Raw genomic sequence first — 71,295 nt, forward strand, 5'->3', positions numbered from 1 at the left:
CATACACTTCAATAAAATACTCTTATTTTGACTCAAGTGTCCTTCTAATTGTACTTATATATTATTAATACGGTGGTAATGGTAAAGCTACCTAATGAAATTCAGCTTTTGTCACCCAATTCTGGACTGAGCAAGAGCTGGAAGTTAGTAGGTGGGAGAACTCTGTCACTTTAACTAAAGTCTGGAACACACTTTCAATTAAGATTGGCCAATCACTGACCAATTTTACCTACTCTGTGTAGTATGAGGGTCAAAAGCTATTGAATACTATGAACAAATTGTGTTGGTGAACTCTCATACTAAATGGAAGGGGTAAAATTGGTCAGTGATTGGCCAATCAAAATTGAATGTATGTATCAGACAACCAAATAATGATCGGCAATACATTCTGCTAACTTGCAAATTTCTGCTGAATCAGGCAGCGAAAGTAGCTGAGCCAATCAAAGACAGCAGCAACTAGCCAATCATTAATCTGGTTTATTCGCCAGAAGCCTGTTATTGGTTATATTTAATTGCTTGCTTGGGTCAGTGGAGGTTTGCCAGTTAGGAGAATTTTTTTTGTGTTCATTGCTAGTAATTATTATTATTATTATTGAGTTATAAAGTGCCAACATATTCTGTGGTGCTGTACAAAGTAAGAAACAAACACGGGGTACATAATAATACAGACAATGGTGTACACCAAGATACAAAATACAGAATCGATACAAAATACAGAATTGGTAATTACAGTGATAAAAGTAACATGATAAATAAAATGTATAATGAATTCCAAGACACTAAAGGTGAGAGAGCCCTGCCCTTGTGAGCTTACAATCTAAAGGAGTTGCAGCAATGCTCAGGGGAAAATAGTGTGCCTTACCACACCACCTACATTGGGATCAAACCAGTGTGTGTGTCTTTTGGGTAATGGTAGCCAAACACTTGTTGGCAAATTCGGTCATCAGTTACGTTATAGAGAAGGACTCAGGTTTAAAGACGAGGAACTGGAGTGCAGTCTTATAGTATCAAACCTTTGTAGAAAAACTGTATAGCAAAAAAAAAACATTAAAATGGTTTCTTCAATTCCACATAATTGATCTCCATATAATCGATATATCAAAAAACATAAAAAAATTGAAACTGATGGAACTGGTAATGCTGTAATCTGACTTGGCTTGATTGCAACCTTATGGCCCGTACTCACGGGCTGCAGAAGTGGCCTGTCGCCAGCACACGTGAGCGTGCTAGCGACAGGCCGGCGACAGCTTCTCTCCAGGTCCCTCCGCGTACACACGCGGAAGAGGGACCAGCGGCGAGACGGAAGCTGTCGTCGACGTTCCTCCTCCCCCCGCCGGAAGCTCCATTTACCTCTATGGAGGTTGCTGTCGCTAGTCCGCGTACTCACGCGGACTAGCGACAGTTGCGGCGGAGGTGCGGCGGCGACTGTTGCCATGCGATTGAAACTTTCAATCGCATGGCGACGGGCGACAGTTCGGGGTGCGCGCGCGTGCAACGGCCCATACTCACGGGCGACCTGTCGCCGCAACACGCGCGCGCAGCGTGTTGAGGCGACAAAAGTCCCTCGTGAGTATGGGCCATTAAACAGATGTTGTAGAGGCAACGACACATGTTCGGTGAATTGAGGCCTATGGCCTATGGCCTCAATTCACTAAGATCATGCTAGAGATAATAAGGCAAGAGAAAACTTACCTCCACACGTGAGAGAGTTATCTTACCTCTTCATTCCTTAAGTTACCTCCTCTGTAGTTAATTTACCTCCTCTGTAGTTAATTTACCTCCTCTGTAGTTATTTTCACATGCAGCTAATTAACAGCCTGTCTTTAACTCTGGAGTTATTTTAAGGATTGGAGAGTTAATTTAAAGACAGAAGAGTTAACTTTAGGCTTGCCTGAGGTAAAATGTTTCCTGAATACTACATGCCTTATTACCATGGTAACAACTCTAGAAGAGTTATTAAAGACAGGAGATAAGTTTAGTGAATTGAGGCCATATGTGTCTTAGATCCTTCACTTTATAAAGGATTGTACCCAATTATACGTATATAGCGGCAAATTCGGTCACTGATCGATTCTGTTAAAAATCGATGCACCAACATGCCTGCCCGAAAGCAATTTTAACTGATTTTTAGCCAAAATCGATTGAAATTATCAATCGGACCAGACAGGAGATTTTGACTGATTGAGGGCGGGGCCCATAGCGTTGCACTGCATCGACTAGTCCAATGCTGGGGATCGATTGATTTTCAATAGATTTCATGCTGAAGTCTTTTGAAAATCTGTGTGCTGTGTGTGGATGGAATAGATCGGTCTGGTCAGAGAAGGATTTATCGTTTTGCCACATTAGATGGCAATCTATAATGTGTGTGTCTACATTAAGGATGTATACAGGAATCCAATCTTGATTGGCCACTTTTACCACTGCCATGTAGTATGAGGGTTTACCTACACAATCCGTTCAGAGTATTCAAAATCTATTGGTCCTCATGCTACATGGAAGTGGTAGAATTGGTCATTGATTGGCCAGTTAAAATTGGATGTGTCTGTGTACTAGGATTAAAGGTGGCCACTAATGATCCAATTTCTAGCGAAAAATCATTCGAGCGATCAGAAATTCTGATCGGAAGTGAAATATTGTAATACATCATTCACTACACCATCAACGAACCAATCTTTGCTTCCTATCTATCGCAACCAACAAGAAAATCCACATTTTGGTTTGACGAAAATTCATTCGGACGACATTTTTTTTCACTCGCTCATAATCGATTGTGTCCACCAATGGAGATTTACAACCAATCCGATCAGAATTTCTGATCGCTCGAACGATTTTTCGCTAGTAATTGGACAGTTAGTGGCCACCTTTAGTCTGAAATTGTCCATAAGCTTATCGATTTTTCTGGCAGATTCAATCAGAGTCATCAAATCTGCTGGGAATCGATTTCTAAGATGATCAGGCCATCAATGATACAATCTTGATTGTGCAATCGCAAGGTGGTCACTAACGATACAGTTTTATGAACGATCATTCACAAACTATTATTTATATGAATGATCAGTGATACACATTTGGGACCACTTACGGACAAAATGTCCTAACCAATCAGATTAATGGGATTGATCCAAAAACTGGAGTGATTTCATTAATCGGATTGGTTAGGAAATTTTCCTCCGTTCGTGGTCCCAAACGTTAATTTCCGATTGTTCATTCAAATAATTGTTTGTATATTGTTTGCCTAATTGTATCGTTAGTGGACACCTTTACCAAATCTGTGTTGTAGAAGGATAAACTGAGTAACTATAGATTGAATGGGTACGTTAGGTAGTCCCTCATATTATATATAAAAGTAGTAAGATTGTACAATCAAAATTGTATCATTAATGGGTACCTCTTCATTTGGAACTTATCAGATCATAGTAAGGATTGCCGAAGAGTTGTTGAATTATTGGTCATGTGATTGTAAGCACATGAAAATAGGCAGAAAAATAGCAAATACTTTATTCCATATAAGGCCCGGTTCACATTAGCGGTGGCCGTCCGGAATCGCCGTGCCAGAGCCGGACCGCTTGCAGAACGGACGGAACGGACGCACGGCATGGCAATGAAAGCCTATGCGTCCGTTCACATGCGTCCGTTCTGCCGGACCGGAGCCGGACCGGATCCGGGCCGGATCCAGACTCCGGCGTCCGTTCCAACATGCGCTATTTTGGGGTCCGGCTCCTCCGGCAGCCGTATCCGGGGCGGAGCCGGACTGCACCATCCGGCCAATACAAAGCAATGAGAACCGGAGAGCGCACAACACACTGGCTAAAAATCCGGATGTTCTACCCCACTTCCTATGCGGATTGTTGCGGCGATTTTGGATGGGGACACATAGGCAAGCATTTTGGAGTGGAGCAGCAGTGACTTTACACGAGCTGGAGATGTTGGCAGCATGTCGGAGGTGGAGGTGAGTGCTAAACAGCAGAGGGCCTGATTCCACAGGTCCCCCTTCTGCTGACCTCCCAGACCCCAACATTTTATTTGGTTTGTACTTAACTTTTGCCAAACGGATCCGGATCGCATCCTGATGAACACCTGATGCAACCTGACCGGATCGGATCCGGATCAGAACCGTACGGTTCCGATCCGGATCCGGTCCGGATCCGGTCAGGTCATCCGGTCCGTTTGGCAGACAACCGCAAGTGTGAACCGGGCCTAAGAAAGACAAGATAACATTACAAGGCCACTTTTAAAAAGGAACTTCAGCCTAAACAAACATACTGTCATTAAGTTACATTAGTTATGTTAATTAAAATAGATAGGTAATATAATCTCTTACCCACCCTGTTTTAAAAGAACAGGCAAAGGTTTGTGATTTCAGAAGGGCAGCCATATTTTTGGTTGAAAGGAGGTGACAGGGAGCATGAGACACAGTTCCAACTGTCCTGTGTGCTGATCACCCCTCCCAGCTGCTAGGCAACATGAATAACAACATAGGAAATCCCATCATGCTTTGCACAGCATTAGGGGAAAAAAGCCTGAGTAGTTTTCTTTGATGGGGCAGGGCTTAGCTAAAAATGCAGCTAAAAATGAGACTTCTATAAGAAAAACAAAGTTCTGATGCTGTGAAACTTTTAAAGAAACACCAAGCCTTTTCAGTGCTGCTGAGTAGAATTTTTAGTCTGGAGCACAGGGATGTATGGCGCACTCGCCTTGTAGTGCTGGAGCTCTGGTTCGTATCTGGGCCAGGACACTATCTGCATGGAGTTTGTACGTCCTCCCTGCTGTTGTGTTGGTTTCTTCTTGGCAGTCCAGTGTCCCTAAACATCCCAAAATCATATAAATAAGTTAATTGCACTTACTATACTCCCCCCCCCCCCCAAAAAAAAAAAAGCCTTGGACTTAGTTGAGATTGTGGGCCCCTCTGAGGGACAGTTAGGGGTTCACCGAATGTCATTAAAATTGGGGTGTGCAGGAAGTGCACAGTAATTATAACGTCTACACCTGATAGTCACACTGCAAGGCAAGAGCGCTAACCGCTATGCCAACTTGCTGCCCTATCCTCAGTAAGGCCTCATTCACACCTAAAATCGAAAACACTGCGCGATGCATTTCTGATAAAAGCGCTTTTGCTAAGCGCTTTTCCAGAACGGTTTTGTAATTCACTCCCTGACGCAAGTCAGGAAGTGAACTCTTTGACCCAGAAAAGAATAAATACAAATGTATTTAATGCATAAAGCGGTTTTGTGAGGGTTTAGCGATCTTCCTATACCTTCCATTATATGAAAATCGCCCCAAAAATGGTACAGGCACCGCTTTGCTGAACGCACAGCGCAAGAACTCCGCTGATATGAACCTTCTCATAGAGATTCATTGCACAAGCGTTTTGTGTAAAAATCGCCTGCGCTTGAAAAAAGGCAGAAAACGCCCTTAGTGTGAACGAACCCTAAAAGTGCTGCAAAAGATGTCAGGAGTGGTGCTCAAGCAGCAAAGGACACCAGGGTTGATTGGAGTGTAGGAAACTGCTCCCAGACCAGTGGTGTAGAGATCATTGTAGCAGCCATAATGTCTGCTATGGGGGAAGGGGGGGGGGGCAGGCATATTATGGCTGGCAGTGATAAGGGGGTCCCTGGCAGGCCTCATAGAGACCCAGGGTTGGCCCCCTGAGGTGCAGACTAGTGTTAGGCCTCACCAGTGATGTACCTTCTCCAGGCGTCCCCGTCTTCATGACTACAGAGCTGTCTCTTGTCACGTGATGAGAAAGCGCTGGAATCACTGAGATGGTGACTGTGAAAGGAAGGTAGACCGTTGGTGGAGCCTGGAGATGTGTGTTACTTCTCACCTCCACTTGTGCTACTCTGCTTGGGGGGGAGGGGGAGGGGGAGAGGGGTTCATCATATCAGGCTACCTATACTGTGGGATGCTAACTAATGGCCTCAATTCTGGTAGGGTTATCAAACCAATTACCTCATGTGAGGTAATTTACCTCATGAGGTAATGCCATTTAGCAATTCTGGTAGGTTTTAGTCATGTTTTACCTCATGAGGTAAATTATGAGGTAACTCATGAGGTCATTTACCGAAAATAGCTACTCTCAAGGAAAGTAGGGGGCATTTTAGCACATAATTTACCGATCAGTTTAAGGCCTGCCTGTACCTGGAGGTAAAGTCAATTTGTATACATTTTGCAGTTTTTAGTGTCATTCCTATTCAGGCTGTGTAATAGAAAAGAATAGTAGAAATAAAACTAAATAAATATTTACCTCACTTAGATACCAGAATTAAGGCCAATGGGGGAAGGGGGAGCACAAATCTGGTGTGTGGAGGCACAAAGGTGCCTTAAAAAACTGGGGGGAGACAACCAAAGTTCTGGTATGGGCCCCCATGATTTCCAGCCACGCTCTTCTCCTAGGCCACTGATGGATGGTATGTGTAACTGATGACTGCAGCAAGTTCAAATTCTCTTCTCTCTATACTGAACTTCTTCTTGATGTCAGTGTTGGGGGAGGAGGAGGAATATAGAAGGAGTGTCTGACACGTTCTCTTGTCACCTCCAGGCCCATAAGAAATGCCCTTTCCTGGCTTTGAAGGCACACTTTCACACTTCAGTGGAGGAAGGACTTCCATCATTACCTGCTGGCTGCTATTGTTGCTGCTGCTTCTTGTCTCTGGCAGCTCTCAGGACTGCCTGGGAAAACACTAATAAAATGACAAAGAGCAGACAGGTCTAAAATAGCCTTTATTTGGAGGAAAGGTTTCTGTGTTGGAAACAAGCTCTTCTGTCCCTTCTTCTTGCTCAGTCATCTCCCTTCCATAATACAGTTTTTCAAAACTCACTTTTTCCAACAAGCATTTGCTCTAACTTAGGCCATTCCCCTCCAAGCTCTCAAGTTTTACTCCCTACAAGACAACCTAAACAGGCACCGTGCCTGTAGGTATATCGCACATAGACTCTGACTATGGTAGGATTAGATTGTGAGCTCCTCTGAGCACAGTCAGTGACATGACTATGTGCTCTGTAATGTGCTGCAGAAGATGTCAGTGCTATATAAATACATAATAATAATACGGTAGGACATTACACTATGACTATGGATGGTAGGGATTAGATTGTGAGCTCCTCTGAGGATAGTCAGGGACATGACTACTCTATGTACTCTGTAACGTGCTGCAGGAGAGGTCAGTGTTATATAAGTACATAATAATAATATGGTAGGACATTAGACACCAGTGAATACTGGTGTTCCCTAGAAGGGTTGATACCACTATTGAACATACATACACTTACATGCGATACACTGTCACATTAAATGAGAAGGCCAGTTTCTTTGGAGAAATCCTTAAAGCTAGGGAAATTGGGGACAAAAGAAGAAGAGGATAGCAGAGACTAAGGCAGATAGACAATACAGGTGAAGCTATAAACATACCTATGCAACAGCTGAAAGAAGCCATGATTGGCGGACACATCTGGCGTGCAAAAACACATACGGTCACAAAGAGGTCACAAAGAGTCAGAGTCGACTAAACTAATGAGCAGATAGAGGACATTAGACTATGACTATGGTAGGATTAGATTGTGACCTCCTCTGAGGACAGTCAGTGACATGACTATGTACTCTGTAAAGTGCTACAGGAGATGTCAGTGCTATATAAATACATAATAATAGTATGGTAGGACATTAGACTATGACTATGGTAGGATTAGATTGTGAGCTCCTCTGAGGACAGTCAGTGACATGACTATGCACTCTGTAAAGAGCTGCAGAAGATGTCAGTGCTATATAAATACATAATAATATGGTAGGAAATTAGGCTATGACTATGGTAGGATTAGATTGTGAGCTCCTCTGAGGACAGTCAGTGACATGACTATGCACTCTGTAAAGTGCTGCAAAAGATGTCAGTGCTATATAAATACATAATAATAATATGGTAGGACATTAGACTAGGACTATGGAAGGGATTAGAGTGTGAGCTCCTCTGAGGACAGTCAGTGACATGACTATGTACTCTGTAAAGAGCTGCAGAAGATGTCAGTGCTATATAAATACATAATAATAATATGGTAGGACATTAGGCTATGACTATGGTAGGATTAGATTGTGAGCTCCTCTGAGGACAGTCAGTGACATGACTATGTACTCTGTTATGTGCTGCAGGAGATGTCAGTGCTATATAAATACATAATAATATGGTAGGACATTAGACTATGACTATGCTAGGATTAGATTGTGAGATCCTCTGAGGACAGTCAGTGACATGACTATGTACTCTGTAAAGTGCTGCAGAAGATGTCAGTGCTATATAAATACATGATAATAATATGGTAGGACATTAGACTATGACTATGGTAGGATTAGATTGTGAGCTCCTCTGAGGACAGTCAGTGACATAACTATGCACTCTGTAAAGTGCTGCAGAAGATGTCAGTGCTATATAAATACATAATAATAATAATATGGTAGGACATTAGACTATGACTGAATGGCCTCAGGTACTAAAGTCTAGTAAAGCCTTGAGATGCAGGGTCTCTTTAAGCATAGTTTCTCGGAGAGAAATGATGCAGTCATGTACCAGGAACATGTTATTATTATTATTATTATTATTTTAGTATTTATATAGCGCCGACATATTACGCAGCGCTGTACAGTATATATATATTGTCTTGTCACTAACTGTCCCTCAAAGGAGCTCACAGTCTAATCCCCCTACTATTATCATATGTCTATGTTTGTATTATGTAGTGTAAGTACTGTGGTCTAAGGCCAATTTAGTGGTGAGCCAATTAACTTATCTGTATGGTTTTGGGATGTGGGAGGAAACCGGAGTACCCGGAGGAAACCTACGCAGACGCGGAGAGAACATACAAACTCCTTACAGATGGTGCCCTGGCTGGAATTCGAACCGGGGACCCAGCGCTGCAAGGCAAGAGCGCTAACCACTATGCCACCGTGCTGCCCTTTTGCTGCCCCCCTAGAAGGACACATAATGGGTTTTCAGGTCTAACTGTACCGACAGTTAGGCGACGAAACGGTAAACAAAGCCGATAAGGTGTGTTGTGCTGTTGCCAATAGCAACCAACGTATAGGTTCTTACAATGACTATGGTAGATTAGATTGTGAGATCCTCTGAGGGCAGTCAGTGACATGACTATGTACTCTGTAAAGTGCTGCAGAAGATGTCAGTGCTATATAAATAAATAAATTAATATTAATAATAATAATATGGTAGAAACATTAGACTATGACTATGGTAGTGATTAGGTTGTGAGCTCCTCTGATGACTATGTACTCTGTAAAGTGCTGCAGAACATCCCATTATAGATGTATTATAATAATAATAATATGGTAGGACATTAGGCTGTGACTATGGTAGGATTAGAGTGTGAGCTCCTCTGAGCACAGTCAGTGACATGACTATGTACTCTGTAAAGTGCTGCAGAAGATGTCAGTGCTATATAAATAAATAAATTAATAATAATAATATGGTAGAAACATTAGACTATGACTATGGTAGTGATTAGGTTGTGAGCTCCTCTGATGACTATGTACTCTGTAAAGTGCTGCAGAACATCCCATTATAGATGTATTATAATAATAATAATATGGTAGGACATTAGGCTGTGACTATGGTAGGATTAGAGTGTGAGCTCCTCTGAGCACAGTCAGTGACATGACTATGTACTCTGTAACGTGCTGCAGAAGATGTCAGTGCTATATAAATACATAATAATATGGTAGGACATTAGACTAGGACTATGGTAGGATAATAGGATTAGATTGTGAGCTCCTCTGAGGACAGTCAGTGACATGACTATGTACTCTGTACAGTGCTGCAGAAGATGTCAGTGCTATATAAATACATAATAATAATATGGTAGGACATTAGACTATGACTATGATAGGATTAGATTGTGAGCTCCTCTGAGGACAGTCAGTGACATGACTATGTACTCTGTAAAGTGCTGCAGAAGATCCCATTAAAGATGTATAATAATAATATATCCTATGTCAGCCATATCCGGCATTAGCAAAGTGAAGAGAACCCGGTGGGAGTTGTAGTTGAATCTTGGCTGGGCATTATTAATGAGAGAATGATAGACTTGTGTGGCCAGTGTAGCAGTTGTCAGAGAAGCCATTGAAGTCAGACATCTCAGCTAGAGATCATCTTTCAAGCTTTGCTGGTTCCCACACTTATCTGTGAATCCATCTATTATATCCCCAGGCCCAGATGTTCCCTGTGCGCCCCTCCTGCCCCCCTCCCTTGTCACATGGCCATTGTCTGAGTCAGAGAGAGACCCCTGGGGCAGGGAGGGAGAGAAGGAGGAGGGGGCAGCTATTGACTGCTGCCTGGGGAGCTGGTAGAATTAGGAGCAGGTATTGATCCTTGTGTTGTGTACATCAATATTGTCACTCTATTAATCCCATGCTTGTCTGTTTTCCTGTCACCACTAAAGACACATCTGAGAACGGCAGCAACTACTAAACGCATATACTCAGTGGCGTAGCAATAGGGGTTGCATAGGTAGCGACCGCATCGGGGCCCTTGGATCAGAGGGGCCCCGAGGGTCCCTCTCTCAATTACAATATTAGTTCTCTATGAGCCCTTTGCTGGTAATAATCCCTTCTATAGATGCTTGAGGCCTTAACCCACTACAAAACGCTTTCGCTAATCGCAATCGCTAGCGTTTTTTATGAGCGGTTTGTAAGCGATTTCATGAGCGTTTTCGGGAGTGATTTTAAAAAGTGTAATTAATTTGCCAGCGGTTGTGTAGCGATTAGCGTTTTTAATTCTGATTGGTCCTTTCAATTAATTTTCATTTTGTTACAGTGTGCAGTAATGTAAAAACGCTAGCAAAATCGCTCTGTGTAGGTTTTGACGAGCAATTACGCCAGCGTTTGTATACTTTACATTGCAGAAACGCTAATCGCTAACGCTCAAAAATGCTGCATGTCCTGCGTTTGCGATTATGGTAATCGCAATCGCTCCAGTGGAATTTGGCCCATCCATTAACATTAGCTGAGCGTTTAGGGAAATCGGTAGCGGTTTGAATCGCTCCCTAAACGCTCAGAAAATTGCTCTAGTGGGCTCCAGCCCTTAAATAGTAGTAATCATTAACACACAGTTTCCTATCCCCTTCTTGCACCTCTGACACTGTAGTTGCCATTGGCGGGTTTTGGTGCACCATATCAATTGTTATGTATAGAGTGCTTGGGGGGCCCCATGTAAAACTTGCACCGGGGCCCATAGCTCCCTAGCTACACCACTGCATATACTGTGTACCAGATAGAGGCATGGAAGGGCTCATGTACAACACAGGCGGCTGACGCTAGGTACACACCATACAATTTTCTGGCAGATTTACCTGCCAGATCAATTATTTCCAACATGTCCAATCTGAATTTTGATTGATTTTTCAATTTTCCGATCGTTTTTAAATGAATTTTTGTTCAGTTATATGAAAATCGTTCAAAAAAGCGATCAAATAAATGATTAAAAAATCAATCGAAAAATCAATCGATATTCAGATCATTTATGTTGGAAATAATTGATCTGGCAGGTAAATCTGCCAGAAAATTGTATTGTGTGTGCCTAGCATTAGGAAGCAAGTACAGTGGATTATGCCTGACAGTTCAACTACTCTCTCATTGCTTCAAAGGGCCACTGTTGTGAAAATCTTAAAATTCAAAATATTTGTAAACATTTACACATAAGAAGTACGTTTCTTCCAGAGTAAAATGAGCCATAAATCACTTTTCTCCTGTGTTGCTGTCACATAGGCCTTGTTCGCATCCAGTTCCGATCGCGCTACTGTTCGCTTCGAGTATTATTTTACGCAGTTTTGTTTTGCAATTCCTGGCGCTTGGGTGGGCGGTGCGTTTTTGTTAAAAGCGCTTTTCTAAGCGCTTTTCCAGAGCGGTTCTTTAATTCACTCCCTGACGCTAGTCAGGAAGTGAACGCTTTGACCCGGAAAAGAATAAATACAATGGGCTTAATTCACAAAGCGGTGCTAACTGTTAGCACGCCTGTGAAAACCCCCTTAGCACGTCTAAACTAGCTTTTCGCACGCAAAACTTTATGCGCGTAAAACTTTACGCGCGCACTGCACAGAGCGCAGGGTGCTCCGCGCGAAGTGCCCATTAAAGCCTATGGGACTTAGCACGCTCATAGAACTTTGCGCGCGTAAAACTTTGCGCGCATAAGTTTGCACGCGATCTGATTGAGAAATCCAGTGCTAACCTACTTAGCACCCTGATTAGCACGTCTAAAGACTTTAGACGTGCTAAGTAGGTTAGCACTGCTTTGTGAATCAAGCCCAATGTATTTATTCTTTAAAAACGCAATCATTGCACAAAGCGATTTTGTGAGCGTTTTGCGTTTTTCCTATACCTTTCATTGAGGCGGAATCGCCCCAAAAAGGTACAGGCACCGCTTTGCTGAGCGTATCGGAAACAAACTGCTCAGATGTGAACTCTCTTGTAGGGAATCATTGCACAAACGTTTTTAGGGCAGAGGGTGAGCAGGGAGGCTGGCCAGTATCTTTGTATAAATCTTTTTCAGGGAATCCTATACAATAAAACCTAACTGTCCCTGCGTCATTCACTTTCCCTGTCTGTCCGTCCGAAGCTTTTTTGTATTGCGCATGCGGTTGTGCGCGCACAGCGGGCATGCGAAGGTTAAATCACTACCTAGAGCCGTTTTTAAATGGGCTTAGGTAGCCTAGTCCTACCTAATAAAAGGCAAGTGTCCCTGCATCCCATGTCCGTCCGTCAGTGCTTTTTGTGCACTGCGCATGTGCAGGGACGCATAGACAATGCCGAGAGCTGGAGGAGGACAAGGCTAGAATGGGCGGCGTGTGTGCTTCGCGCGCGGCGGGAGTGCTTGCAATGGGTGCATGCATGCGCGCGGCACATTAGGGACAGACCTAGCCCGTTTTTAAACGGGCTAAGTCACTAGTGTCTGTATAAAGAATAAAGGCCATGCTGAAAACCCCCTATGGAGAGATGGACTAGCCCAAAACCTGTCGGTTCTGTCAGATTTCTACTACCTACTGTAAGTGCAAGCAACATAGGAGAAAAGTCATTTATGGCTCATTCTACTCTGGAAAAAACATGCTTCATTTTAAGATTTTCACGACAGCGGTCCTTTAAGGCCAAGTGTATTGCAAAAAAACATAAACATATTACCCTGCAGCAAAGTACGTCAACAGGGTCATATGCATAGCACCTCCCCCTCCCTGCATGCCCCTCCCCTAGTGACGTACTCCCTGCTAGACAAGTATGTCACTTGTATTTGCGTCTTTCCATGCATGCGCTCTACAACCTCACCACTTTTCTTCCGCTGCCATGGAAGTCAGGAGGTAACGTGCTGTTGACTTTGCTGCGGCTCAGTGGTGATTCGGAAACTTCGCTGTACAAAGAAACGAACATGGGCTACATAATAATACAGACAATGATATACACCAATATACAAAATACAGTGACAAAATACAGAATCGATACAAAATACCTTAAGGCTATGTTCTCCTCCATGGTCAATTGCACAATGCATGCGTTATAGTGTGAACTGCAATGGAGATTGGACTTAGACTTTAAAGTGGAGCTGAACTCTTGCACAGGACAGAAGGAAAACATAGAGAAAGGCACCCTGTGTGTATTTAGAGAGTTTAGCCTGTCTAATTCCCCCTCATTTGTGTCTAATCACTAGTTGTAATCTGATCTCCCCCCTGTGTCACATGACTGCCTATGGCAGAGATGGCAGATAAGCCCATTTGAAAGCACAGGCAGTAAACAATATATCTGCTTCCATGAATCAGGAAGTAGACACACTGCAGATTTATTTTAGGATTTGTATCAGCTGTAACAAAGAAATGTTTTTTGTTTAACCACTTCACATCCAGACCTTGTTTCCCACTTATGAACCAGAGCAGCTTTTTTTTTATTTTTTCCATGTCCCTATTTAATCAGCAATAACTTTATCCCTACTTATGACACCTAAATGAAATATATATTGTTTTTTTTTCAAGACAAACTAGACTTTGATTGTATGACATTTTTTCCATTGAACAATTGTGTTTTCTATGCCTTTTAATGGGAAAAAAAAATAGAAAAAACACATTATTTCTCAGTTTTACCAATTCCATTTTAAAGATAAAAAGGGCTACTGTAGATAAAAAACACACATTTTGTTTGGCTTTTTCTACTGTTTATCACAAAACTTAGATTATGTTCCTGTCACAATTTATATTGAAGATATTTGATTTTGAAATAATGCTACAGGGTGCATTTTTCACTATGATTTGAGAAAATAAAAGTATTTTTAATAGTAAAAATTAATGTTATTGGTTCAGGGAACATATATTCCCTTTCACCAATTAGTGCTGCATCAGATAGTGCCAGAGGTGTGCACAGGAGCAATGCCTAATCCTGCACAGCACAGCACAGCGTCTGCTACAAGATGTATATCTACTGACTCGTGGCTTAGATGAAGTCACAGAAGACGTAGATATACTGTAGCGGTGGATGAAGTGGTTAAAGGTTATTATGCTGTTGTGTATCTTTTAGAGCAGAGAGGAGTTCTGAGGTCAGGTCCACTTTAAAGTCTGCATGCAGCTAGTTAGAAGAACGTAATCAGTTACAACACAATACTGTGAACAGGCCCAGAGAAGTATATGGGCAGTGAGCTGACATGCACAATTGTTCCGCAACACAACTGAGCACTGTGATTCTGGGTCACCATGAGCTCTCTGGATATTCCTTTTCACCTATGGGGAGGGAACTTCCAAAGACCGGCCTCTCTGTATGCCCACACATGCACAGTAGACCCGGACTGACGCGTCTGAGCCAGTTACCGGGGCTGATCGCTGCTGAACGGCAGACGGCGAGGGACTCACACGTGTTTATGGGGTGGGAGGATCCCCTGGGTAGGTATCAAATCTTTACTTTACCAGGTCTCTGATTTATAAATACTCACCACTCAACGGAGGAAGATGGATTCAACGACGTCTCCCTGGCGACGAGCGTTCCACAATCCATCTTCCACCCGGCGGGTCCATGTGACGGCACACGATGGGCGCGAATGGGAAGTCAAGTGATCGCATTACTTTGCGTGGAGACTTCAGGGATCTTAACCTCTTGGCGACCGTGTCAGGGCGATGAGCATGCACGCGGCGCCAGCCCCAGGACCACTTAACGGCGATTGGCGTAAAATCCTTGGGGCGGAGTTTGCAGGGGATTGAGCGCACCGATGCGCGCACATCCCCACTTCAATGACGGAGCTCCGCTCCGTCATCAGTCTCCCAGCGCCGATCGCAGCTAGGAGACTGTTAGACGGCGAAACCACTGTCTATTTACTTAGTACAGCGCTGCGATCTACTGCAGCACTGTACTGGGGACAACCATGTGACACTGTGGTCCTCAAGTGGTTAAAGATCCGATCCACCGTGACGGTCATTATCTTTGTGCGTTGCTAAACGTCGTTCGCGTGATCACACTCCTGTACCCATGCCGCAAGATCGCAGAAATGATCGCTCCTCGATTAAAATAACGCCAGTCTTCCAAAAACTCGTCGGTAAATCACGTAGTGGGTGCGGGCCTTTAGATTGTAAGCTTGTGAGGGCAGAGCTCTCTCACCTTTTGTTTCTTGGAATTTGAATGAATAATAATAATTATAATTGTGTACCAATTCTGTATTTTGTATATTGGTGTATATCATTGTCTGCATTAATTTGTACCCTATGTTTGTTTCTTACTCTGTACAGCACCATGGAATATGTTGGCGGTTTATAAACCAATAATAATAATATTTAGCATATGATGGACATGATGATTGAGATATGATCATATCTGCGTCTGTCTTCTTATTTCCGTGTTGTGTATAGAGAGACAATGCGGAAGCCTTCCACAATCTCAGGACCCCCCTCCTCCATATAGGATGGGCAGGTGACATTTGTCACACTGTCTGCCGCAGATAATAGGACCACACTTTAACACCCAGTCGTCAAGTCGTTTCCTCCTGTCACTTCAGTGATGACTTCTCATAAAGCACACTTTCACAGACACAGCATGTGCCAGTCTCTGCAGAGTCTCTGTCTGGGAGAATGGGGCGGGCTTACCTTCCCCAGCACAGAAAGATTGGCGGATAAACCTTCTGGTTGCTCATTAGACATAAAAAAGACAAATAACATTTATATTGCGCTTTTCTCCTTGCTGACTCAAAGCGCCAGAGCAGCAGCCACTAGGGCGCGCTCTATTGGCAGTAGCAGTGTAAAGGCCCATACTCACGGGCGAGAAATGTGGCCTGTCGCCAGCACACGTGAGCGTGTGGGCGACAGGCCGGCGACAGCTTCTCGCCAGGTCCCTCCGCGTACACACGCGGAAGAGGGACCAGCGGCAAGGCGGTAGCTGTCGCTGACGTTCCTCCTCCCCCCGCCGGAAGCTCCATGTACCTACATGGAGGTTGCTGTCGCTAGTCCGCGTACTCACGCGGACTAGCGACAGTTGCGGCGGGGGGGGCAGCGGCGACTGTCGCCATGCGATTGAAAGTTTCAATCGCCTGGCGACATGAGCGACGGGCGACAGTTCGGGGTGCGCGCGCGTGCGGCGGCCCATACTCACGGGCGACCTGTCGCCGCAACACGCGCGCGCCGCGTGTTGCGGCGACAAATGTCACTCGTGAGTATGGGCCTTAAGGGAGACTTGCCAAAGGTCTCCTACTGAATTAGTGCAGGCTTACTGAACAGGCAGAGCCGAGATTCGAACCCTGGTCTCCTGTGTCAGAGGCAGAGCCCTTAACCATTACACCATCAGTCGACTTAAGGGCTCGTTTCCACTAGTGCGGCGTGCATCTGCGAGACGCACGCCGTCACTGTGTGGGTGGGCGGGATCGCAGGCGAATCCCATGAGCCATGCCATGCACGGCTATGGGATTCGCAGCCTAAGCAGCGAATTCCATCGCTGCCGCAAGTGATTCGCCGGCGGCACCATTCTCCCTTATTGCAGCGTTTCCTCGTGCGATTCGTGTGCGGGGAAACTCTGCGGGATCGCGGTCCACGATAGTGGAAACGGGCCCTAAGGTGTTCATTAACGCTACAATATTTTTCTCGGATGCAATCATACAATCAGATTTGCCAGATTGTAAGTTATCGTAAGGCAATTATCGATTGTTCCCATAAGCGGGGAACTTTCTCTCTTCAGATCCGATCGTGAAAATCCAACATTCCGATCGATCAAAAATCCTGTATTCCAGTCGACTCTACATTCATTTCATGTCGATTTTCTCCACATACTGCATGGTTATCTGTACAACGCGCTTTTCATTCGAAATTACATTAAAAATATTCAGTTCCTGGTCAAAGACTTCACTTCCTGATTGTCTGCAGACAGAAAAGCTCAGATTGGAAAACAAAAGCGCTTACAAAAAACACAAATCGCTCAATGATGGTAAAATCGCTTGAAAAAGCGCTCAGCGCTTGCGATTTATAATGTGAACTAAGCCTGAATGAAGGCAGGCTGTATTAGCTGCATGCTTGTTTCAGGTGTGTGATTCAGACAATACTGCAGCCAACGAGATCAGCAGGGCTGCCAGGCAACTGGTATTGTTTAAAAGAAAATAAATATGGCAGCCTCGCTTTAGGTTCCGCTTAAAGTGACATTACTCACAGGTGTGCTCCCCTCTGTGTACCTACATTGCACAGAGTATGTCCTGCATCTGCCCAGTAGCTTGAAGCTGCTAGTTCACCAGTGGTTCCTTGCTACTGGGCAGGCACAAACCCATCAGCTCCTTTGCAGTGCAGCTGCGCCCGTACATGGAGGGGAGTGCGATGCAGATAAAGTGGGTCCCGGCCGGCAGCGGTGGGGTCGTGGAGGATTGGGAAAGCCTCTGGATCATCGGCGCTAGTGCAGTGTCACCCTATGAAAGTTTTCCCACAGCAGCATTTCAATTTTAAAAAAATCCGGCTGCATGTACCATTTTTCAGAGTGGCTCAGCTTAAAGAGAAACCGTAACCAAGGACTGAAAGGTTTTAAAAGCTCTTCCCAATGTAATGCTATGGGGTTTTTTACAAAACCTCATTGCTCCAGTGTGCACAGACACATAGGATAACATTAGCAGCAGATTTAAAAACTCAAACTGCTCAGAAAAACTCCTCTGGTGTGTTCCAGGCCTACCTCCACCCACTAGGGCAGCCCCCTCCTTCAACATCTTCAAGAAGGCTCTCAAAACTCACCTTTTCACTCTGGCCTACCACCCCTCACAATTGCTCTAAACCCACAACGGAACTCTGGTCCCTACCTTTCATGTCTCTACCTCTCCCTCTCGATTGTAAGCCTTTGGGCAGGGTCCTCCCTCTTTTGTGTCCTACCTGATCATGCACCTCCATTACTGTGCACCCATGCTATGCATCTGAGTGAACCTAACTTGCCTAATCTCCATGCTCCCCTCTGACTAAAAGACTAAAAGACAAACACTGAGGGCTGGAACCCACAGGAGCGCTTTTGGCAGCGTTTTGGCAGCACTGCGATACGCTAGCAGTTTGCCAAAACGCTGGGCTAATGTTAATGGATGGGGCAACTTCCACAGGAGCGTTTGCGTTTCTCAGAAACGCAAACGCAGGACATGCAGCATTTTGGGAGCGTTAGCGCTTCAATGTAAAGTATTGAACCGCTAGCGGAAACGCTCAGCAAAACCTAAACTGAGCGGTTTTGCTAGCGTTTTGCGGTTCAGCACACTGTAACAAAATGAAAAATAATTCACAGGACCAATCAGGATAAAAACGCAAAACGCAAAACGCTAGGCACCCGCTGGGGAAAAAAATACAATGTTGCAAAACACGACCAAAAACGCGCATGAATCCGCTTGCAAACCGCTCAGACAAAACGCTAGCGGTTGCGTTTTGCGTTTGCGGTTTTCAGTGGGTTCCAGGCCTGATAGCGCTTTTCTCCTGGCGGACTCAAAGCGCCAGAGCTGCAGCCACTAGGACGCGTTCTATAGGCAGTAGCAGTGTTAGGGAGACTTGCCTAAGGTCTCCTACTGAATAGCTGCTAGCTTACTGAACAGGCAGAGCCGAGATTCGAACCCTGGTCTCCTGTGTCAGAGGCAGAGCCCTGGTTTTCTTGTATTCCTGTATTGTCATATTGCTGTATGTCACCCTAAATATTGTCTGTAACCTAAACTAATGTCCAGCGCTGCGTAATATGTTGGCGCTTTATAAATACAATAAATAATAATAATAATATTATGGATATCTTACATTCCCTGGACCCTGTCTTTTTTTTTATTTCTCTTGAACCCTCTCTTGGTTATCAGGACCCATATTTGATGCTACTTGACATGACAGGGGTTGTCTTATTTTGTTGTTTTTTACTTTTGTTTTTATTTTTATACAGGTTTGGCGAGCTTACAGACTTTATTGGACTTTATATTTGAAATGATCCCTGGAATCTCAGTAGGATGGTTTTAGTCCCTGATTTTCCAGGTGGATCATATGCTCCACCTGTTTTTTATTTCTCTATGAATATTGTACTGTTCATTGTTTGTTTGTTGGTATATCCACTTTTTTATGCTTTAATAAAGCTTTCTTTAAATAATAAAAAAAAAAATTCATCCTGTGTGATTTAGGAAATCCTTCTTTTGCTGTTATCTGATCCCAGATGTTGCTGTGTGTATAATGAAGGGGGGCAGGCGTGTTCTGGGGCTGATTGACTGGCTGAGTGTGGGAACACTGCCTGGGCTGAAGCTACACACATTATTATGCAGGAACAGATCAGCCTATAAACTGCCCCAGCCGTACGCCACTTGTCCCTAATGAGAGTCAATCAAAGGATTAGGAGTAACCTGTCTCCTGTGGCATTAGGCTGAGCGTCCACCAGAAATCTACGTGATTTGTAGCACACTTGCAAAGTTCCATGAAATCGTACTAAACGGCATAGACAACTCACTCAGGGCTGGGACACACAAGAGCAATTTTGGCTGCATTTTTGGATCGCCAAAAAAACCCCTTTGCCAATGTATTCTAATGGGGTTGAACCCACTAGGGCGACTGCGATTTGGAAAAAGCGCAATCGCAGGACATGCAGCATTTTGCGCTTAATGCAAAGTATTTAAGCATTGCAAAATCACAGTTTTTTTTCTGCAGAGAATTTGGATGTGAAAATTCCCACAACGCATGTCACATGCGGCGCCATGGACTCGCGTAAAGCCTACACACCCTAAACCAAAGTCGCCTGAAACGTCTGACAAATGACAGATTTTGCCGTCTTGGATGAATCAGGTGGAAAAATGTAGCCGAACGACAATGACGAGCATCCGACATCGGACATTTTTCCCAATCTATTGGACGGATGAACTCAGAGGACTGTTGACAGATATCGTGCAGTCAACCACGTGTGTACAATATCGTTTGAACATCATTGTTCTACTGAATGCGGACATGTTGTTTATAATGTCATTTCCGCTTGGGTGTGCAGTATTTACATGAGTTTGCTGTTTGCAATATCGGTGTGCGGAAATGACAAGTCTTTTCAATCTTTTTGCCAGTAAAGTCGTTTCCGTAATGTTGGTGGGGGTTTTTTTCTGCCACTTTTGTTGAACGTGTGTATGGACCTTTTAGATGTGTTGCGAATGCAGATTCACAAACAGGTAAAACGCACATGAATGATGTCATGTATGAAGCGGGCCTTTAAGCAAAACTGAAGTGAAAAAAAAATTATGATATAATGAATTGTACGCTTAGTACGGATAACGAATAGAACATTAGCACAGATACAAGTCTCATATTTTATTTTTCAGTTATATAGCGTTTTTTTTTTATAACTTTGCATCATTTTATGACAGTTGCATTTTTAAAACCACACTCTGTCTTAACTATAAAACAAAGCAGAATATTGACCTTTTGAACTTTCCTGCAGTAAAACCTTATCCCAAACTATCTCTCACTATTTCTTTGCTGTTTAAAGTGCTTTAGTGGGTTGTAGAGCTCAGAGAAGCTCTTTTGCATAGGTAAGAACTGAAGTTTTTTTCTTAACTCTTCCTGTACTGTAAAACAATACGAGACTCTTTTCTTTGCGACTGACGTATTTCTTAGCTGTACTACACATACGGTGGCGTAGTGGTTAGCTCTCTCGCCGTGCAGCGCTGGGTCCCTGGTTCGAATCCCAGCCAGGGCACTATCTGCAAAGAGTTTGTATGTTCTCTCCGTGTCTGCGTGGGTTTCCTCCGGGCACACCGGTTTCCTCCCACATTCCAAAAACATACAGATAAGTTAATTGGCTCCTCCTAAAAAAAAAATTGGCCCTAGACTACAGTACTTACACTACATAATATAGACATATGGCAATGGTAGGGATTAGATTGTGAGCTCCTTTGAGGGACAGTTAGTGAAAGATATATATATATACATACACTGTACAGCGCTGTGTAATATGTTGGCGCTATATAAATACTGAATAATAATAATAATTATATGATACGTTTATTTTCACTTCAGGTTTGCTATAAAGTTCTAATTTGCATCATTTTATGATTTCTTTTCTAAGGATGGACACAACACCTTGATGGGCAGTGACCTGCTGTCCAATGCTTAGTGGCATCTGTGGCCAGTAATGATTTCACTGACCACATGTAGCTCCTGCAGGTCTTCTCCCACCCTACAGGGATCCCATAATAGAATAAGTAGCTCTTTCCCACACTGCAAGCTTCTTTCACCAGAGTCTCCTATTAACCTCCTCCATCAGAGCCTCCAGATGTCACTCTGTAGTGTGACACACGTCCATTGTCCCCGCCGCTCTGTGATTGGCTGCTGAGTGTGGGAACCTGTGCTCAGCCTGATCCTCACACATCATTATGCAGGGAGAGGGGTATAAAGAGAGGAGGGTCCCCCCTCTGGCAGCACATCCCTGACATCAGCTCTACAGAGCACCAGAACTACTCTGCCATCCTTGACCAGACAGCATGGCTCCTTCCAGCAGCCCTCTCCTGCACTGCAATGGCCACCAGCTGACCAGAGAACCCAGAAAAGTAAGTTTACCCTCAACCTAGAGGCATCTACCAAACATCTCTTCATCATGGATCCCCTTATCTGACAGCCGCTGCACCCCCTCATTCTAAAACCCCCCATCTCACGCTTTCTATATTCCCCAATCCTCTCCACCTAACGTCCAAACCTTGATGTCTCCTTATACCTCTCTAATGTACGTATCTTACTGGACCTCCTAGATTCAGTCTTCTCCTCTAAGCTCGCCTGTTCTTCCTCTGCCTTCTACAGTTACTTATTGCCTCTCATTCAATTAACTTTTACTCCTGAGTTTTCTCATAGAAGCTAATATTTCATCTTTTTAAAAATATCTTTTCAGCACTATGCAATTAAAAAAGGACCAAAACGTCCTATCATGATTATTTTGAGCATTTTCTTACTTGCTGGAGGCTTTAAAATGCATTTTATTGATAAAGTGTAAAATATCTCCTAAGAGAAAACTCAAAAAGAAAGTTAATTGAGTTGAGGCCATTGTTTCGATCTGAAATGTCCACTTTTTAATAATCACCTTTCATTGGTCATAACTGATAAATGGTGAATATGAGTGGTTGTTTTCTGCACTTTGGATCTCACTCTTGGGTTACTTTATAAGTCATAATGCCTGTTCCATACATTAGGCAGTAACACCAGATGATGATGATGTTGGCCATGCCGGTAATGAGATATTAATCATGTTGTGTCTTGTTTTGTGCAGGTGAGGAAACCCGTTATTGAGAAAATGAGAAGAGATCGCATCAACAGCAGCATCGAGCAGCTCCGCCTCTTACTGGAGAAAGAATTGCAGAAGCATCAGCTGCCCTCCAAGCCCGAGAAGGCCGACATATTGGAGATGACCGTCTCCTTCCTGCAGCAGCACATGGCTGGGAAAAGTAAGTTCCCCTTTCTCAGATCTTATGCTTGTGCCATAGAGATGACAGCAGAAGACTGTACAAGGTGACCATGGATTGTCATGCATAACTAACGTCTCTGTCTTTCTCTTTCTAGAGGTGACATCAGCCTCCAGCCAGGTCCATAGAGACGGCTACTCCTCCTGCATCCAGGACTCGGTCACTTTCCTGTCCCAGCACAGCCAGCCAGAGGTCCAGCTGCAGCTGCTGCAGAACCTCCCCAGAGCTCAGACCGTCAGCAAGGCTCCGTGTCCTTCTGTGTTCCCCGTCTACCAGGCCAGCAGCCAGCACTCAGCTCTGGACAGCAGCAAGGCCTTGTGGAGACCCTGGTAGAGACTACACCTCCTGCACTGTGAGCTGCATGCACCCCCCTGCACTGTGAGCTGCGTTCACCTCCTGCACTGTGAGCTGTGTACACCTCCTGCACTGTGAGCTGTGTACACCTCCTGCACTGTGAGCTGCGTGCACTTCCTGCACTGTGAGCTGCATTCACCTCCTGCACTGTGAGCTGCATTCACCTCCTGCACTGTGAGCTGCATTCACCTCCTGCACTGTGAGCTGCATTCACCTCCTGCACTGTGAGCTGCGTTCACCTCCTGCACTGTGAGCTGCATGCACCCCCTGCACTGTAAGCTGTATACACCAGTCCCTGAACTATGAGCCGTGTACACCAGTCCCTGAACTATGAGCCATGTACACCAGTCCCTGAACTATGAGCCGTGTACACCAGTCCCTGAACTATGAGCCGTGTACACTAGTCCCTGAACTGTGAGCTGTGTACACCAGTCCCTGAACTGTGAGCTGCATTCACTGAGCTGTACAGAGAGCATACCTGACACTTGTGTATGCTGGACTGACCTAATCATTATGTCCTATCAGATGGACAGAGAGTAGGCTGATTATTCAGCAGAATGTAATCACTGTGTGATGTCATGTTATCCATCTATGATTGGAGCATATGGATCTCTGCTGTGTTCCTGTATGGGAAAACATTGTATTTTTATCTATTGATAGCCAGTAATGTTATTATTGACTAAACGTAATTACTTTGCGATACAGAGTCAGTATACGCTGCAGGCCAGGATCCAGACTTGTAACTTTCCTATATGGGAATGGGGAAAGGGGTTGTATTGAATAGGTACCTTCTGTGAAGGCAAAGCTCTGATTAGTAAACACATTTTTGGGTACTTATCCGTTAGCCGGGCGCATCCGGCAGGTGGCGCTAATTACTATTCCCCCTCCAGGCCGACATGGATAGTAGGGAAAGATGTAACTCTGGTGGAGTTTTGTCGCCACCTGCTGGATGCGCCCGGCTAATGGATAAGTACCCATTTTTGCAACCCTCATCTAGGTCACATCAAACTATGCTGTGTTTAGGTTTGGTGCAGAGTTTTGTAGTGTAATTTGCTCTTATGCAGAGTTCTGCATGGTGCAGTACTATATTGCAGAGTTCTGCATGGTGCAGCACTGTATTGCATAGTCCTGCATGGTGCAGTGCTGTATTGCATAGTCCTGCATGGTGCAGTACTGTATTGCAGAGTTCTGCATGGTGCAGTACTGTATTGCAGCGTTCTGCATGGTGCAGTACTGTATTGCATAGTCCTGCATGGTGCAGTACTGTATTGCATAGTCCTGCATGGTGCAGTACTGTATTGCAGAGTTATGCATATTATAGTACTGTATTGCATAGTCCTGCATGGTGCAGTACTGTATTGCAGAGTTCTGCATGGTGCAGTACTGTATTGCAGAGTTCTGCATGGTGCAGTACTGTATTGCAGAGTTCTGCATGGTGCAGTACTGTATTGCAGAGTTCTGCATGTTGAAGTACTGTATTGCAGAGTTCTGCATGGTGCAGTACTGTATTGCAGAGTTCTGCATAGTTTAGTACTGTATTGCAGAGTTCTGCATGGTGCAGTACTGTATTGCAGAGTTCTGCATGGTGCAGTACTGTATTGCAGAGTTCTGCATAGTTTAGTACTGTATTGCAGAGTTCTGCATGGTGCAGTACTGTATTGCAGAGTTCTGCATGTTGTAGTACTGTATTGCAGAGTTCTGCATGGTGCAGTACTGTATTGCAGAGTTCTGCATAGTTTAGTACTGTATTGCAGAGTTCTGCATGGTGCAGTACTGTATTGCAGAGTTCTGCATGGTGCAGTACTGTATTGCAGAGTTCTGCATAGTTTAGTACTGTATTGCAGAGTTCTGCATGGTGCAGTACTGTATTGCAGAGTTCTGCATAGTTTAGTACTGTATTGCAGAGTTCTGCATGGTGCAGTTTTGTATTGCAGAGTTCTGCATGGTGTAGTCCTGTATTGCAGAGTTCTGCATGGTGCAGTGCTGTATTGCAGAGTTCTGCATGGTCCAGTACTGTATTGCAGAGTTCTGCAGTGTATTATGAAGGAAATGCACTGCGCTTGTAGTTGTAACATCCCATGGATGTTCACATTGTTACAGTTTTTTGTATCACTTTTTAGTTTTATGATTGCTCTATGAGCATAAATGAGTCTTAGCTGACTCTACAGTAACTGCAGCCTGCACTCTGCAATGAATAGTCGCCCAGCCCTCATATTTCTTTGGAGAAAATTCTAGGACACCATTAACTGCCTGGTACAAAATCTGAATCCTCGGCTTAGCGTTCTGTGCAGACTATACTGACTCTAGAAAGTATCGGCAACATGCTTTACCACCTACTAAGAGGTCGTTAAACTTTCACGTAAATTAATGCACTACTCCAGTCAAATCTGTTCTCTTCCGTGTTAAACAGAGTGAGGATGTGTTAATACCTGTATAAGACGATTATCACTCATCTTTGTGAATGTTGGGGACATTTTCCACTCACTTCAGAGATGTATTCCTATTTCCTGTTCCGGTGACACCTGGAATATTTAAGGATTCACCTCGCTTCCTGTTGGCAACTGTCACATGACAGGAAGTAAGGAGCAACCTCTTTAGCATTAAAAGTTGACAGGTGCTTTAGCTCTTTCTCATTCAGTTTCAAGCACAATAAAATATTTAACTTCACTCCGAATTTAGTATTATACTATCCAGTTAAACACTTATTGTATTCTCATTGAGAACTGAGTATATTAGTACATTCATTATTTGGATGTATTGTATAATATGTATTGTATGCGAAATGCCATCATCTGGTAAAACTCCTTTCTAAGGAAAATGTATTTATGTAGTATAAATAATTCAGATGTTCTTCAATATTTGGAGGTAATAATACATGAATTAGAATATACTTATGGTTTGCAATATTTGCAAGGAATACCCTAATGTATGGAATACAGTCTGTAATATGTGATTATCAGCATTTCCTGTATGTATAGGGTGTAATAGTGTATAGTGCTGTGCACTTCTGCCAGTTATCCCGACTGTGGGATTTCAATGTTTGCCAGTTATCCTGACTGTGGGATTTAATTGTTTGAACATTTTTTGTATCGGTCTACAATTCAGTATGAATTGGTGCAAGACATAAGAAAATATAATTATTGTCTTCATTGTATGCAATGATAAAATAATAAACAATTCTATGTTTATGTAATTTTGTGTCGGTTTTCAATCAATATGTTCAATCAAAAGTACACAAAAAAACCCAGCAAAGACCAATCCTGAGAAAAGTACACTCACCCCCAGTGACTATACAACACATACCCATATTCATTCTATGGGCTTGATTCACTAAAGGGTGCTAACACAGTTAGCACGCCTAAAAGCTTTGCACATGCAAACTAGGGTGCTAAGCAGTTTGCACGACAAAGCTGTTACTGTTCGCGTGCTATTTTAGTGCACGTAAAGGTTTGCGCGCGTAAAGTTTTACGCGCACTACTTCGCGTACAAAGTATGCTTATCACACTACTTAGCACGCGAAGCAGCTGATTTTGCACGCAAAGTAGTGCACATAAAACTGTACGCACGCAAACACTTACGCGCGCATTAGCGTGCAAAGAGGCAGTTTGCACATGATAAGCGGCTTTTCACTGCCGTGCTAACAGTTAGTACGCTTTTGTAAATCAAGCCCTGTGATTCACACACAAAGGTGCTAAAGGGGTGTGACCAATGAGGAAAACATACTTATAATAAAAAAGAGAGCCTGTACTAAAAAAAAAGAAAAAAAAATCTGTAATTAAAAAAAAAAAAAAAGCCTTCTGGGGGATACTTACATTGGGAAGGGGAAGCCTCACCCCCCCCCCCCCCTATAGCTTCGGGGAATCCAGCGCTGGCTCCCCCGACAAACACTGATCTATTTACCTCTTTGCGATCCTGGGCGGGCGCACTATCAACTCTTCGTTCGGGTTAGGTGGAAATAGCTGAACCCGATCGCATCCGCTCTCCTGTACAGGCGCAAAGGTTCCCAGTAGGTAAATATTTACCTCCCGCAGTTCAGGGGCTGCAGCGCTGGATTGCCGGGACACCAGAGGACGGGGGAAGCCTCGTTAGGATCCAGAGGCGTCCCCCTCCAGAGGTAAGTATCCCCCAGAGGGTTGTTGTTTTTTTAAATGACAGATTCTCTTTAATAATGTAGACCATCCTGGAAGCAGGGATAATCCCCTCCATATAAAGCCTGGTACACACGTCAATTCTGATAGGCCAATAACTGGGAAATACAAAAGTTTGTTTTCTTAAAACAGAAAGAATGTGCGATAATTCAGGTTGGAGTGAGCTCCGAGATATCTCCCACAATGCATCACTGCTGACTATATGCAAATTAACCATTGTACCCTTAGAAGCTAAACACACCTCCAGAACCGCTGGAATGCAATGATGTGTCAGCTTGTTTATTTGTACAGAGCCATAATAATCCAACATGCATACAGACTGTTTTGGATTGTTTGCTCCTCATCAGTGCATGGCATGGATTAATTTGGCTCTATGGAGTAGGACTTGTAAACCGAGAGGTACAGACTAACCAGCAAGCTCATGGTGACCCAGAACTCATTGGAGTGTGTGAGGGGCTACAATGGTCCTAAAAGCCCTACTGCATAGAGCCAAATTAATCCATGCCATGCACTGATGAGGATCAAACAATCCGAAACAGTCTGTATGCATGTTGGATTATTATGGCTCTGTACAAACTAACAAGCTGACACATCATTGCATTCCAGCGGTTCTGGAGGTGTGTTTAGCTTCTAAGGGTACAATGGTTAATTTGCATATATTCAGCAGTGATGCATTGTGGGAGACATCTCGAGCTCACTCCAACCTGAATTATCGCAAATTCTTTCTGTTTTAGGAAAGCAAACTTTTGTTTTTCTTAACATCTTAGTAAGGGGGCTTTTAGGACATTGTAGTCCCTTACACACTCCAATGAGTTCTGGGTCACCATGAGCTTGCTGGTTAGTCTGTGCCTAACTGGGAAATGTTACCACCTCTAGGTAGTATGAGGGTTTACCTACAAAAAACGCTCATAGTATTCTGCTGACCCTCATACTACATGGAAGTGGGAAAATGTGTCAGTGATTGGCCAATCAGGATTGAAAGTGTGTACCAGGCTTAAAGAGGTACTGTCGCTGAGCTCGTCCATACCGCAAAGGAGGTTAAGCTATACCATTGCTGTATGGTTTTGGGATGTGGGAGGAAACTGGAGTAGCTGGATGAGAAGATAAACACTGTGTGCAGATGGTGTTCTGGCTGGGGTTCAAACAGGGGTCCCGGAGCTGCAAGGCGAGAGTGCTAATCCCTACACCACCATGCTTCCCGGGGTTAGAAGCCTTCAGGATTACAGGCAGCACTGTGGTGTAGTGGTTAGCACACTCATCTTACACTGCTGGGTCCCCTGTTTGAATCCCACCCATCTGCACAGAGTTTGTATGTTCTTCTCGTGCCTTTTGAGTTTCCTCCGGGTACCCCAGTTTCCTCCCACATCCCAAAAACATACAAATCATTTAATCGGCTTCCCCCTAAATTGGCCCTAGACTACGATACATACAGTACACGATAGATACATAGACATATAACTATGGTATGGATTAGGTCAGTGACATATATACTGTACTCTGTACATCGCTGCGGAAGATGTCGGCGCTATATAAATACTAAGTAATAATAATATTATTAGCAATGTATGGGCAGATCCGACTAAGAGACAGATCTCTCTCTAGATCGATACATTCGACCAATTTCAGCCCGAAATTGGTTGAATCATCAATTGAGCATGCTCTTGGCGGCACAGATTTTCATCCAATTCGAATAATGATTCAATCAGATGGTCAATCAGCCAAGTTGATAGCTGTATGGCCACCTGTACTATTGCTTTGTGTGTCCCGAGAGATGCTCTCTTATCTCCTATCTCAGAACCTCCATCCAGCTTCATGGCTTTAATATGAAGACTGGAGGACTCTCTTTCACCAGAGTCTCCTATTAACCTCCTCCATCAGAGCCTCCAGATGTCACTCTGTAGTGTGACACACGTCCATTGTCCCCGCTGCTCTGTGATTGGCTGCTGAGTGTGGGAACCTCTGCTCAGCCTGATCCTCACACATCATTATGCAGGGAGAGGGGTATAAAGAGAGGAGGGTCCCCCCTCTGGCAGCACATCCCTGACATCAGCTCTACAGAGCACCAGAACTACTCTGCCATCCTTGACCAGACAGCATGGCTCCTTCCAGCAGCCCTCTCCTGCACTGCAATGGCCACCAGCTGACCAGAGAACCCAGAAAAGTAAGTGTACCCTCAACCTAGAGGCATCTACCAAACATCTCTTCATCATGGATCCCCTTATCTGACAGCCGCTGCACCCCCTCATTCTAAACCCCCATCTCACGCTTTCTATATTCCCCCATCCTCTCCACCTAACATCCAAACCAGGATGTCTCCTTATACTTCTCTAATGTACGTATCTTCCTGCACCTCCTAGATTCCCCCATCCTCTCCACCTAACGTCCAAACCTTGATGTCTCCTTATACCTCTCTAATGTACGTATCTTCCTGGACCTCCTAGGTTCATTCATCTCCTCTCCTCTAAGCTCACCTGTTCTTCCTCTGCCTTCTACAGTTACTTATTGGCTATTATTCAATTAACTTTTACTCCTGAGTTTTCTCATAGGAGCTAATATTTCATCTTCTTTTTAAAAATATCTTTTGAGCACTATGCAATTAAAAAAAGGACCAAAACGTCCTATCATGATTATTTTGAGCATTGTCTTACTTGCTGGAGGCTTTAAAATGCATTTTATTGATAAAGTGTAAAATATCTCCTAAGAGAAAACTCAAAAAGAAAGTTAATTGAGTTGAGGCCATTGTTTCGATCTGAAATGTCCACTTTTTAATAATCACCTTTCATTGGTCATAACTGATAAATGGTGAATCTGAGTGGTGGTTTTCTGCACTTTGGATCTCACTCTTTGTTTACTTTATAAGTCATAATGCCTGTTCCATACATTAGGCAGTAACACCAGATGATGATGATGATGTTGGCCATGCCGGTAATGAGATAGTAATCATGTTGTGTATTGTTTTGTGCAGGTGAGGAAGCCCGTTATTGAGAAAATGAGAAGAGATCGCATCAACAGCAGCATCGAGCAGCTCCGCCTCTTACTGGAGAAAGAGTTCCACAAGCATCAGCTGCCCTCCAAGCCTGAGAAGGCCGACATATTGGAGATGACCGTCTCCTTCCTGCAGCAGCACATGGCTGGGAAAAGTAAGTTCCCCTTTCTCAGATCTTATGCTTGTGCCATAGAGATGACAGCAGAAGTCTGTACCAGGTGACCATGGATTGTCATGCATAACTAACGCCTCTGTCTTCCTCTTTCTAGATGTGACATCAGCCTCCAGCCAGGTCCATAGAGACGGCTACTCCTCCTGCATCCAGGACTCGGTCACTTTCCTGTCCCAGCACACCCAGCCAGAGGTCCAGCTGCAGCTGCTGCAGAACCTCCCCAGAGCTCAGACCGCCAACAAGGCTCTGAGTCCTTCTGTGTTCCCCGTCTACCAGGCCAGCAGCCAGCACTCAGCTCTGGACAGCAGCAAAGCCTTGTGGAGACCCTGGTAGAGACTACATCTCCTGCTGCGTTCACCTCCTGCACTGTGAGCTGCGTGCACTTCCTGCACTGTGAGCTGCATTCACCTCCTGCACTGTGAGCTGCGTGCACTTCCTGCACTGTGAGCTGCGTGCACTTCCTGCACTGTGAGCTGCGTTCACCTCCTGCACTGTGAGCTGCGTTCACCTCCTGCACTGTGAGCTGCGTGCACCCCCTGCACTGTAAGCTGTATACACCAGTCCCTGAACTATGAGCCATGTACACCAGTCCCTGAACTATGAGCCGTGTACACTAGTCCCTGAACTGTGAGCTGTGTACACCAGTCCCTGAACTGTGAGCTGCATTCACTGAGCTGTACAGAGAGCATACCTGACACTTGTGTATGCTGGACTGACCTAATCATTATGTCCTATCAGATGGACAGAGAGTAGGCTGATTATTCAGCAGAATGTAATCACTGTGTGATGTCATGTTATCCATCTATGATTGGAGCAGATGGATCTATGCTGTGTTCCTGTATGGGAAAATATTGTATTTGTATCTATTGATAGCCAGTAATGTTATTATTGACTAAACGTAATTACTTTGCGATACAGAGTCAGTATACGCTGCAGGCCAGGATCCAGACTGGTAACTTTCCTATATGGGAATGGGGAAAGGGGTTGTATTGAATAGGTACCTTCTGTGAAGGCAAAGCTCTGATTAGTAAACACATTTTTGGGTACTTATCCGTTAGCCGGGCGCATCCGGCAGGTGGCGCTAATTACTATTCCCCCTCCAGGCCGACATGGATAGTAGGGAAAGATGTAACTCTGGTGGAGTTTTGTCGCCACCTGCTGGATGCGCCCGGCTAATGGATAAGTACCCATTTTGGCAACCCTCATCTAGGTCACATCAAACTAGGCTGTGTTTAAGTTTGGTGCAGAGTTTTGTAGTGTAATTTGCTCTTATGCAGAGTTCTGCATGGTGCAGCACTGTATTGCATAGTCCTGCATGGTGCAGTGCTATATTGCAGAGTTCTGCATGGTTTAGTAATGTATTGCAGAGTTATGCATGGTGTAGTACTGTATTGCATAGTCCTGCATGGTGCAGTACTGTATTGCATAGTCCTGCATGGTGCAGTGCTATATTGCAGAGTTCTGCATGGTTTAGTAATGTATTGCAGAGTTATGCATGGTGTAGTACTGTATTGCATAGTCCTGCATGGTGCAGCACTGTATTGCATAGTCCTGCATGGTGCAGTGCTATATTGCAGAGTTCTGCATGGTTTAGTAATGTATTGCAGAGTTATGCATGGTGTAGTACTGTATTGCATAGTCCTGCATGGTGCAGTACTGTATTGCAGAGTTATGCATAGTTTAGTAATGTATTGCAGAGTTATGCATGGTGCAGTACTGTATTGCATAGTCCTGCATGGTGCAGCACTGTATTGCAGAGTTCTGCATGGTGCAGTACTGTATTGCAGAGTTCTGCATGGTCCAGTACTGTATTGCAGAGTTCTGCATGGTGCAGTACTGTATTGCAGAGTTCTGCATGGTCCAGTACTGTATTGCAGAGTTCTGCATGGTGCAGTACTGTATTGCAGAGTTCTGCATGGTGCAGTACTGTATTGCAGAGTTCTGCATGGTCCAGTACTGTATTGCAGAGTTCTGCATGGTGCAGTACTGTATTGCAGAGTTCTGCATGGTGCAGCACTGTATTGCATAGTCCTGCATGGTGCAGTGCTATATTGCAGAGTTCTGCATGGTTTAGTAATGTATTGCAGAGTTATGCATGGTGCAGTACTGTATTGCAGAGTTATGCATAGTTTAGTAATGTATTGCAGAGTTATGCATGGTGCAGTACTGTATTGCAGAGTTCTGCATGGTGCAGTACTGTATTGCAGAGTTCTGCATGGTCCAGTACTGTATTGCAGAGTTCTGCATGTTGCAGTACTGTACTGCAGTGTATTATGAAGGAAATGCACTGAGCTTGTAGTTGTAACATCCCATGGATGTTCTCATTGTTACAGTTTTTTGTATCACTTTTTAGTTTTATAATTACTCTATGAGTATAAATGAGTCTTAGCTGACTCTACAGTAACTGCAGCCTGCACTCTGCAATGAATAGTCGCCCAGCCCTAATATTTCTCTGGAGAAAATTCTAGGACATCATTAACTGCCTGGTACAAAATCTGAATCCTCGGCTTAGCGTTCTGTGCAGACTATACTAACTCTATAAAGTATCGGCAACATGCTTTACCACCTACTAAGAGGTTGTTAAACTTTCACATAAATTAATGCGCTTCTCCAGTCAAATCTATTCTCTTCCGTCTTAAACAGAGTGAGGCTGTGTTAATACCTGTATAAGACGATTATCACTCATCTTTGTAAATGTTGGGGACATTTTCCACTCACTTCCGAGATGTATTCCTATTTCCTGTTGCGGTGACACCTGGAACATTTGAGGGTTCACCTCACTTCCTGTTGGCAACTGTCACATGACAGGAAGTAAGGAGCAACCTCTTTAGCATTAAAAGTTGACAGGTGCTTTAGCTCTTCCTCATTCAGTTTCAAGCAAAATAAAATATTTGACTTCACTCCGAATTTAGTATTAGGCCCCGTTTCCACTATTGCGGTGCGGATTCCACCGCTGACGAAATCGCATGCGGATGCGATTCCGCATGCGTTTTTTGCCGCGAATTCGCATGCGAATTCGCATAGGTGAGTGTATATGCGATTTTAACCATGTCACTGCCTGTGTAAATTTACATTGGTACCTATGCGAATTCGCATGCGAATTCGCGGCAAAAAACGCATGGGAAAAACGCATGCGATTTCCCTATTAAATACATTGTGTGCGATTCGCCTGCATTCCACACGCAGGCGAATTCAGAGGGCTCTGCCGTGCAGAAAAATCCTGCACAGAAAAACGCACAGCAAAACTGACAAGTGGAAACAAGCCCATCCACTTGTATTGGCTGTGCGAATCTGCATGCAGGAAACGCATGCAGATTCGCGATAGTGGAAACGGGCCCTAATACTATCCAGTTAAACACATATTGTATTTTCATTGAGAACTGAGTATATTAGTACATTCATTATTTGGATGTATGGTATAATATGTACTGTATGTGAAATGCCATCATCTGGTAAAACTCCTTTCTAAGGAAAATGTATTTATGTAGTATAAATAATTCAGATGTTCTTCAATATTTGGAGGTAATAATACATGACTTAGAATACACTTATGGTTTGCAATATTTGCAAGGAATACCCTAATGTATGGAATACAGTCTGTAATATGCGCATGTGATTAGCAGCATTTCCTGTATGTATAGGGTGTAATAGTGTATAGTGCTGTGCACTTCTGCCAGTTATCCCGACTGTGGGATTTAAATGTTTGAGCATTTGTTGTATCGGTCTACAATTCAGTATGAATTGGTGCAAGACCTAAGAAAATATAATTATTGTCTTCATTGTATGCAATGATAAAATAATAAACAATTATATGTTTATGTAATTTTGTGTCGGTTTTCAATCAATATGTTCAATCGAAAGTACACAAAAAAACCAGCAAAGACCAATCCTGAGAAAAGTACAATCACCCCCAGTGACTATACAACACACACCCATATTCATTCTATGAGTCACACACAAAGGTGCTAAAGGGGTGTGACCAATCAAGCAAAATATACTTATACTAAAAAAGAGAACCTGTACTAAAAATAAAAAATAAAAACTCTGGGGGATACTTACCTTGGGAAGGGGAAGCCTTAGGGTCCCCCTCTCCCCTGTAGCTTTGGGGAATCCTGCGCTGGCTCCCCGACAAATGCTGATCTATTTACCTCTTTGCAATCCTGCGCAGGCGCACTAGCAGCTCTTCGTTTGGGTAAAGTGGAAATAGCTGAACCCTCCCGCAGTTCTGGGGCTGCAGCGCTGGATTGCCGGGACACCAGAGGATGGGGGAAGCCGCGTTAGGATCCAGAGGCATCCCCCTCCAGAGGTAAGTATCCCCCAGAGGTTTTTTTTTTATTTATTTTTTTTTAAATTACAGATTCTCTTTAATAATGTAGTCCATCCTGGAACCAGGGATAATCCCGGCGTACGTTAAAAAAGGGCGTCGGGAAAAAAGGGCGCAGGGTTTTAAACGATAAGCATGAATAACGTTTAAAAAAATTGTGCTATATTTCGTTTAAAAATAATGTTTTATAAAGTTATAAATCATTAAATAATGTGTATGAAATCGGCAATTGTAAAAAGGTTAATCTTCCCTGTTTAAAAAGTGAAATGTATAATAACGTTTTATAAAATATTAATAAGAATTTTACTAAAACTATACCTAACCCTACTCTCACACAGAACCCTCCCTGTACCTATCCCTAACCCCTAGACCCCCCTGGTGGTGCCTAAACCTAAGACCCCCCTGGTGGTGCCTAACCCTAAGACCCCTCTGGTGGTGCCTAAACCTAAGACCCCCCTGGTGGTGCCTAAACCTAAGACCCCCCCTGGTGGTGCCTAACCCTAAGACCCCCCTGGTGGTGCCTAAACCTAAGACCCCCCTGGTGGTGCCTAACCCTAAGACCCCTCTGGTGGTGCCTAAACCTAAGACCCCCCTGGTGGTGCCTAAACCTAAGACCCCCCTGGTGGTGCCTAACCCTAAGACCCCCCTGGTGGTGCCTAAACCTAAGACCCCCCTGGTGGTGCCTAAACCTAAGACCCCCCTGGTGGTGCCTAAACCTAAGACCCCCCTGGTGGTGCCTAACCCTAAGACCCCCTGGTGGTGCCTAAACCTAAGACCCCGCTGGTGGTGCCTAAACCTAAGACCCCCCCCCCCCCCCCCCGGTGGTGCCTAAACCTAAGACCCTCCTGGTGGTGCCTAAACCTAAGACCCCCCCTGGTGGTGCCTAAACCTAAGACCCCCCCTGGTGGTGCCTAAACCTAAGACCCCCCCCCCCCCCCCCCTGGCGGTGCCTAAACCTAAGACCCCCTGTGATAAGCATTAATAACGTTTTTAAAAAATATTGTGCTGTTCTTCGTTTAAAAATAATGTTTAAAAAATTATGAATCATTAAATAATGTGTAATCATGAGAAGCAGTTATAAAACATTAAAAGTCTCCGGGCGCCGCTTTTAAAACGTTATTTTTCTCCGGCACCCTTTTTTCCTGTTGGGCGCCCAATAAACGATATTTATTATGGGAGTGAATGGCGGCGCCCTTTTTGTCCACCTGCCTCATGCGCCCAAATTTCCTGCTTCCATAATCCCCTACCTATAAAGCCTGGTACACACGTCAATTCTGATGGGCCAATAACTGGGAAATGTTACCACCTCCATGTAGTATGAGGGTTTACCTACAAAAACTGCTCATAGTATTCTGCTGACTCTCATACTACATGGAGGTGGGAAAATGTGTCAGCGATTGGCCAATCAGAATTGAAAGTGTGTACCAGGCTTAAAGAGGAACTGTCGCGAAAATCTTAACATTTAAAACACATACAAATAAGAATTTATTACAGAGTAAAATGAGCCATACATTACTTTTCTCCTATGCTGCTGTCACTTACAGTAAGTAGTAGAAATCTGACATTACTGACAGGTTTTGGACTAGCCCATCTCTCCATAGGGGATTCTCTGCATGGCCTTTATTCTTTATAAAGACATTCCCTGAAAAATCTTTATACAAAGGTGCTGGCCAGCCTCCCTGCTTGCTGGACACTATTTTGGCAGTTGGACGGAGCAACTGCCATTCACTAAGTACTTTTAAAGATAAAGAAAACCCTGTTAATCCCCCTATGAGGAGATGGACTAGTTCAAAATCTGTCGGTAATGTCAGATTTCTACTACTTATTGTGAGTGACAGCAACATAGGAGAAAAGTCATTTATGGCTCATTTTACTCTGGGAGAAATGTACTTCTTATTTGTATGTGTTTTAAATTTTAAGATTTTAGCGACAGTTCCTCTTTAAAAAAACAACTGAAGTGAGAAGTATATGGAGGCTGTCATATTTAGTTCATTTTAAGCAATACCTTTGCCGTATGGTTTTGGGATGTGGGAGGAAACTGGAGTGGCTGGATGAAACCCACACAGACATGGGGAGAACATAAACACTGTGCAGATTGTGTTCTGGCTGGGGTTCAAACAGGGGTCCCGCCCGGAGCTGCAAGGTGAGAGTGCTAATCCCTACACCACCATGCTTCCCTGGGTTAGAAACCTTTAGGATTACAGGCAGCACTGTGGTGTAGTGGTTAGCACACTCATCTTACACTGCTGGGTCCCGTTTGAATCCCACCCATCTGCACAGAGTTTGCGTGTTCTCCTCGTGCCTTTTGGGTTTTCTCCGGGCACCTTGGTTTCCTCCCACATCCCAAAAACATACAAATCATTTAATCGGCTTACCCCTAAATTGGCCCTAGACTACGATACATACAGTACACGATAGATACATAGACATATAACTATGGTATGGATTAGGTCAGTGACATATATACTGTACTTTGTACATCGCTGCGGAAGATGTCGGCGCTATATCAATACTAAGTAATAATAATATTATTAGCAATGTATGGGAAGATCCCACTAAGAGACAGATCTCTCTCTAGATCGATACATTCGACCAATTTCAGCCCGAAATTGGTTGAATCATCAATTGAGCATGCTCTTGGCGGCACAGATTTTCATCCAATTCGAATAATGATTCAATCAGATGGTCAATCAGCCAAGTCGATAGCTGTATTGCCACCTTTACTATTGCTTTGTGTGTCCCGAGAGATGCTCTCTTATCTCCTATCTCAGAACCTCCCTGTTAATATGAAGACTGGAGGACTCTCTTTCACCAGAGTCTCCTATTAACCTCCTCCATCAGAGCCTCCAGATGTCACTCTGTAGTGTGACACAAGTCCATTGTCCCCGCTGCTCTGTGATTGGCTGCTGAGTGTGGGAACCTCTGCTCAGCCTGATCCTCACACATCATTATGCAGGGAGAGGGGTATAAAGAGAGGAGGGTCACCCCTCTGGCAGCACATCCCTGACATCAGCTCTACAGAGCACCAGAACTACTCTGCCATCCTTGACCAGACAGCATGGCTCCTTCCAGCAGCCCTCTCCTGCACTGCAATGGCCACCAGCTGACCAGAGAACCCAGAAAAGTAAGTGTACCCTCAACCTAGAGGCATCTACCAAACATCTCTTTATCATGGATCCCCTTATCTGACAGCCGCTGCACCCCCTCATTCTAAAACCCCCATCTCACACTTCCTATATTCCCCCATCCTCTCCACCTAACGTCCAAACCAGGATGTCTCCTTATGCCTCTCTAATGTACGTATCTTCCTGCACCTCCTATATTCCCCCATCCTCTCCACCTAACGTCCAAACCAGGATGTCTCCTTATACTTCTCTTATGTACTTATCTTCCTGCACCTCCTATATTCCCCCATCCTCTCCACCTAACGTCCAAACCTTGATGTCTGCTTATACCTCTCTAATGTATCTTCCTGGACCTCCTAGATTCAGTCTTCTCCTCTAAGCTCACCTGTTCTTCCTCTGCCTTCTACAGTTACTTATTGGCTCTTATTCAATTAACTTTTACTCCTGAGTTTTCTCATAGAAGCTAATATTTCATCTTCTTTTTAAAAATATCTTTTCAGCACTATGCAATTTAAAAAGGACCAAAATGTCCTATCATGATTATTTTGAGCATTTTCTTACTTGCTGGAGGCTTTAAAATGCATTTTATTGATAAAGTGTAAAATATCTCCTAAGAGAAAACTCAAAAAGAAAGTTAATTGAGTTGAGGCCATTGTTTCGATCTGAAATGTCCACTTTTTAATAATCACCTTTCGTTGGTCATAACTGATAAATGGTGAATCTGAGTGGTGGTTTTCTGCACTTTGGATCTCACTCTTTGTTTACTTTATAAGTCATAATGCCTGTTCCATACATCAGGCAGTAACACCAGATGATGATGATGATGACGATGTTGGCCATGCCGGTAATGAGATATTAATCATGTTGTGTCTTGTTTTGTGCAGTTGAGGAAGCCCGTTATTGAGAAAATGAGAAGAGATTGCATCAACAGCAGAATTGAGCAGCTCCGCCTCTTACTGGAGAAAGAGTTCCACAAGAATCAGCTGCCCTCCAAGCCTGAGAAGGCCGACATATTGGAGATGACCGTCTCCTTCCTGCAGCAGCACATGGCTGGGAAAAGTAAGTTCCCCTTTCTCAGATCTTATGCTTGTGCCATAGAGATGACAGCAGAAGACTGTACCAGGTGACCATGGATTGTCATGCATAACTAACGTCTCTGTCTTTCTCTTTCTAGATGTGACATCAGCCTCCAGCCAGGTCCATAGAGACGGCTACTCCTCCTGCATCCAGGACTCGGTCACTTTCCTGTCCCAGCACAGCCAGCCAGAGGTCCAGCTGCAGCTGCTGCAGAACCTCCCCAGAGCTCAGACCGTCACCAAGGCTCCGTGTCTTTCTGTGTTCCCCGTCTACCAGGCCAGCAGCCAGCACTCAGCTCTGGACAGCAGCAAAGCCTTGTGGAGACCCTGGTAGAGACTACACCTCCTGCTGCGTTCACCTCCTGCACTGTGAGCTGCGTGCACTTCCTGCACTGTGAGCTGCGTGCACCCCCTGCACTGTAAGCTGTATACACCAGTCCCTGAACTATGAGCCATGTACACCAGTCCCTGAACTATGAGCCGTGTACACCAGTCTCTGAACTATGAGCCGTGTACACCAGTCCCTGAACTGTGAGCTGCATTCACTGAGCTGTACAGAGAGCATACCTGACACTTGTGTATGCTGGACTGACCTAATCATTATGTCCTATCAGATGGACAGAGAGTAGGCTGATTATTCAGCAGAATGTAATCACTGTGTGATGTCATGTTATCCATCTATGATTGGAGCAGATGGATCTCTGCTGTGTTCCTGTATGGGAAAACATTGTATTTGTATCTATTGATAGCCAGTAATGTTATTATTGACTAAACGTAATTACTTTGCGATACAGAGTCAGTATACGCTGCAGGCCAGGATCCAGACTGGTAACTTTCCTATATGGGAATGGGGAAAGGGGTTGTATTGAATAGGTACCTTCTGTGAAGGCAAAGCTCTGATTAGTGAACACATTTTTGGGTACTTATCCGTTAGCCGGGCGCATCCGGCAGGTGGCGCTAATTACTATTCCCCCTCCAGGCCGACATGGATAGTAGGGAAAGATGTAACTCTGGTGGAGTTTTGTCGCCACCTAGAGGATTCGCCCGGCTAACGGATAAGTACCCATTTTTGCAACCCTCATCTAGGTCACATCAAACTATGCTGTGTTTAAGTTTGGTGCAGAGTTTTGTAGTGTAATTTGCTCTTATGCAGAGTTCTGCATGGTGCAGTACTATATTGCAGAGTTCTGCATGGTGCAGTACTGTATTGCAGAGTTCTGCATGGTGCAGTACTGTATTGCAGAGTTATGCATGGTGCAGTGCTGTATTGCAGAGTTCTGCATGGTGCAGTACTGTATTGCAGAGTTCTGCATGGTGCAGTGCTGTATTGCAGAGTTCTGCATGGTGCAGTACTGTATTGCAGAGTTCTGCATGGTGCAGCACTGTATTGCAGAGTTCTGCATGGTGCAGCACTGTATTGCAGAGTTATGCATGGTGCAGTGCTGTATTGCAGAGTTCTGCATGGTGCAGTGCTGTATTGCAGAGTTCTGCATGGTGCAGTACTGTATTGCAGAGTTCTGCATGGTGCAGTACTGTATTGCAGAGTTCTGCATGGTGCAGTACTGTATTGCAGAGTTCTGCATGGTGCAGTACTGTATTGCAGAGTTCTGCATGGTGCAGTACTGTATTGCAGAGTTCTGCATGGTGCAGTACTGTATTGCAGAGTTCTGCATGGCGCAGCACTGTATTGCAGAGTTCTGCATGGTGCAGTACTGTATTGCAGAGTTCTGCATGGTGCAGTACTGTATTGCAGAGTTCTGCATGATGCAGTACTGTATTGCAGAGTTCTGCATGGTGCAGTACTGTATTGCAGAGTTCTGCATGGTGCAGTACTGTATTGCAGAGTTCTGCATGGTGCAGTACTGTATTGCAGAGTTCTGCATGGTGCAGTACTGTATTGCAGAGTTCTGCATGGTGCAGTACTGTATTGCAGAGTTCTGCAAGGTGCAGTACTGTATTGCAGAGTTATGCATGGTGCAGTACTGTATTGCAGAGTTCTGCATGGCGCAGCACTGTATTGCAGAGTTCTGCATAGTGCAGTACTGTATTGCAGAGTTCTGCATAGTGCAGTACTGTATTGCAGAGTTCTGCATAGTGCAGTACTGTATTGCAGAGTTCTGCATGGTGCAGTACTGTATTGCAGAGTTATGCATGGTGCAGTACTGTATTGCAGAGTTATGCATGGTGTAGTCCTGTATTGCAGAGTTCTGCATGGTGTAGTCCTGTATTGCAGAGTTCTGCATGGTGCAGTGCTGTATTGCAGAGTTCTGCATGGTGCAGTACTGTATTGCAGAGTTCTGCATGGTGCAGTACTGTATTGCAGAGTTCTGAATGGTGCAGTGCTGTATTGCAGGGTTCTGCATTGTGCAGCACTGTATTGCAGAGTTCTGCATGGTGCAGTACTGTATTGCAGAGTTCTGCATGGTGCAGTACTGTATTGCAGAGTTCTGCATGGTGTAGTACTGTATTGCAGAGTTCTGCATGGTGCAGTACTGTGTTGCAGAGTTCTGCATGGTGTAGTACTGTATTGCAGAGTTCTGCATGGTGTAGTACTGTGTTGCAGAGTTCTGCATGGTGCAGTACTGTGTTGCAGAGTTCTGCATGGTGTAGTACTGTATTGCAGAGTTCTGCATGGTGTAGTACTGTGTTGCAGAGTTCTGCATGGTGTAGTACTGTGTTGCAGAGTTCTGCATGGTGTAGTCCTGTATTGCAGAGTTCTGCATGGTGCAGTACTGTATTGCAGAGTTCTGCATGGTGCAGTACTGTATTGCAGAGTTCTGCATGGTGCAGTACTGTATTGCAGAGTTCTGCATGGTGCAGTACTGTATTGCAGAGTTATGCATGGTGCAGTACTGTATTGCAGAGTTTTGCATGGTGTAGTCCTGTATTGCAGAGTTCTGCATGGTGCAGTACTGTATTTCAGAGTTCTGCATGGTGCAGCACTGTATTGCAGGGTTCTGCATTGTGCAGTACTGTATTGCAGAGTTCTGCATGGTGCAGTGCTGTGTTGCAGAGTTCTGCATGGTGCAGTACTGTATTGCAGAGTTCTGCATGGTGCAGTACTGTATTGCAGAGTTCTGCATGGTGCAGTGCTGTATTGCAGAGTTCTGCCTAGTTTAGTAATGTATTGCAGAGTTCTGCATGGCGCAGTGCTGTATTGCAGAGTTCTGCATGGTCCAGTACGGTATTGCAGAGAACTGCAGTGTATTATGAAGGAAATGCACTGCGCTTGTAGTTGTAACATCCCATGGATGTTCTCATTGTTACAGTTTTTTGTATCACTTTTTAGTTTTATAATTACTCTATGAGCATAAATGAGTCTTAGCTGACTCTACAGTAACTGCAACCTGCACTCTGCAATGAATAGTCGCCCAGCCCTCATATTTCTCTGGAGAAAAGTCTAGGACATCATTAACTGCCTGGTACAAAATCTGAATCCTCGGCTTAGCGTTCTGTGCAGACTATACTGACTCTAGAAAGTATCGGAAACATGCTTTACCACCTACTAAGAAGTCGTTAAACTTTCACATAAATTAATGCACTACTCCAGTCAAATCTATTCTCTTCCATGTTAAACAGAGTGAGGATGTGTTAATACCTGTGTAAGACGATTATCACTCATCTTTGTGAATGTTTGGGACATTTTCCACTCACTTCAGAGATGTATTCCTATTTCCTGTTCCGGTGACACCTGGAACATTTGAGGGTTCACCTCACTTCCTGTTGGCAACTGTCACATGACAGGAAGTAAGGAGCAACCTCTTTAGCATTAAAAGTTGACTGGTGCTTTAGCTCTTCCTCATTCAGTTTCAAGCACAATAAAATATTTGACTTCACTCCGAATTTAGTATTAGGCTAAGTTCACAGTGGGACGTTAAAGTCGCGCGTTAAAACAGCATTTAATGCAGAATAACTCACTGCAATGAAAAATCAATGCCCTGTTCACAGTGCACACGTTGCGTTGGTGTCTAACGCTGCACGTTAAGTAAAAGTACTGCATGCAATGCGTTATACACGTTATTAGCTGCGTTGGACTGTTTGCACATGCTCAGTAATGACTTGGAAGCATACTTTTCATTGCCTGTATTTTTTACTGTATCTGCTGTATGCGACGGTAACGCTGCGTTGCCACTTTTTGGGCGCGTTGCGTTGTAAGCTTGCGGTGCGACTTTAACGTGGCATCAAAACGCAACGTCCCACTGTGAATCTAGCCTTATACTATCCAGTTAAACACTTATTGTATTCTCATTGAGAACTGAGTATATTAGTACATTCATTATTTGGATGTATGGTATAATATGTACTGTATGCGAAATGCCATCATCTGGTAAAACTCCTTTCTAAGGAAAATGTATTTATGTAGTATAAATAATTCAGCTGTTCTTCAATATTTGGAGGTAATAATACATGAATTAGAATATACTTATGGTTTGCAATATTTGCAAGGAATACCCTAATGTCTGGAATACAGTCTGTAATATGCGCATGTGATTATCAGCATTTCCTGTATGTATAGGGTGTAATAGTGTATAGTGCTGTGCACTTCTGCCAGTTATCCCGACTGTGGGATTTCAATGTTTGCCAGTTATCCTGACTGTGGGATTTCAAATGTTTGGGCATTTTTTGTATCGGTCTATAATTCAGTATGAATTGGTGCAAGACATAAGAAAATATAATTATTGTCTTCATTGTATGCAATGATAAAATAATAAACAATTCTATGTTTATGTAATTTTGTATCGGCTTTCAATCAATATGTTTAATCAAAAGTACAAAAGGAAACACCAATCCTGAGAAAAGTACAATCACCCCCAGTGACTATACAACACATACTCACTTTTGTTTATCTTAACATCTTAGTAAGGGGGCTTTTAGGACCATTGTAGTCCCTTACACACCCCAATGAGTTCTGGGTCACCATGAGCTTGCTGGTTAGTCTGTACCTCTCGGTGTTACAAGCCCTACTGCATAGAGCCAAATTAATCCATGCCATGCACTGATGAGGATCAAACAATCCGAAACAGTCTGTATGCATGTTGGATTATTATGGCTCTGTACATATTAACAAGCTGATACATCATTGCATTCCAGCGGTTCTGGAGGTGTGTTTAGCTTCTAAGGGTAGAATGGTTAATTTGCATATATTCAGCAGTGGTGCCTGGGAGACATCTCAAGCTCACTCCAACCTGAATTATCGCAAATTCTTTCTGTTTTAAGAAAGCAAACTTTCGTTTTTCATATTCATTCTATGAGTCACACACAAAGGTGCTAAAAGGGTGTCACCAATCAAGCAAAACATAGTTATACTAAAAAGAGAACCTGTACTAAAAAAAAAAAAAAAAAAAAAAAGCCCTTTGGGGAATACTTGCCTGGGGAGGGGGAAGCCTCAGGGTCCCCCCCCCCCTCCCCTTTAGCTTCGGGGAATCCAGCGCTGGCTCCCCCGTCAAGCACTGGTCTATTTACCTCTTTGCGATCCTGCAGCCGCACTAGCAGCTCTTGGTTCGGGTTAGGTGGATATAGCTGAACCCGATCGCATCCGCTCTCCTGTGCAGGCGCAAAGGTTCTCAGTAGGTAAATATTTACCTCCCGCAGGTCGGGGGCTGCAGCGCTGGATTGCCGGGACACCAGCGGACAGAGGAAGCCTTGTTAGCCTCCAGAGGCTTCCTTCTCCTGAGGTAAGTATCCCCCAGAGGGTTGTTTTTTTTTTTTTTAAATGACAGATTCTCTTTAATAATGTAGTCCATCCTGGAAGCAGAGATAATCCCCTACATATAAAGCCTGGTACACACGTCAATTCTGATAGGCCAATAACTGGGAAATACAAAAGTTTGTTTTCTTAAAACAGAAAGAATTTGCGATAATTCAGGTTGGAGTGAGCTCCGAGATATCTCCCACAATGCATCACTGCTGACTATATGCAAATTAACCATTGTACCCTTAGAAGCTAAACACACCTCCAGAACTGCTGGAATGCAATGATGTGTCAGCTTGTTAGTTTGTACAGAGCCATAATAATCCAACATGCATACAGACTGTTTAGGATTGTTTGCTCCTCATCAGTGCATGGCATGGATTAATTTGGCTCTATGCAGTAGGGCTTGTAACACCGAGAGGCACAGACTAACCAGCAAGCTCATGGTGACCCAGAACTCATTGGAGTGTGTGAAGGGCTACAATGGTCCTAAAAGCCCTACTGCATAGAGCCAAATTAATCCATGCCATGCACTGATGAGGATCAAACAATCCGAAACAGTCTGTATGCATGTTGGATTATTATGGCTTTGTACAAACTAACAAGCTGACACATCATTGCATTCCAGCGGTTCTGGAGGTGTGTTGAGCTTCTAAGGGCACAATGGTTAATTTGCATATATTCAGCAGTGGTGCCTGGGAGACATCTCGAGCTCACTCCAACCTGAATTATCGCAAATTCTTTCTGTTTTAGGAAAGCAAACTTTTGTTTTTCTTAACATCTTTAGTAAGGGGGCTTTTAGGACCATTGTAGTCCCTTACACACTCCAATGAGTTCTGGGTCACCATGAGCTTGCTGGTTAGTCTGTGCCTAACTGGGAAATGTTACCACCTCTAGGTAGTATGAGGGTTTACATACAAAAAAAGCTCATAGTATTCTGCTGACCCTCATACTACATGGAAGTGGGATTGAAAGTGTGTACCAGGCTTAAAGAGGTACTGTCGCTGAGCTCGTCCATACCGCAAAGGAGGTTAAGCAATACCATTGCTGTATGGTTTTGGGATGTGGGAGGAAACTGGAGTAGCTGGATGAAACCCACACAGACATGGGGAGAAAAACAAAAATTTGCTTTCCTAAAACAGAAAGAATTTGCGATAATTCAGGTTGGAGTGAGCTTGAGATGTCTCCCAGGCACCACTGCTGAATATATGCAAATTAACCATTGTACCCTTAGAAGCTAAACACACCTCCAGAACCGCTGGAATGCAATGATGTGTCAGCTTGTTAAATTGTACAGAGCCATAATAATCCAACAAGCATACAGACTGTTTCCAATGCATGTTGGATTATTCTGGCTCTGTACAATTTAACAAGCTGACACATCATTGCATTCCAGCGGTTCTGGAGGTGTGTTTAGCTTCTAAGGGTACAATGGTTAATTTGCATATATTCAGCAGTGATGCACTGGGAGACATCTCAAGCTCACTCCAACCTGAATTATCGCAAATTCTTTCTGTTTTAGGAAAGCAAATTTTTGTTTTTCTTAACATCTTAGTAAGGGGGCTTTTAGGACCATTGTAGTCCCTTACACACTCCAATGAGTTCTGGGTCACCATGAGCTTGCTGGTTAGTCTAGACATGGGGAGAACATAAACACTGTGTGCAGATGGTGTTCTGGCTGGGGTTCAAACAGGGATCCCAGAGCTGCAAGGCGAGAGTGCTAATCCCTACACCACCATGCTTCCCGGGGCTAGAAGAAACCTTTAGGATTACAGGCAGCACTGTGGTGTAGTGGTTAGCACACTCATCTTACACTGCTGGGTCACCTGTTTGAATCCCACCCATCTGCACAGAGTTTGTATGTTCTTCTCGTGCCTTTTGAGTTTCCTCCGGGTACCCCAGTTTCCTCCCACATTCCAAAAACATACAAATCATTTAATCGGCTTACCCCTAAATTGGCCCTAGACTACGATACATACAGTACACGATAGATACATAGACATATGACTATGGTATGGATTAGGTCAGTGACATATATACTGTACTCTGTACATCGCTGCGGAAGATGTCGGCGCTATATAAATACTAAGTAATAATAATATTATTAGCAATGTATGGGCAGATCCGACTAAGAGACAGATCTCTCTCTAGATCGATACATTCAACCAATTTCAGCCCGAAATTGGTTGAATCATCAATTGGACATGCTCTTGGCGGCACAGATTTTCATCCAATTCGAATAATGATTCAATCAGATGGTCAATCAGCCAAGTTGATAGCTGTATTGCCACCTTTACTATTGCTTTGTGTGTCCCCAGAGATGCTCTCTTATCTCCTATCTCAGAACCTCCCTGTTAATATGAAGGCTGGAGGACTCTCTTTCACCAGAGTCTCCTATTAACCTCCTCCATCAGAGCCTCCAGATGTCACTCTGTAGTGTGACACACGTCCATTGTCCCCGCCGCTCTGTGATTGGCTGCTGAGTGTGGGAACCTCTGCTCAGCCTGATCCTCACACATCATTATGCAGGGAGAGGGGTATAAAGAGAGGAGGGTCACCCCTCTGGCAGCACATCCCTGACATCAGCTCTACAGAGCACCAGAACTACTCTGCCATCCTTGACCAGACAGCATGGCTCCTTCCAGCAGCCCTCTCCTGCACTGCAATGGCCACCAGCTGACCAGAGAACCCAGAAAAGTAAGTGTACCCTCAACCTAGAGGCATCTACCAAACATCTCTTTATCATGGATCCCCTTATCTGACAACCGCTGCACCCCCTCATCCTAAAACCCCCATCTCACGCTTTCTATATTCCCCCATCCTCTCCACCTAACGTCCAAACCTTGATGTCTCCTTATACTTCTCTAATGTACGTATCTTCCTGCACCTCCTAGATTCCCCCATCCTCTCCACCTAACGTCCAAACCTTGATGTCTCCTTATACCTCTCTAATGTACGTATCTTCCTGGACCTCCTAGGTTCATTCATCTCCTCTCCTCTAAGCTCACCTGTTCTTCCTCTGCCTTCTACAGTTACTTATTGGCTATTATTCAATTAACTTTTACTCCTGAGTTTTCTCATAGGAGCTAATATTTCATCTTCTTTTTAAAAATATCTTTTGAGCACTATGCAATTAAAAAAAGGACCAAAACGTCCTATCATGATTATTTTGAGCATTGTCTTACTTGCTGGAGGCTTTAAAATGCATTTTATTGATAAAGTGTAAAATATCTCCTAAGAGAAAACTCAAAAAGAAAGTTAATTGAGTTGAGGCCATTGTTTCGATCTGAAATGTCCACTTTTTAATAATCACCTTTCATTGGTCATAACTGATAAATGGTGAATCTGAGTGGTGGTTTTCTGCACTTTGGATCTCACTCTTTGTTTACTTTATAAGTCATAATGCCTGTTCCATACATTAGGCAGTAACACCAGATGATGATGATGTTGGCCATGCCGGTAATGAGATAGTAATCATGTTGTGTCTTGTTTTGTGCAGGTGAGGAAGCCCGTTATTGAGAAAATGAGAAGAGATCGCATCAACAGCAGCATCGAGCAGCTCCGCCTCTTACTGGAGAAAGAGTTCCACAAGCATCAGCTGCCCTCCAAGCCTGAGAAGGCCGACATATTGGAGATGACCGTCTCCTTCCTGCAGCAGCACATGGCTGGGAAAAGTAAGTTCCCCTTTCTCAGATCTTATGCTTGTGCCATAGAGATGACAGCAGAAGTCTGTACCAGGTGACCATGGATTGTCATGCATAACTAACGTCTCTGTCTTCCTCTTTCTAGATGTGACATCAGCCTCCAGCCAGGTCCATAGAGACGGCTACTCCTCCTGCATCCAGGACTCGGTCACTTTCCTGTCCCAGCACACCCAGCCAGAGGTCCAGCTGCAGCTGCTGCAGAACCTCCCCAGAGCTCAGACCGCCAACAAGGCTCTGAGTCCTTCTGTGTTCCCCGTCTACCAGGCCAGCAGCCAGCACTCAGCTCTGGACAGCAGCAAAGCCTTGTGGAGACCCTGGTAGAGACTACATCTCCTGCTGCGTTCACCTCCTGCACTGTGAGCTGCGTGCACTTCCTGCACTGTGAGCTGCATTCACCTCCTGCACTGTGAGCTGCGTGCACTTCCTGCACTGTGAGCTGCGTGCACTTCCTGCACTGTGAGCTGCGTTCACCTCCTGCACTGTGAGCTGCGTTCACCTCCTGCACTGTGAGCTGCGTGCACCCCCTGCACTGTAAGCTGTATACACCAGTCCCTGAACTATGAGCCATGTACACCAGTCCCTGAACTATGAGCCGTGTACACTAGTCCCTGAACTGTGAGCTGTGTACACCAGTCCCTGAACTATGAGCCGTGTACACCAGTCCCTGAACTATGAGCCGTGTACACCAGTCCCTGAACTATGAGCCGTGTACACTAGTCCCTGAACTGTGAGCTGTGTACACTAGTCCCTGAACTGTGAGCTGTGTACACCAGTCCCTGAACTGTGAGCTGCATTCACTGAGCTGTACAGAGAGCATACCTGACACTTGTGTATGCTGGACTGACCTAATCATTATGTCCTATCAGATGGACAGAGAGTAGGCTGATTATTCAGCAGAATGTAATCACTGTGTGATGTCATGTTATCCATCTATGATTGGAGCATATGGATCTCTGCTGTGTTCCTGTATGGGAAAACATTGTATTTTTATCTATTGATAGCCAGTAATGTTATTATTGACTAAACGTAATTACTTTGCGATACAGAGTCAGTATACGCTGCAGGCCAGGATCCAGACTGGTAACTTTCCTATATGGGAATGGGGAAAGGGGTTTTATTGAATAGGTACCTTCTGTGAAGGCAAAGCTCTGATTAGTAAACACATTTTTGGGTACTTATCCGTTAGCCGGGCACATCCGGCAGGTGGCGCTAATTACTATTCCCCCTCCAGGCCGACATGGATAGTAGGGAAAGATGTAACTCTGGTGGAGTTTTGTCGCCACCTGCCGGATGCGCCCGGCTAACGGATAAGTACCCATTTTGGCAACCCTCATCTAGGTCACATCAAACTAGGCTGTGTTTAAGTTTGGTGCAGAGTTTTGTAGTGTAATTTGCTCTTATGCAGAGTTCTGCATGGTGCAGCACTGTATTGCAGAGTTATGCATGGTGCAGTGCTGTATTGCATAGTCCTGCATGGTGCAGTGCTGTATTGCATAGTCCTGCATGGTGCAGTGCTGTATTGCATAGTCCTGCATGGTGCAGTACTGTATTGCAGAGTTATGCATGGTGCAGTGCTGTATTGCATAGTCCTGCATGGTGCAGTGCTGTATTGCATAGTCCTGCATGGTGCAGTGCTGTATTGCAGAGTTCTGCATGGTGCAGTACTGTATTGCAGAGTTCTGCATAGTGCAGTACTGTATTGCAGAGTTATGCATGGTGCAGTACTGTATTGCAGAGTTCTGCATGGTGCAGTACTGTATTGCAGAGTTCTGCATGGCGCAGCACTGTATTGCAGAGTTCTGCATGGTGCAGTACTATATTGCAGAGTTCTGCATAGTGCAGTACTGTATTGCAGAGTTTTGCATGGTGTAGTCCTGTATTGCAGAGTTCTGCATGGTGCAGCACTGTATTGCATAGTCCTGCATAGTGCAGTACTGTATTGCAGAGTTCTGCATGGTGTTGCAGAGTTCTGCATGGTGCAGCACTGTATTGCAGAGTTCTGCATAGTTTAGTAATGTATTGCAGAGTTCTGCATAGTGCAGTACTGTATTGCAGAGTTCTGCATAGTGCAGTACTGTATTGCAGAGTTCTGCATAGTGCAGTACTGTATTGCAGAGTTCTGCATGGTGCAGTACTGTATTGCAGAGTTCTGAATGGTGCAGTGCTGTATTGCAGAGTTCTGCATGATGCAGTACTGTATTGCAGAGTTCTGCATGGTGCAGTACTGTATTGCAGAGTTCTGCATGGTGCAGTACTGTATTGCAGAGTTCTGCATGGTGTAGTACTGTATTGCAGAGTTCTGCATGGTGCAGTACTGTATTGCAGAGTTCTGCATAGTTTAGTACTGTATTGCAGAGTTCTGCATGGTGCAGTACTGTATTGCATAGTTCTGCATGGTGTAGTACTGTATTGCAGAGTTCTGCATGGTGTAGTACTGTATTGCAGAGTTCTGCATGGTGTAGTACTGTATTGCAGAGTTCTGCATGGTCCAGTACTGTACTGCAGTGTATTATGAAGGAAATGCACTGCGCTTGTAGTTGTAACATCCCATGGATGTTCTCATTGTTAAAGTTTTTGGTATCACTTTTTAGTTTTATAATTACTCTATGAGTATAAATGAGTCTTAGCTGACTCTACAGTAACTGCAGCCTGCACTCTGCAATGAATAGTCGCCCAGCCCTCATATTTCTTTGTAGAAAATTCTAGGACATCATTAACTGCCTGGTACAAAATCTGAATCCTCGGCTTAGCGTTCTGTGCAGACTATACTGACTCTATAAAGTATCGGCAACATGCTTTATCACCTACTAAGAGGTCGTTAAACTTTCACGTAAATTAATGCACTACTCCAGTCAAATCTGTTCTCTTCCGTGTTAAACAGAGTGAGGATGTGTTAATACCTGTATAAGACGATTATCACTCATTTTTGTAAATGTTGGGGACATTTTCCACTCACTTCAGAGATGTATTCCTATTTCCTGTTTCGGTGACACCTGGAATATTTAAGGATTCACCTCGCTTCCTGTTGGCAACTGTCACATGACAGGAAGTAAGGAGCAACCTCTTTAGCATTAAAAGTTGACAGGTGCTTTAGCCCGTCCTCATTCAGTTTCAAGCACAACAAAATATTTGACTTCACTCCGAATTTAGTATTATACTATCCAGTTAAACACTTATTGTATTCTCATTGAGAACGGAGTATATTAGTACATTCATTATTTGGATGTATCGTATAATATGTACTGCATGTGAAATGCCATCATCTGGTAAAACTCCTTTCTAAGGAAAATGGATTTATGTAGTATAAATAATTCAGATGTTCTTCAATATTTGGAGGTAATAATACATGAATTAGAATATACTTATGATTTGCAATATTTGCAAGGAATACCCTAATGTGTGGAATACAGTCTGTAATATGTGATTATCAGCATTTCCTGTATGTATAGGGTGTAATAGTGTATAGTGCTGTGCACTTCTGCCAGTTATCCCGACTGGGGGATTTCAATGTTTGCCAGTTATCCTGACTGTGGGATTTAATTGTTTGAACATTTTTTGTATCGGTCTACAATTCAGTATGAATTGGTGCAAGACATAAGAAAATATAATTATTGTCTTCATTGTATGCAATGATAAAATAATAAACAATTCTATGTTTATGTAATTTTGTGTCGGTTTTCAATCAATATGTTCAATCAAAAGTACACAAAAAAAAACAGCAAAGACCAATCCTGAGAAAAGTACAATCACCCCCAGTGACTATACAACACATACCCATATTCATTCTATGGGCTTGATTCACTAAAGGGTGCTAACACAGTTAGCACGCCTAAAAGCTTTGCACATGCAAACTAGGGTGCTAAGCAGTTTGCACGACAAAGCTGTTACTGTTCGCGTGCTATTTTAGTGCACGTAAAGGTTTGCGCGCGTAAAGTTTTACGCGCACTACTTCGCGTGCAAAGTATGCTTATCACACTACTTAGCACGCGAAGCAGCTGATTTTGCACGCAAAGTAGTGCACATAAAACTGTACGCACGCAAACACTTACGCGCGCATTAGCGTGCAAAGAGGCAGTTTGCACATGATAAGCGGCTTTTCACTGCCGTGCTAACAGTTAGCACGCTTTCGTAAATCAAGCCCTGTTATTCACACACAAAGGTGCTAAAGGGGTGTGACCAATGAGGAAAACATACTTATAATAAAAAAGAGAACCTGTACTAAAAAAAAAGAAAAAAAAATCTGTATTTTTTTTAAAAAAAAAGCCTTCTGGGGGATACTTACATTGGGAAGGGAAAGCCTCACCCCCCCCCTCCCCCTGTAGCTTCGGGGAATCCGGCGCTGGCTCCCCGACAAACACTGATCTATTTACCTATTTGCGATCCTGCGCAGGCGCACTAGCAGCTCTTGGTTCGGGTTAGGTGGAAATAGCTGAACCCGATCGCATCCGCTCTACTGTGCAGGCGCAAAGGTTCCCAGTAGGTGAATATTTACCTCCCGCAGTTCAGGGGCTGCAGCGCTGGATTGCCGGGACACCAGAGGATGGGGCAAGCCTCGCTAAGATCCAGAGACTTCCCCCTCCAGAGGTAAGTATCCCCCAGAGGTTTGTTTTTTTAATTACAGATTCTCTTTAATAATGTAGTCCATCCTGGAAGCAGGGATAATCCCCTACCTATAAAGCCTGGTACACACGTCAATTCTGATAGGCCAATAACTGGGAAATGTTACCACCTCTAGGTAGTATGAGGGTTTACCTACAAACACTGCTCATAGTATTCTGCTGACTCTCACACTACATGGAGGTGGGAAAATGTGTCAGCGATTGGCCAATCAGAATTGAAAGTGTGTACCAGACTTAAAAAACAACCGAAGTGAGAAGTATATGGAGGCTGTCATATTTAGTTCATTTTAAGCAATACCATTGCTGTATGGTTTTGGGATGTGGGAGGAAACTGGAGTGGCTGGATGAAACCCACACAGACATGGGGAGAACCAGGGGCGTAGCAATAGGGGGTGCAGAGGTAGCGACCGCATCGGGGCCCTTGGGCCAGAGGGGCCCCGAAGGGCCCTCCCTCAACTACAGTATTAGCTCTCTATTGGTCCTGTGCTCATAATAATCACTTCTATAGATACTTTGAATGGTGGTAATCACTAACAAACTGCTCCCCATCCCCTTCTTGCACCTCTGACACTGTAGTTGCCATTGGCAGGTTTTGGTGCGCAGTGGCAATTGTTATGTATAGAGTGCTTGGGGGGCCCCACTGTAAAACTTGCATCAGGGCCCACAGCACCTTAGCTACGCCACTGGGGAGAACATAAAAAAACACTGTGCAGATGGTGTTCTGGCTGGGGTTCAAACAGGGGTCCCGGAGCTGCAAGGTGAGAGTGCTAACCCCTACACCACCATGCTTCCCTGGGTTAGAAGAAACCTTTAGGATTACAGGCAGCACCGTGGTGTAGTGGTTAGCACACTCATCTTACACTGCTGGGTCACCTGTTTAAATCCCACCCAGAGCACTATCTGCATGGAGTTTGTATGTTCTCCCAGTATCTGTGTGGGTTTCCTCCGGGCACTCCGGTTTCCTCCCACATATCAAAAACATACAGATACGTTTATAAGCGTCCCCCCTGAATTGGCCCTAGATTATGATATGGTTTATACACTACACGATACATACATATGACTATGGTAGGGATTAGATTGTGAGCCCCTCTGAGGGACAGCTAAAGGACAATATACTCTGTACAGCGCTGTGGAAGATGTCGGTGCTATATAAATACTAAATAATAATAAAAGGATTAGCGATGTATGGGCAGATTCAACCAAGAGACAAATCTCTCTCTGATCCATACATTTGACCAATTTCGGCCTAAAATTTGTTGAATCATCTGTGGGCTGCTCTTGCTCACTGATTTTCATCCACTTTGAATAATTATCCAATCAGATGATCCTCTAGATTGTAAGCTCACAAGGGAAGGGACCTCCTCCTAGTGTTTCTCATACCGCTGTAATTTTAACATATGTATATGTACCAACCACATATCAACTATGTATGTATCTGTATTTATTCTATTCAATGTCATGACTGTACAGTGTCTTTTACTTCTCATTTATATTTGTTCCCCATTATTTGTTTGTACTATGTACAGCGCTACGGAAGATGTTGGCGCTATATAAATAAAAAAAAAATAATAATAATAATCGATCGGCCACCAACTAGATAGCTGTATTGCCACCCAGGGCCGGTTTAAGCAACAATGGGGCCCCAGGGCAAAATAAACCTGGGAGGCCCCCCCAACATATACCCCGGAACAAAAATCGGCATTAGGGCCCGTTCAGATCAGAAATGCGGATGGCCATGCGTGCGGAACGCGTGCGGACTGCAACGCGTACGAACGCATGGCCCTCCGCGTTTGTGTGCGTTGCGTGGCTGATCCCATCACTGAAAAGTGAATGGGACAGCCACGCGTTTTTGCAAAATCTGCGTGCAGCATGCGTTCCCGGACCTCACAGGTCCAGAACGCATGCAGTGTGAACATCAGACATTGCACTCTATGCACTGTCTGATGTCGTGCGTTTTGGCCACCTGCACGCGTTTCCAAAACGCGGCTGGAAACGCGTGCAGTGTGAACGGGCCCTTAGGGGACCTTTTTTGCAGCTGGTATAGTCAGGGTGTGAAGTCCCAATCGGTCGGAGCTCCACATTCTGGTTATCCCAGCCTGCATGGGGGACAAGGGGTTAAAAAGTTTCAGGAGGGGGACCCCACATAATTTAAAAAAAAAAAATCCCACACTCTAAACATAAAAAAAAAATTGGGAAAATAGGAAAAAATGCCAGGGATCTTCATACAGCCATATTGCAGCTGTATAGCGATCCCTGGCCAAAGCGCTGCGGCTGCGTATGGACCCCCTGGAAACCCCGTCAGGAAATTTATTGCGCTTTCGTTTGATGCATGTAAAATTACACTACCGTTAGGTTTGCTACTAAAAGTGACATTTACCGCATTTAAAAGTATACTTTTTTTCCTTCGAAGCTTTAAAATCGATTTTCTCAAAAACTATAAGTTCTTTTTGAAAAATTGTTTTTTCCACTTATTCCTAATGATCTCCTTAAAATATCCTGCACATTTAGTTTCTAGCATTTAAGGTGGATTTGCTATTAACCATTAAAATCGGCAGGTTTTTAAATGTGTATTTTTTTTCCCTTTGAAACTTTAAAATCGATTTTCTGAAAAACTATAAGGCCTCTTGCACACTGCAACCGATTCCGATTCAGATTCCGCTTTTTAATCGGTTTTTACTTCCGATTCAGATTCAGATTTGCAGTTTGCTCCTTGCACACTGCAAATCGGAATCTGAATCGTATGTAAAAACTGATTAAAAAGCGGAATCTGAATCGGAATCGGTTCCAGTGTGCAAGAGGCCTTTTTCCTCTTGTAGCCACTGGGGGCCCCTACAAGCTCTGGGGGCCTGGGGCAGCTGCCTCGTTTGCCTCTATGGTAGCGCCGGCCCTGTTGCCACCTTTACTATTGCTTTGTGTGTCCCTAGAGATTTTCCCTTATTTCCCATCTCAGAACCTCCGTTAAGCTTCATGGCTTTAAGGGCCCGTTTCCACTATCGCGGTTTCCGCCGCACATGAATCGCACGGGGAAACTCTGCCATAGGGGATAACGGCACCGCGGCCGAATCGCTTGCGGGAGCGATTCGGCCGGAACCCCCCGCAGAATTTGCGGCGGAGGCTGCAAATCCCATAGCCGTGCATGGCACGGCTCATGGGATTCGCCTGCGATCCCGCCCATCCACTCAGTGGCGGCGTGCGTCTACGAGACGCACGCCGCACTAGTGGAAACGAGCCCTCATACAAAGGCTGGAGAATGGAGATCCTATAAGTCACTGTTTCTCTCCCTTTTTGTAGAGATTTCCTATCTAACCAGGAAGTGAGGGGATTTATCAGGGACTCAAGACAGCAATAAAAATTCAAAAGAAGTCGACTTGGACACTGGAACTTCTGTTCTTGGTTTCATGTCTATTCAGCTTATTATTACATGTATAAAAACAAAACTAACATTGAAAAAAACGTAACAAAAATCTTGAAATTGGGGTTTAACATTTGATTGGTAATAATGATGTCACAGGAATCTATCTGATCTGTGCCACACACTAAGAACAGACTATTAATACATCTCAGTATGAAATCTGTTAAAAAGCTATTGACCCGCAGCATAGCACGGATCAATCCAGTGCAATGCTTTGAGCCATCAATCTGCTGCTGCCGCCGGCAATCTTCCCTCGGAAGCAATTGATCGGTTTTGCCCTCCCGCTGCATTGATTTCTAGCAGATTTGATCAGTGATCAAATCATCCATATATCAGTGGGTAAACGTGATAAGTGTATGGTCACCTTTAGGCACCAGATACACCCACGTACCGCCATTTTCAATATCGCCAATGAAAATTTGACAGTTTGGTCAAAAGTGATTAAAAAATGTCCACTTATTCTTCTTGTTTCACTTAAAGCATACCTGAACTGAAAATGAAAAGTGAAAATAAACATCCAAACGTCATACTTACCTCCTGCATAGTCTACTCCACAATCTCTTTCCCCTTTACTGTGTCCTGTTTGTCCACTGTGGTCGATGGAATTCTCCATCCTCCATTTTGAAAATAGCCATTACCCCATAACAGCTTCCTGGTCAGCACACTGTTAAACTGTAATATCGCCCACTTGAGCCATAGGGAAACATGGACATTACCTTGCTCATTAGTTGTCCTTTCAGTAATAACTGACAGCAACCAACATGTAACTGTCAGCAACTGATATACAGTACTTCAGTTCTGACAAAGTATTGTCAGAACTGGAAGGAATCATTGTAATTAGAAAATGTTGAGCTTCTGAGAGGAACTGATGGCGAGGTAAGTATGTACTATTCATTTGCAGGAACATCATGTGTTTATTTTAAATAATTTTACTTGGTTCATGTTCACTTTAAAAATAACAACAATAATAATATTAATTATAGATCAAATCACAACAAAAAATTATTTGGATGTTCAGTTTTCAGTTGGCCTGATCAGGTGGTGGAATGAACTAGAAATGTGAGCATTGGGATTGCCACATGGGTGAGGATCAATGACATTTGTTGCCTGGTGAGAAATAACAATGTCCCATGCTGTGAAGCAACATGTCTTTCATGTTCAGGGTCTCTGGAGAGCCCACAGGGGTCCTCTGTCACATCAGACAGTCTCTTATCACTCTGCAGCATCCTCTGTCTCTGGGGACCCCACAGATGGGTCTCTATGCAGAGACATGTGGCAATCACCAATGCCATCAGTACAGATAGGAATCCTCATTAATAGGAGACTGACCTGGCCCTACTAATGATACAGCTGGATGTGACTGATATGTCGGCCGTATATGTAATAATAATGACTTCTGTTATTGACCGATGCCCCATCCACCCTCCTCCATCTGTACGTTCTGCTCATTTCCTTTTTCTGAGCCCAGAGGGCGAGATAACATTTCACCAACAGCCAAATCATAAATCATGAGATACTCGTCGGACCAACAAAGGGCACAACCAACACGATGACATGACCAACCGCACAACAACCCGTTGACACAACCTGTATTTCCACATGGTCAAACCACCTAAACGACCAAATCACTTACATACTGCAAACGACAAACTGCACAACATAGCTGCAGTGATCCTACTGACATGACGCGGCCAACAATATCAGTCTTTCAGTCGTGTGAATTGATCTGCCGGGTTGGATCAGTCAAACTGCCTGTTATCAGTTGGTCGTCCAGTCGTTTGCACACGTACACATACCCAATTGTCATCCAACAGACCAAAGTCAGATGATAATCAGGCAGTTTGGTTGAGCATGTGTACAGGCTTTAAAGGGGCCCATACACTGGTCGATTTTAGCCATCTATCGACGGCCAATTTGACCGTTTTGATCGAATCGGCTAGAAATCGATGCAGCAGAAAGCATGATCGATCGGCAGATCGATTGATTTCCGGCCGATTTCGATCGATTTGCTCGATCGGTCCGGATGAAAAATCTGGGTTGATCGGCTGCTGGCAGCCGATCGATGGCCCCTAGGGTTACGTTGAATCGAATGGTGCATCACTGCATGTCGATCGAATTTCAATAGATTTCATTCTGAAGGCCATTAAAATTCGATTCCTACTGTGTGGCACACATCAGACACATTCCTTTCAGATTCGACTTGACAGGCATCTGACAGAAATCTATCTGATGGTCGAATCTGCTGCAAATCTATAAGTGTATGGCCACCTTAAATCAGTGAAATTATAAAATGTATACGGTGAAAGTGCTGAAAACTGTGAAAAGGATAAAGGTAGCCATACACTGGTCGATTTGCCATCAGATTCGACCAACTGACAGATCCCTCTCTGATCGAATCTGATCAGAGAGGGATCGTATGGCTACCTTTACTGCAAACAGATTGTGAACCGATTTCAGCCTGAAACCGTTCACAATCTGTTGTGGTGGTGCTGCCGCCGCTTCCCCCGCCCGCATGCCCGCATACATTACCTGCTCCGCCGGCGCGACTCCAGTCCCCAGGTCACCGCTGCTTGGTCTCCGCTCTGGTCTCCGGCCCCGGCATGCTTTACTTCTTCCTGCCCGGCAGGAAGTTTAAACAGTAGAGCGCCCAACTGTTTAAACTGAAGCATGCCGGAGACCAGCGCGGACACGGAGCAGCGGTGACCGGGGGTAGTCGTGCCGGCGGAGCAGGTAATGTATACGGCTCTATTGCGTCGGTCGTCGGGTACTCGAACGCCGCTAGCGACGCGCTCCCTACCCGTGGGCGATCAACGCTAATTTACCGCACGGAGCGATCGACGGGATCGGACGAAAAGGATCGAAATTCGGCGTGTAGCGCGAACAATTGGCAGCAGATTCGATCCCAGTGATCGAATCTGCTGTCGAAACGGCGTCAAATCGGGCCAGTGTATGGCCAGCTTAAGGGCGGTAGGTTGTAACAATAAAAATACTTTTATTGATAAAATTTAAACCTCACAGAATAAATGACTTAATATGCCTTAATTAAAAGACTCCTGAAGTGAGAGGGATATGGAGGCTGCCATATTTATTTTCATTTAAACAATACCAGTTCCCTGGCTGTCCTGCTGATCTTCCTGTAATCAGTAGTGTCTGAATCACACACCTGAAACAAGACAAGATACAGAACATTTATGTCACGCTTTTCTCCTGGCATACTCTAACCACCAGAGCTGCAGCCACTAGGGTGCGCTCTACAGGCAGTAGCAGTGTTAGGGAGTCTTGCCCGAGGTCTCCTCACTGAATAAGTGCTGGCTTACTGAACAGACAGAGCCGAGATGGCTGCAGGTTTACAACAAACGCTATAAAAAAATCTCACTTTAGCTTTCATACTTACCCAAGTAGAGAGAAGGCTCTGTATATCAAAGAGCCTTCCCGGTGCTTGCTCCTTCCCGTCATTCCGCTGCCATTTCTGGTTAAAATTATAAGACCTACTAGTTGCTCACTTCAGATTTTAAGCAGATGGTAAATTAATGATTTTCAAGATGGTATCGGGCACCTTGCAACACAGGGGTAGCACTCAGCATAGGAGGAACACTAAGGCAGAAGTTGCATCACAAAGGATTTATTATATTTTTGCCTTCTTAAAGCCTCTTTCACAGTGGGACGTTGCGTTTGATGCGACGTTAAGGTTGCATAACGTGCCCCTAATGAAATGCATTGAAAGACTATAACTTGGACGTTATACTACATTCTTTAGCCCTGCGTTTGGTGCGCCGTTTTCATACCACAGTGATGGAACGAAAACGGCGCATGCGTTACATTTAAAAAAGAAAAAAATACATTACTGAGCATGTGCAACACACAACGCAGCAAATGTATTGCTAAACGCACAGCATGCAGCACTCTCTAAATATTGCTACACGTTACACACAACGCAACGTGTGCACTGTGAATGTCCTACAGACTTTGCATTGCTGTGCGTTAGTCTGCGTTGTAACATTTTCTAACGTGCGACTTTAACATCGCACTGTGAAAGAGGCCTAAAACAGCTATATGTACTGTGCCAAACCCAAATCCGGGCATGACCCAGTCATGCTTGGCGAAATAAATAACTCCTGATTCCTGAGGTGTGATGAAGATATTATTGAAGCTGTGATGAAAGTGTTACTGGAGGTGTGATGAAGCTGGAGGAATGGCAAGGGTGTGACTGGAGGTGTAGTTGGGCATGACTACAGAGCTACTGTTGTCTACAATCAATGTATGTCATCTCACCATAGACATAAAAGTTTTATCTGCAGAGGAGGTGCTACCTAGCGCCTTCCAGCCCCATGCCATCTTCACACTGGTTAGTAAACAGTGCCTTCTTCTCCAACAATGTGTCAGGTAAGTTATGTAGGATGAAATGTTGAAGTGTTGGGGGAGAGGATCTAAGGTGAGAGGGGGTTAGGTAGGGGAATGTATGAGGTGGCAGGAAAATTGTGCGTGTGTGTGTGTGGGGGGAGGGGGGTAGTAAGAAGGGAGTCAGGAGGTGCCAGATAGGAAGATCTATATGAGGAGGTGTAGGAGGAGTTGGGCTGCAGTATCTAGTATGTGCTGATAGGTAGAGACTTCCAGAATGAGGGGAGGTATGAGCTATTGGGTAGGAAGATCTATTATGAGAAGGTATAGGAAGTGTTGGGCAGGAGTATCTAGGATGAGGGGAGGTATGAGCTATTGGGTAGGTAGATCTAGGATGAGAAGGTATAGGAAGTGTTGGGCTGGAGTATCTAGGATGAGGGTAGGTATGAGCTATTGGGTAGGTAGATCTAGGATGAGAAGGTATAGGAAGAGTTGGGCAGGAGTATCTAGGATGAGGGGAGGTATGAGCTATTGGGTAGGTAGATCTAGGATGAGAAGGTATAGGAAGTGTTGGGCAGGAGTATCTAGGATGAGGGTAGATATGAGCTATTGGGTAGGTAGATCTAGGATGAGAAGGTATAGGAAGTGTTGGGCAGGAGTATCTAGGATGAGGGTAGGTATGAGCTATTGGGTAGGTAGATCTAGGATGAGAAGGTATAGGAAGTGTTGGGCAGGAGTATCTAGGATGAGGGTAGATATGAGCTATTGGGTAGGAAGATCTAGGATGAGAAGGTGTAGGAAGAGTTTGGCTGGAGTATCTAGGATGAGGGTAGGTATGAGCTATTGGGAAGGAAGATCTAGTATGAGAAGGTATAGGAAGTGTTTGGCAGGAGTATCTAGGATGGGGGGAGGTATGAGCTGTTGGGTAGGAAGATCTAGTATGAGAAGGTGTAGGAAAGGGAACCTCTAGGATGAGGGATGTATGAGCTGTTGGGTAAGGAGATCTAGGATGAGAAGGTGTAGGAATTATTGGGCGGGAGTATCTGGGATGTGGGGATGTTCGAGCCGTTAGGTAGGAAGATCTAGTATGAGAAGGTGTAGGTAGGGGAATCTCTAGGATGGGGGATGTATGAGCTGTTAGGTAGGGGAATCTCTAGGATGGGGGATGTACGAGCTGTTGGGTAGGGGAACCTCTAGGATGGGGGATGTATGAGCTGTTAGGTAAGGAGATCTAGAATGAGAAGGTGTAGGAAGTGATGGGCGGGAGTATCTAGGATGAGGGGACAGAGGAGCTGTTAGGTAGGGGAACCTCTAGGATGAGAAGGTGTAGGTAGGGGAACCTCTAGGATGAGGGATGTACGAGCTGTTGGGTAGGGGAACCTCTAGGATGAGGGATGTACGAGCTGTTAGGTAGGGGAACCTCTAGGATGAGGGATGTACGAGCTGTTGGGTAGGGGAACCTCTAGGATGGGGGATGTATGAGCTGTTAGGTAGGGGAACCTCTAGGATGGGGGATGTACGAGCTGTTGGGTAGGGGAACCTCTAGGATGGGGGATGTATGAGCTGTTGGGTAGGGGAACCTCTAGGATGAGGGATGTACGAGCTGTTAGGTAGGGGAACCTCTAGGATGAGGGATGTACGAGCTGTTGGGTAGGGGAACCTCTAGGATGGGGGATGTACGAGCTGTTGGGTAGGGGAACCTCTAGGATGGGGGATGTACGAGCTGTTGGGTAGGGGAACCTCTAGGATGGGGGATGTACGAGCTGTTGGGTAGGGGAACCTCTAGGATGGGGGATGTATGAGCTGTTAGGTAGGGGAACCTCTAGGATGGGGGATGTATGAGCTGTTGGGTAGGGGAACCTCTAGGATGAGGGATGTACGAGCTGTTGGGTAGGGGAACCTCTAGGAAGGGGGATGTACGAGCTGTTGGGTAGGGGAACCTCTAGGATGAGGGATGTACGAGCTGTTGGGTAGGGGAACCTCTAGGATGGGGGATGTATGAGCTGTTAGGTAGGGGAACCTCTAGGATGGGGGGTGTACGAGCTGTTGGGTAGGGGAACCTCTAGGATGGGGGGTGTACGAGCTGTTGGGTAGGGGAACCTCTAGGATGGGGGATGTACGAGCTGTTAGGTAGGGGAACCTCTAGGATGAGGGATGTACGAGCTGTTGGGTAGGGGAACCTCTAGGATGAGGGATGTACGAGCTGTTGGGTAGGGGAACCTCTAGGATGAGGGATGTACGAGCTGTTAGGTAGGGGAACCTCTAGGATGAGGGATATAGGAGACATCTCTTTAGGTACCCTAGTAAGCTGGGGGTCAGAGCAGATGATGGGAGGGCTCCTGGAAGAAGCCATGCTCTCTGGTCACCCTGTGATTAGTATACACTCTATACATTGGGCATCAGTGATACGCAGCCAGAGGGTGACCCTGCTCTGTATTCTCATCTCTCTGTATAATGATGTGTGAGGATCAGGCTTAGCAGAGGTTCCCACACTCAGCAGCCAATCACAGAGCAGCGGGGACAATAGACGTGTGTCACACTGCGGAGTGGCATCTGGAGGCTGTGATATGGAGGGGATAATGTGGGCTGCAGGGGGGCAAGCTGTAAGGCTGGAATGTGGGAAAGACCTCTTAAATACATTACGTATTGCAGCGTCCATTCATCCTCCATTGCTTGTGTGCAGCAGAGGGCCGAGGGGGTCAGGGACTCAGGGTCATATATTTCAACTAAACAAAATAACCAAATTCACTGTTTGGTGCAAGGTTATTTTTTTGCAGCATATTAAAGGTACTACATTGGTTAAAGTGAGCTGTGGAATATTTAAAGGGGGTAAGAACATCCAAAAATTAAATATGGCCTAAACATAGTTAGTGCCCCAAATATACTGTATATGTAAACCCCCTTTCCCCCCCTCTAAAATAGGTCCCTATATGTCTCCTTATTTGTATTTTTTCCTGGTCTGTGTACCTTTCCTGAACTGCGCAGTGCCAACAGGATTGTGAGTCTTTTTTTTGTTGTTGTTTTTGTTTTGTTTGTTTTGTACAGTAACAAGCTTATCTCAAAATGCAACATCAGAAACTTCCCATTTCAGATAAGAACAATATGACAGAAGGTTATTGAATCCCCCCACCTTTTAAAGAGTTTACACAGTGATGTAAACCTGTTATCTAGGTGACATTTGCAGTGGGAGGGAAAGTACACTGCAAAGTAAGCAGTAAGTTAATACTGAGCTGGGTTAAAGAAAAGAAAGAAAAAAGAAAAGAAAAGGGCAGAAGTGATGTCACTTTTAGCATCACAGACAAACAGTAAAGATGGAAACTAACATAAATATTTTATATTTTCATATCAAATTTCTCTGAAGTCTGACAGTGAACACTAAAAACAGCAGTGTTCACTGTCAGACTTCAGAGAAATTTGATATGAATATAAAATATTTTTTTTAACCCAGCTCAGTATTTACTTACTTTGCAGTGTACTTTCCCTCCCACTGCAAATGTCACCTAGATAACAGGTTTACATCATTGTGTAAACTCTTTAAAAGGTGGGGGGATTCAATAACCTTCTGTCATAGTGTCCTTATTTTATCTGAAATGGGAAGTTTCTGATGTTTGCATTTTGAGATAAGCTTGTTACTGTACAAAACAAACAAAACAAAAACAACAACAACAAAAAGACTCACAATCCTGTTGGCACTGCGCAGTTCGGGAAAGGTACACAGACCAGGAAAAAATACAAATAAGGAGACATATAGGGACCTATTTTAGAGGGAAAAAAGGGGTTTACATATACAGTATATCAGGCAAATAAAAAATTCTTATTGGATGATTTTTTTTTTTTCAGTTAATATGGAGTTAATGCAAAAAGTATACAGAACCCATCTGTACCCAAACAAGACTGATGAGCCATGAGTAGAAAAAGTATGAAAAATATTTATTAAACATCTCAATAAAATAGAAATAAAATAGTAGAAGGTACATATCGGTGGGTCTGAGTGTCAAGGCAGTCGGTAGGACACAGTGGATAATATACGCGGTTTGTAACATATATACCTCCATGGATAGAAAACAGGTTAGTTTTTCCTGCAAATGAAGGACGCAACATTGTATCAATCCACATAGGCATCAAAAGGTGAACTCCAGGATGCATTCCAGGAAAAGGCAAAGAGCTTGTAATTTGCATAGTCATAACAATCATATGACACTGACTTCTCAAACAGCTGTTGGAGAAGTCAGTGGCCCATATGCAATTCACTTTTTCACCTGACTTTTCTCCTAGGAGATAATTTTTCATGTCTGATTTAAAATAACTTTTCAGCACTTTTCAACTAAAAAAGTACTAAAAAGTTGGTGACAAAGTACTATCAAACTTATTTTGATTTTTTCTTGCTTTCTGGTGGCTTAAAAGGCAATTTATTGACAAGTTTAAAAATATCACCTAGGAGAAAACTCAGGTGAAAAAGTGAATTGCATGTGGCCCAGTGTGTATTATGTTATGGCTATAATCCTTACGGTTTTTACATACTGGCTTGAACCATGATTTAAGCCCCTGGTCAAACGCTCAAATCCCACATCAAAGGCAACAGCCTTACCAGTACTAGGCTTAAAGTGGACCTGAACTCTTGCACAGGCCAGAAGGTAAACAGAGATAAATGCACCCTGTATATATTTAGAGAGTTTGGACTGTATAACCCCCCCTCATCTGTGATTCTTTCATTACTGCACTTCCTAACAAGTAATCCAATCACTGGCAGGAAAGGAAGAACGCGGCCATAAATTAATTTCAGGCGGCTATAAATGAATATCAGCTCTTGGGGAGGCTTATCAGTGACATCCAGAGGTATCATCACTATAACCCAGGTCAGTGTCCTAGTAATGAGGATTCCTATCTGTAGTGATGGCATTGGTGATTGCCACATGTCTCTGCATAGAGACCCCTCTGTGGGGTCCCCAGAGACAGAGGATGCTGCAGAGTGATAAGAGGCTGTGTGATGTCACAGAGACCCCTCTGTGGGGTCCCCAGAGACAGAGGATGCTGCAGAGTGATAAGAGGCTGTCTGATGTGACATTACCCTGAACATGAATTACAACACCTCTCTGCACATGTGTCAGGCCTGATATCAGACCTTTTAGTGCTCCTGTTATAATTTACGCATGGTCAGTTGGTCACTTGTTGATTCAATCAGCTGATAAGGTTGATGGAAAATTGAATATTAGAATTACAATGTATTTGATTAAATACATAATGCGGCTTTTAGTCAGAAGAGAAACCATCGTAAGCGGTGGACATTTTTCTTACCGTTATTAATCAAAACTCTTGCTTTTTATAATGGTAATGCGATCATTTATCAGCTTCAAGCAATATGGAGACTGGCTGAACTTCCCTACAGAATTACCACATGTGTGCGTGGCAGAATTCTCAGCTGACACGCTAAACAGACCTGCATACTACATGGTGGTGGCAGCAGAATTGGTCATTGAGCAGCACAGTGGGGTAGTGGTTAAGCACTCTCGCCTTACGACGCTAGGTCCTAGTTCGAATCCCAGCCAGGGCACTATCTGCATGAGGTTTGTATGTTCTCCCCGTGTCTGCATGGGTTTCCTCCATGTACTCTGGTTTCCTCCCACATCCCCAAAACATACAGATAAGTTAATTGGCTTCCCCTAAGTTGGCCCTAGACTACGATACATACAATATACACAATACATACATAGACATATGACTCTGGTAGGGACTAGAAGGCATGGGCAAACTCGGCCCTCCAGCTGTTACGGAACTACAAGTCCCACAATGCATTTCCCTATGAGTCATGACTGTGGCTGTCAGACTCCTGCAATGCATTGTGGGACTTGTAGTTCCTTAACAGCTGAAGGGCCAAGTTTGCCCATGCCTGAACTAGATTGTGAGCTCCTCTGAGGGACAGTTAGTGACAAGACAAAATACTCTGTACAGCGCTGTGGAAGATGTCAGCGCTATAAAAATACTTATTAATAATAATAATAATAACAGACAGAGGTTATAGATGCAATGCCTCCTATCACTCCTGGGAAGGTGACGGACACTGGGGACCCCGGCTCCTGACACTGTCCTGCAGTGATAGGAAACCGGGACATATCAGACTGCTGTGAGTGGAGGCCTTTCTGTGATTTCTCCAGAGTCTCTGTAAAGGGTTTTACACAAGGAAAGGTAATAATGCCTATTTTCTTTTCTGCTTAGCTTAGTGAATGCCTTAAAGGAGAACTGTAGTGAGAGGGATATAGAGGCTGCCATATTTATTTCCTTTTAAGCAATACCAGTTGCCTGGCAGCCCTGATGCTCTATTTGCCTAAAGAAGTGTCTGAATCACACCAGAAACCAGCATGCAGCTAATCTTGTCATATCTGACTAATTTGTCAGAAACACCTGATCTGCTGCATGCTTGTTCAGGGCCTATGGCTGAAAGTATTAGAGGCAGAGGATTAGCTGAATAGCCAGGCAACTGGTATTGCTTAAAAGGAAATAAATATGGCAGCCTCCATATACCTCTCACTACAGTTCTCTTTTAGGCCCCGTTTCCACTATCGCGAATCCGCATGCGTCTTGCGTATGCGGATTCGCATAGACAATATAAGTGAATGGGCCTGTTTCCACTTATGCGTCTGCGGGAGCGTTTTATTGTGCAGAGAAAATCTGCACGGAACACCCTGCAGAATTCGCCTGCATGTGGAATGCAGGCGAATCGCACACAATGTATTTAATAGGGAAATCGCATGCGTTTTCCCCATGCGTTTTTTGCCGCGAATTCGCTTGCGAATTCGCATAGGTACCAATGTAAATTCACACAGGCAGTGACATGGTTAAAATCGCATATACCCTCACCTATGCGAAATCGCATGCGAAATCGCGGCAAAAAACGCATGCGGAATCGCACCCGCATGCGATTTTGCCTGCAGTGATTTGCCGGCGATTCCGCAACGCTATAGTGGAAACGGGCCCTTAAGACAGAGGGACCCATATTCAATTTCAATTGACCAACTTAACCACTTCCATGTAATATGGGAGTTTATATACGCAATTCTGTTCATAGTGTTCAAAATCTGTTGGCCCACGTACTGCAAGGAGGTGGTAAAGTTGGTCAGTGATTGGCCAATCAGAATTGGATATCAGGCTTTATAGTGTGAGCTGTCCCAAGGGTGGTGAAGGCCTCGGGCCCTGGGGTAGCCGCCAGGTAAGTTTACTCTCAGATCTCTACAGGCATGTGCGCTGTTGTGAGGGTCTTCTTTGTTATTCTGGGTGCACACGATGCATGTTCCTGTTATGCTTGGTACACATGTTGCAATTTCTCGCTCGATCAGCGGGATCAATCGGGATCGATCAATTATTTCCGACATGTTCGATCTGGTTTCGATCGATACAGCCGTCGATTTTCCATGTTAAGTATGCAAAATCAACGGCTGTATCGATCGAAACGCGATCGAACATGTCGGAAATAATCCATCCCACTGAGCGGGAAATCGCAACGTGTGTACCCAGCATTAGATCGATGGATAATCTGACTGTAAGTTGCGTCGTGTGTACATGTCCAAACTGCTCCCAATCAGTAGGGGGATTGATTTTCCGATGTTATCTTCTTAAAATTGATCCCGTTGATCGGGTGGGAAGTTGTATTGTGTGTACATGACATTAGTGTAGGACATGACAGCGTTCATTGTTGCTCCCTCTCTATTCATGGATATGTGAAAATGACAAACCTTTGTTTGTGTTCCAAGGTGTCAAGTGTATCCACTGGCTTCATGTGGGTGAATTGGAGATGTTCATGTTAGCTCCTCGCACGCAGGTAATAAGCTTGATTGGCGGAGCTACCTCTTTTTGGCTACCTGCAGGTAAGTTTGCTCTCAGGTCTGTATCTATTCAGGTACTCGTCTCACTGGGGACTCGCTAGGTCCGTAGTTCAAATACCAGCCAGGACACTATCTGCACAGAGTTTGTATGATCTGACCGTGTCGTATAGAGCCTTCCGTCTCCTCTCTCGGTGCTCTCTTTCCTGCGCTGGCTCCCCCCTGTTTCAATCCCCTGCCGAAAGGGTATTTGGAACTCTTCGGGTGTCCTCCTGAAGACGTGCGGCTCCATACTGCACAGGCGTGAGCGTGCAAGAGAGCATGCTTGCGCAGGCGCAGTACAGGGCCGCCCTTCTTCAGGAGCACTCGGGCTCCCTGAAGACTTCTGAAGCCTCCTTCGGCCGGGTAAAGCAGTATTTTACTAAATTAGTAAAATGCTGCTACCGGGCGAGCCAGCACTGCAACGACGGGACCAGAGAGGAGCCGGAAGGCTCTATAGGACCCAGAGCCTTCCCTCTCCTTGGGTAAGTATCTGTCTCATTTTTTTTAAATGCAGTTCCCATTCACTTTAAATCCAGACTGAAAACCCACCTTGTTCAGTTTGGCATTTACAGAAATAAAACTTTTGCGAATACTTCATCCAGCTATGAACTACTGAATCTGAGAGAGCCTAAGCGCTTCAGTGTCACTTTAACACAATTTTATCACCATTCGAGCACCTCTTTCCCCCTCATGTGTTGTTTGAATCATTATGACATTTCATTAAAAAAGAGCAACACAGGTTCTGAATAAATAATAGAGATTTATTTGAAAAAAATAAATGTCATTAAGTGCATACACAAGACATTATTACATAGTATATCTCTGTCCCGCAGGCACTAATATAGTGTGTCAGACATGCAGTCCTTGTATGTTGTATTCAACATCCTGACAGAAGCCTGCAAATGTTACAGACATTCCAGAATGCATCCAGGTCATACAATACTCTGAATATTACATTCCAGACATTCCAGAATGCATCCAGGTCACACAATATTCTGAATATTACATTCCAGAGAAGATTTACACAACACATCATGTATACAACACATGCTGCAAATATTGCAGAACAGAAACAACTGCTTTCAATTATATTACATCTGTATACATTACAGAATAGCTAGAGTAATATAATATATATCTTTTTTCCAGCATTCCCTATAAAGAAATGACTACTTATACTATAAATATTATAATAAGTACAGAGTTCTCACAGAGAATACGCCTATCGCTCTGATTCCTTCAACTTTTCGGTTTTCTCACAGTAAATGTTTTTGGTCTCGCCTATAAAGATCTAGTTTAGATAAAATGAGAACCTCTCCTGTGAGGAAACTCAGGAGAAACATTTATTGGGTGGGTCTTTGACCCATACTTCGTTATGCCAGAGACTTTAACTGCCACACGCCACAAGCAAAAAATCGCCATGACAACAATGCCCATGTGACATAAGCTTAAAGCGGCCCATTGACAGTGCAATAGTTTCCTCAGATGTGATCACTGATCAGATTTTTATAAATGAATTGTACCAAGAACCACGCAGTATGTTGAGAAAATCGTCGTGGTTCTATGGTCGTTCGCAATACAATCCTGTATTGCGAACGACCATAGAACCACGACGATTTTCTCAACATACTGCGTGGTTCTTGGTACAATTCATTTATAAAAATTTGTGAAGATCTTTATCAATTGGTTGATTAGGGCATTTTCTCCCTTCAGATACGATCGTAAAATACAACATTCAAATTGAATAAATCCTTATTCAATTTGAATGTTGTATTTTACGATCGTATCTGAAGGGGGAAAATGCCCTAATCAACCAATTGATAAAGATCTTCACAAATCTGATCGAATGATCGCATCTGAGGAAACTATTGTACCGCTAATGGCCACTTTAACAGAGGCAGTTGTGTCTTAAGGTGCCCACTAATGATACAATCTTTTTTTGTACAATCTTACCATACAAAGTGTATTTCCTCCGTTTACTACTACATGGATTTAGTAAGATTGTACAAAAAAGATTGTATTGTTAGTGGGTATCTGTATGTTTAAGTGGCTGATGGCTAATAGGCTAATGACAGCACAAGTCTGTTTGAAGCTAATAACAGAAACAAACAGGCCTCATCTGTCACCAGTCATATCGTCACCAGCGCAGAAACGCGTCAGAGACTTGGTCGCGATTCAGCAGGAAATCTCCAACGACATCAGCAAACTGCGCAGAAATAATTGGAGGAGGTTTATTACTTAGACACCGACGTCAACAAACTACAACAACGTTGTTAACTTTTGTCATGTAAACCCATAGGGTGTGACAATAGGGGGCGCTCTGCATGCACAGCCAGAATTAGCTACACTAGGAACATCCATAGGATTTACAGATATAGAACACGGTTCATTGTCCTCATAGAGCAGGCATGGGCAAACTTGGCCCTCCAGCTGTTATGGAACTACAAGTCCCACAATGCATTGCAGGAGTCTGACAGCCACAGTCATGACTCATAGGGAAATGCATTGTGGGACTTGCAGTTCCGTAACAGCTGGAGGGCCGAGTTTGCGCCATGCCTGTCATAGAGGAAAACTATTCATGATATCCA

At 44.2% G+C, this 71,295-nt stretch overlaps 5 protein-coding genes and 1 long non-coding RNA gene across 8 annotated transcripts in view; all 6 read left to right on the forward strand.

Annotated features, from left to right (window-relative positions):
• Positions 1–31, forward strand: part of LOC137520694 (transcription factor HES-5-like) — a 117,947-nt gene extending 117,916 nt beyond the window's left edge. For all 3 annotated transcript variants that reach the window (XM_068238969.1, XM_068238970.1, XM_068238968.1), the window contains one exon: positions 1–31. This exon is cut by the window's left edge and continues 1,381 nt beyond it. The gene's annotated coding sequence lies outside the window, so the exon portion shown is untranslated.
• A 21,856-nt stretch (positions 32–21,887) lies between these two features.
• LOC137522360 (transcription factor HES-5-like) lies at positions 21,888–23,250 on the forward strand. The gene is made up of 3 exons (XM_068242404.1): positions 21,888–21,995; positions 22,706–22,880; positions 22,996–23,250. Exons 1-3 carry the CDS (start codon positions 21,930–21,932, stop codon positions 23,229–23,231), a joined length of 477 nt encoding a protein of 158 aa, XP_068098505.1. The 5' UTR covers positions 21,888–21,929; the 3' UTR covers positions 23,232–23,250.
• Positions 23,251–29,454: 6,204 nt separating this feature from the next.
• Positions 29,455–30,891, forward strand: LOC137522361 (transcription factor HES-5-like). The gene is made up of 3 exons (XM_068242406.1): positions 29,455–29,561; positions 30,366–30,540; positions 30,656–30,891. The coding sequence occupies exons 1-3, from the start codon at positions 29,496–29,498 to the stop codon at positions 30,889–30,891; spliced, it is 477 nt and encodes a 158-aa protein (XP_068098507.1). The 5' UTR covers positions 29,455–29,495.
• Positions 30,892–37,940: 7,049 nt separating this feature from the next.
• LOC137522032 (transcription factor HES-5-like) lies at positions 37,941–39,505 on the forward strand. The gene is made up of 3 exons (XM_068242052.1): positions 37,941–38,006; positions 38,892–39,066; positions 39,182–39,505. The coding sequence occupies exons 1-3, from the start codon at positions 37,941–37,943 to the stop codon at positions 39,415–39,417; spliced, it is 477 nt and encodes a 158-aa protein (XP_068098153.1). The 3' UTR covers positions 39,418–39,505.
• A 7,869-nt stretch (positions 39,506–47,374) lies between these two features.
• On the forward strand, positions 47,375–48,800 carry LOC137522362 (transcription factor HES-5-like). The gene is made up of 3 exons (XM_068242407.1): positions 47,375–47,472; positions 48,275–48,449; positions 48,565–48,800. Exons 1-3 carry the CDS (start codon positions 47,407–47,409, stop codon positions 48,798–48,800), a joined length of 477 nt encoding a protein of 158 aa, XP_068098508.1. The 5' UTR covers positions 47,375–47,406.
• Positions 48,801–68,634: 19,834 nt separating this feature from the next.
• Positions 68,635–71,295, forward strand: part of LOC137520695 (uncharacterized) — a 24,287-nt gene continuing 21,626 nt past the window's right edge. Inside the window, exon 1 of the long non-coding RNA XR_011021918.1 lies at positions 68,635–68,710. This is a non-coding gene — a long non-coding RNA (uncharacterized lncRNA). The remainder of the gene's footprint in view (positions 68,711–71,295) is intronic.

The sequence above is a fragment of the Hyperolius riggenbachi genome, chromosome 6 (genome assembly GCF_040937935.1).
Source record: "Hyperolius riggenbachi isolate aHypRig1 chromosome 6, aHypRig1.pri, whole genome shotgun sequence".
Taxonomy (NCBI): Eukaryota; Metazoa; Chordata; class Amphibia; order Anura; family Hyperoliidae; genus Hyperolius; species Hyperolius riggenbachi.

Bases quoted from the DNA above. Each gene is read 5' to 3' on its own strand.
- LOC137522360 (XM_068242404.1), top strand. From the start codon at position 21,930: ATGGCTCCTTCCAGCAGCCCTCTCCTGCACTGCAATGGCCACCAGCTG. The intron at 21,996-22,705 runs GTAAGTTTACCC...TGTTTTGTGCAG, and splicing joins TGACCAGAGAACCCAGAAAA to GTGAGGAAACCCGTTATTGA. The intron at 22,881-22,995 runs GTAAGTTCCCCT...TTCTCTTTCTAG, and splicing joins GCAGCACATGGCTGGGAAAA to AGGTGACATCAGCCTCCAGC.
- LOC137522361 (XM_068242406.1), top strand. From the start codon at position 29,496: ATGGCTCCTTCCAGCAGCCCTCTCCTGCACTGCAATGGCCACCAGCTG. The intron at 29,562-30,365 runs GTAAGTGTACCC...TGTTTTGTGCAG, and splicing joins TGACCAGAGAACCCAGAAAA to GTGAGGAAGCCCGTTATTGA. The intron at 30,541-30,655 runs GTAAGTTCCCCT...TCCTCTTTCTAG, and splicing joins GCAGCACATGGCTGGGAAAA to ATGTGACATCAGCCTCCAGC.
- LOC137522032 (XM_068242052.1), top strand. From the start codon at position 37,941: ATGGCTCCTTCCAGCAGCCCTCTCCTGCACTGCAATGGCCACCAGCTG. The intron at 38,007-38,891 runs GTAAGTGTACCC...TGTTTTGTGCAG, and splicing joins TGACCAGAGAACCCAGAAAA to TTGAGGAAGCCCGTTATTGA. The intron at 39,067-39,181 runs GTAAGTTCCCCT...TTCTCTTTCTAG, and splicing joins GCAGCACATGGCTGGGAAAA to ATGTGACATCAGCCTCCAGC.
- LOC137522362 (XM_068242407.1), top strand. From the start codon at position 47,407: ATGGCTCCTTCCAGCAGCCCTCTCCTGCACTGCAATGGCCACCAGCTG. The intron at 47,473-48,274 runs GTAAGTGTACCC...TGTTTTGTGCAG, and splicing joins TGACCAGAGAACCCAGAAAA to GTGAGGAAGCCCGTTATTGA. The intron at 48,450-48,564 runs GTAAGTTCCCCT...TCCTCTTTCTAG, and splicing joins GCAGCACATGGCTGGGAAAA to ATGTGACATCAGCCTCCAGC.